Below are 72,089 nucleotides of genomic sequence, written 5' to 3'. Positions count from 1 at the left end.
GTGACAGGGGTCACGGCCCCGCCCATGATTACAGACCGTCATGGCGCGCCCCCGTGAACCTGTTCTTCCTCTTATGGGGCTTATTTGGGAGGAGTACTGTATCCGGTTTCCGGATACGTATAAGTATGTGTTAACGTGGCGTTCTTGCTTTCGCCTCCCATTGTTGTGTTTGCTGTGAGCCCGTTGTTGGGCCTCTGGTTATGTGTATTAGTTTTTTCTCCAGTGTTTTGTATACTTTTCTGTGATTTTCATGTAATTTTATGTACCTTTTGTGTTCTTTTATGTATCATGTATCTTGGTTTGGTTTTGTATATTGCTGTTTGTGGGTCCGTGTCATGTGTAGAGTCTAAGTTTCCTGTTTCCTGTTATTATGTGCCTTTGTGTCTGGTTGTGGGCCCTTCAGGCCTGTAGTTTTGTACCTTGTTTGGGGCTGTACTGTGCTTCTGTGTTTTATGTATTTTCTTTTGGGTTTGTGTCTGTTCTATGTACTGTTATATGTGATACATGTTTATGTGTCTTGGTATAGGCCCCTTCAGGTCGGTGGTTTTGTACCTTGTTTGGGGCTGTTCTGTGCTTCTGTGTTAAGATTTTCGTGTGTGTGTGTTTGTATTTTCTGTATTTGTTTTATTGTACTTATTTGCATGCTCTGCATGTAAATATAAAACAAAAATTATATGTGCGAAGGACTTGCAGTTGGCTCCTCCAGAGGGAGTGTTCAGCGACCTGAGGATTGTCCTCCTAACAGTCGTTTTCTCTAATTTGTGGTCTTAATTATATTTACTGTATGGTAATATTGTAGTGCCAATAGGGCATCCAAAATTTCATAGTCAAGTTGTTTTTTTCGAAGCATTATAAGCTGCTTTGTATCACTACTTACAAAATGTTACAATTTATAAAACAGCTATAAACTTTTATATAATAATTATTCAAATTTACTTTTGTTTTTAAAAAATCTTCATTACTATAAAGTAGAACCATATAAGAAAATTAATGGTATTTTAATAATTTTAAAATTATAATATATAACGTAATCCACTCTATTTGACCCGGCTTGGATTCGAACCCATGCCGTCCTGGATCACCCCCCCCCCTTCCTAAACGTACACAGTACCGTGACCACCGCACCAATAATCGTCAATAATCGGTGGTCACGGTACTGTGTACGTTTAAGGGTGATCCTGGACGGCATGGGTTCGAATCCTGGCGGGTCAAATAGAGTTCTTAGTGATCTATGGCTTGCGCACACAAAGCTGTATGCGCGTTCACACAGCTCTGACACATATATCAGATATATTAATGATGATATGTTGAAAATTCAAATTCAAATGTTTATTCAGGTAAAAGTACACGCATAGAAGATGAGTTACAAACATAATGTTGGGTTTATAGAGTTAGTACATACAATACCTAAAGCCACTAGAGTTAGTACATACAATACCTAAAGCCACTAGAGTTAGTACATACAATACCTTAAGCCACTAGAGTTAGTACATACAATACCTAAAGCCACTAGAGTTAGTACATACAATACCTAAAGCCACTAGTGCGCACAGCGTTTCAGGCAGGATACGAAACAAGAAAGCAAGATATCTTAAAATATCTGAGATATATATATCATCGGAAAAAAATCATCAGGGCAAATGGGGGGACCTCTGACAAGCCGCTGGCTCGCCCAACCATTTGGGGTGGGCGGTAGAGCGACGGTCTTGCTTAATGCAGGTCGGCGTTCAAACCCCGACCGTCCATGCAAGCGGTTGGGCACCATTCCTTCCAGCCGTCCCATCCCAAATCCTTATCCTGACCCCTTCCCAGTGTTATATAGTCGTAATGGCTTGGCACTTTCCCCTAATAATTCTCTTACCTTCTTGTCCTCGTCGAGGCCACTAGAGTGTTAGTGGCCCTCAGGTAAATTCAGGTAAAATATTTTAGTTTGAGCTCACATAGCTAATAGTTTCGCAAGAGATATATATACTGGAAGGTGTTCCCTGTTCCTCGCCATACATAGGCTGTAAACTTATCAAGTCCTGAACTTAGTTTAATAATAATAATAATAATAATAATAATAATAATAATAATAATAATAATAATAATAATAATAATAATAATTTATTTCGCAAGTTTAGAACCAAGTTTAAGACTTGGTAAGTCCCAGTTTTCCGGATTAGTCTCCCCTATCCAATCCATATTCCCCAATTCCTCTCTTTCATGCTCCTACAACCCCCTCCCCCCCACCTGCGAACTCATAATTTTATTTAATTTTGGATATACATACAAGAGTTTTTATATGGTTGTAAAGTAAGTAGCACGCATAGCGTTTCGGGCAGCTCCTTAATCCTAATTTTCCCCGGAATACGACTCGCCAAATAGTTTAATAACCTGCAGGTACTCATTTACTGCTGGGTGAACAGAGGCTACAGTTAAGGATTGGCGCCTAGTCAATCCTTCCGGCCAGGATACGAACCCAGGCCAAAGTGCTCGCAAAGCGCCGAGCGAGTGCTTTACCACTGCGCCACGGACACTAATTCCCTACTCTCTCCCTCACAGAGATCTGGCTTCATGAAAAGCACTTTAAATCCTATTGAAATCAGATCTGTGCTATGAATATGTGTTTAGAATTATTTTGATTCAGGGTGTTCCTAAACTTTACTAATGTAAGAGGGTAAAAATGTGTAACTGTTTATCAATTTACTGTGTAAACAGTTTATATTAGTTTTCCTTCAAATTGTTTTACCATTCTACAAATACAAATACATACATACAATTTATTTATTCAGGTAAAGTACATACATACAAGGTAAGATAGATACAAAAGTTGATTGTTCTCATTTTTTTATTTATATATTTTAATTTAAGTCTCACCGTCCTATTGGAAAACGGTAAGTTGTCAATGTCTAACATTTGCTCACTCCAGCCACAGCTAAATCTAATTCTAAAGTCTGCAGTATGCAAACACACTGTGTGATAAAAATTGGTTTGTTCTCATATATAAAATAATATTATTATACATACAAATTCTGTGTATAGTTAGGTGTTACGACCCTGGGTTCTCCAGTGGAAACCAGAGGTCAAAATTGAGCTATTAAACTTCCTAAGTAGTACAGTTGGCGCATTTCGAATGGAAATTGTTTGTATCTTCCCTGCCAGACGTAAGACTATTATTGTTTCTCAAAGAGCATTTAAAGACTGAGCTGGGGGTTGATTATTAAATAATAACATAGGCACCAACTTTGCTTGCTAATACTTTCTAATCATTCATAAAGTAACAATACGTTGCATAGGGGAAGATCTTTAATGTGCTTAGCTGCACGATCAATTAGGCTCCTTCCGGCACCACGACGTGCGCGGTGACCAGGTCTATGGGACTTAAATGTAAGGGCAGCCCTGTGCTTGCCAAGGTGGTAAATCCCGAGGTCACGAGGAGCTTTCCGAGTGGTGAAAACCAAGTGGACCTCGCGGACACATTCATGGCCCGACTCGATGACGTGGCCGAGGACATTGTGGAGAGCCTGCCACTGCCGTCTACCGAGAGTAGTGGGGAGGTGGAGGAGAACACTGTTGAGCCTCGGCCAATGGCATCTGACCAAGGCCTGGATGCCTCCTTGAGTGAGTTACAGAAAGCTGACCCCACTCTTGCAGATTGTCATGAAACAGCCGTCTCTATGGAGGAAATTGTAGACGCAGCAACTGGGTACTACTACAATGATCGGATTTTGATGAGAAAATGGAGACCACAGAGTGCTCCCTTGTCAAATGAGTGGGAGGTAGTCCACCAGGTTATGTTGCCGACCTGCTATAGAGAAAGGGTTTTGGCAGCTGCTCATGATGATCCTATGGGGGGACATCAAGGTATTAATATTACGTATCACAAAATTTTAAAGTATTTTTTCTGGCCCAAGCTGAAAAGCGATGTGGCAAAATTTTGTAATGCGTGTGTTGTTTGTCAACTGGTTGGGAAACCAAACCAGACTCCACCTAAAGCTCCTCTAAGGCCTATTGTCGTGCCAGAGGAACCATTTTCTCATGTGGTAATGGACTGTGTTGGACCATTACCTAGAACTAAGTCTGGTAATATTTACCTAATCACGATGATGTGTATCACTACTCGTTACCCAGAGGCTTTTGCTGTAAGGAACATCCGAGCAAAAACTGTTGTTGCTCGTATGTTGCAATTTTTTTCCACTTTTGGACTGCCTCGGGTCGTGCAAACTGACAATGGTACTAATTTTAAGTCTGATGTTTTCGAGCAATTTTGTAAGGAACATGGAATAACTCATAAGGTTTCCAGCCCATACCATCCACAGAGTCAGGGGGTAATTGAACGTTTCCATCTAACTCTGAAGCAGATGTTGAAGACATCGTGCGAGAGTTCCCACACCTTCTGGGATGAGAATTTACCGTATGTTTTGTTTGCGGCTAGAGAGGGATTACAAAGTTCACTGGGCTGTTCTCCTTTTGAGTTAGTCTTTGGCCATAAAGTTCGCGGACCCTTGCAAATGTTACAGGAGAATCTGTTAGGGAACGTAACGTTATCCGAAGGTTCGGCTTTCTTTGCGCAACACCACCAGAGACTCAAGGACTGCAAGGCGGCTGCATTAAAGTATCTTGGCAAGGCCCAAGAAAAGATGAAAGAACGTAACGATGCTAAATCTAAGTTACGGGTATTTCAGCCTGGCGACCCTGTCCTGGTATTAAAGCCTCGACTAGGGAACACTATGTCCCACAAGTACGAAGGCCCCTACATTGTGACAGAAAAGACTGGGGACCTCACGTACAAAGTGAGGCACTCTGACAAACGTAACCAGGTAATGCTCATACATGTAAATCGACTGAAGAAGTTCCAGGGCCCCAGGCCCATTGCACTAACCAATGTTTCCATTTCCAGTGAGAGAGGGGATGATTGTTCTGGGGACCCAACTAATCTCATTTTCAATAATTCTAGTTCTGTGAATGCTGTGGAGGAACTGTCCCATTTGCAGATGGCCCAACGTGAAGAGGTGCAGTCGTTGGTTGCTGAATTCTCCAGTCTGTTCGGGGATGTCCCGACCCAGACTGATGCCATTTGCCATGATGTCGAATTGACGGACTACACTCCCATTCGCCTTCAACCCTATCGGATGAGTCCAGAAAAGAAGGCCATCGTACGGAAGGAGGTCGACTTCTTGCTCCAGCACGGCCTCATCCGGCCGAGCCAGGGCTCTTGGTGCTCGCCCTGCCTTTTGGTCCCCAAACCAGACGGCTCCTGGCGATTATGCACCGACTATCGGCAGCTCAACAAGGTGACCATTGTGGATGCCTATCCGCTGCCCCTCCTCGAGGACTGCATTGACGAGTTGGGAAATGCCAAGTACGTTTCGAAATTCGACCTCTCGAGGGGGTATTATCAAATCCCACTCACTGAACGTGCTAAACAGCTCACTGCGTTCGTGACACCCGAGGGTGTTTTTGAGTATCAAGTGTTACCGTTCGGCTTGCGTAATGCCCCTGCCACGTTCCAGAGACTCATGAACTCTCTACTCGCTAAGGTGCCAAATTGTCGGGCGTATTTAGATGATATCGTGCTGTTTGACAGTAATTGGGCTGACCACATAGCTAGGTTACGCCAGTTGTTTGCCATCTTGAAAAGGGCAAATCTTACCTTAAATGCTAAAAAGTGTCATTTTGGCCAAGGCACAGTGACGTACCTCGGTTATGAAGTGGGCCAAGGAAAAGTGTTACCTCGGCAAGATAAAATCAGTGCCATTCTGGAGTATCCAGTACTAAAGTCTAAAAAGGACGTTCAAAGATTTATCGGTATGTGTGCGTACTATCGACGTTTTTGTCAGAACTTTTCCAGTGTTGCCACTCCTCTCACAGACTTGTTGCGGAAAGCCGTTAAATTTAAGTGGTCATCAAACTGTGCAGAGGCATTTAAAAATTTGAAATTGATCTTAGCTTCCGCCCCAGTGCTTGCTAGTCCAAGGTTCGACCGACCGTTTAAAATTCATGTTGACGCGTCTGACTCGGGTGCTGGTGCAGTGTTGTTGCAAACTGGGGATGATCAGGTGGAACACCCAGTATATTATTACTCTGTGAAATTCGACAAGGCGCAACGCAATTATTCAGTGGTAGAAAAAGAGGCGTTGGCGCTAGTGTTAACATGTAAAAAGTTCGAAGTTTACCTCACAGGTAATATAGTGGAAGTGTACACGGACCATAACCCACTAGTCTTCCTGACTCAGATGAAGGGTAAGAATAAACGCATCCTCAGGTGGGCGTTGTACCTACAGGACTTCAATCTTTCCATTACCCACCTACCGGGCAGACTCAACGTGATAGCCGACGCTCTGTCCCGGTTGCCTGAATAACAGTCATCTGAGCCACAGAAAGCCATTTACCAACTGTCATGCTTTAGTTATTTTTTTTTAGGTTCTCCTGTGACATTAAATATTCCGTGTCCAATTTATTTACTTCCCTGTTCTTTTATTTTTGTTGTGTATGTTTTTTTTTTTTTCTTTCAGAGAACTCCTTTGTATTTTTTTTTGCAGAGAAATTGCTTTTGATTGATTTTTTGTTTTTGTCATGTTTTTCTTTTTGTTCTCTGTATACTCTTACAAAAAAAAAATATGACTACTTTTCTAGTGGTCACATTTTTTTTTTTTTTTCTCTGAAGGGGGGAGGAGTGTTACGACCCTGGGTTCTCCAGTGGAAACCAGAGGTCAAAATTGAGCTATTAAACTTCCTAAGTAGTACAGTTGGCGCATTTCGAATGGAAATTGTTTGTATCTTCCCTGCCAGACGTAAGACTATTATTGTTTCTCAAAGAGCATTTAAAGACTGAGCTGGGGGTTGATTATTAAATAATAACATAGGCACCAACTTTGCTTGCTAATACTTTCTAATCATTCATAAAGTAACAATACGTTGCATAGGGGAAGATCTTTAATGTGCTTAGCTGCACGATCAATTAGGCTCCTTCCGGCACCACGACATGAGGGAGGCCAGGTGGTCGCGAGGAGCTCGCTCTTCTCTTGGCTGGTGGCGTGAGGTTAAGACCTACTCTGTGGCTGTATCCCTACTCTCCTTCCTTCTCCTCTTACTTATTTCCCTTACCTGAAGTTCCTGTACCCTTAAGTTAAGTATTATATGGTGTAAGTGTGCCTACTCTGGTAGTAACGATTGGGGAGACCTGGGGATAGTATTTTGCCAGTGTTTGGGTACCCCTAAGTGTTGTGTTTTGTATTAGGGTCCCACGTGGTTTCACTACCCTAAGCTGCATCCAGCTTCAGTGCTTATCCAGTAGTACTTTACCCTAGCTTGTTATTAGTGTAAACCTTGTATCCTGCCTACGTGGACCAAGGCTTTTAACGTAAGATAGTGTGGTAAAGTTATTATTATTATTGTTATTGGTGTGAGTGTATATGGGGGGTTGTTAACGGGTTAATAAATAAGTACATGAATTACAGAGTATCTCTTCTTCCAAGGTGGGAGCGCAGTGATCAACCCTTAGACGAACATATTTGGTCTTGTAGCAAGTTATTACTACTGTGGATAGTTTATTTTGGGGGCCGGGCCTTTTAGCTCTCCCATATTTGATACTCCTGTCTTCTAACTACCTATACCCCTTAATAGTACCAGTACCCCATAGAAGCCCCACTCATATCAGTTGTAGCATTAGGTGTAGATTAGGTTAGGTGTTTAGGTTCTATTGGCGATTATTTCGACCCGTCCTCGACTCAAGTCCATTCCGTTAAGCGGTCGACCCCACAGACACATTCATAAATTTTTACATGCTGTTCATTCAAAACGGGAGTTTCTCATATATAAATTAATATTATAATATATTAGCATATTGTGTATATATAGGCATAGGATAGGTTAGGTTGGGTGTTTAGGTTCTGTTGGCGATTATTTGTATTTGTAGTACGTGGGTGAAGCATTTATAGCGTTGTGATTCGAACAAAATTCGTCAGTGAAGCACTTGTTCCGGATATGTTCGAACGTCATCAGTTGTGAGTCGTGTGTAAACCGCTTTTCATTCATAAACAGGGGGTTTGGCGGGTGCATGGAATCACTTTTGGATCTTTGTTTCGAGGACGGGCTGTGTGGTTCAAACAAAATTCGTCAGTGAAGCACTTTTTCCGGAAGTGTTCGAACGAAATCAATTGCGAGTCGTGTGTAAACCGCTTTTCATTCATAATTTGGGGGTTTGGCGGGTGCATGGAATAACTTTTGGGTCTTTGTTTGGAGGACAGGCTGGTTTGGCAGCTGGATTAACGAGCTTGGATCTTTGCATGTGAGGACAGGCTGGACCTGTACACAATGAAGACAGTCAACAACGAGGCAGGTCTCGACATTGAGGGGTTGCTTAAGATTGGCCGCCATATAACTCCATAGTCTCACCGTGACCAAACAAACAAGCCTCATGCCTATTACAGTGACTAAATGGCACACTTTGAAACACACTGCTGGAAGAATTGGCGATATATACGACATTTCACTAATTTCCTAGTTGCATCTGTGACCTACCTTGAGGTTACCTTACCTTGCCTTACCTTGAGGTGCTTCCGGGGCTTAGCGTCCCCGCGACCCGGTCGTCGACCAGGCCTCCTGGTTGCCGGACTGATCAACCAGGCTGTTGGACGCGGCTGCTCGCAGCCTGACGTATGAGTCACAGCCTGGTTGATCAGGTATCCTTTGGAGGTGCTTATCCAGTTCTCTCTTGAACACTGTGAGGGGTCGGCCAGTTATGTCCCTTATGTGTAGTGGAAGCGTGTTGAACAGTCTCGGGCCTCTGATGTTGATAGTTCTCTCTTGAACACTGTGAGGGGTCGGCCAGTTATGTCCCTTATGTGTAGTGGAAGCGTGTTGAACAGTCTCGGGCCTCTGATGTTGATAGTTCTCTCTTGAACACTGTGAGGGGTCGGCCAGTTATGTCCCTTATGTGTAGTGGAAGCGTGTTGAGCAGTCTCGGGCCTCTGATGTTGATAGTTCTCTCTTGAACACTGTGAGGGGTTTGCCAGTTATGTCCCTTATGTGTAGTGGAAGCGTGTTGAGCAGTCTCGGGCCTCTGATGTTGATAGCTCTCTCTTGAACACTGTGAGGGGTCGGCCAGTTATGCCCCTTATGTGTAGTGGAAGTGTGTTGAACAGTCTCGGGCCTCTGATGTTGATAGTTCTCTCTTGAACACTGTGAGGGGTCGGCCAGTTATGCCCCTTATGTGTAGTGGAAGCGTGTTGAACAGTCTCGGACCTCTGATGTTGATAGTTCTCTCTTGAACACTGTGAGGGGTCGGCCAGTTATGCCCCTTATGTGTAGTGGAAGTGTGTTGAACAGTCTCGGGCCTCTGATGTTGATAGTTCTCTCTTGAACACTGTGAGGGGTCGGCCAGTTATGTCCCTTATGTGTAGTGGAAGCGTGTTGAGCAGTCTCGGGCCTCTGATGTTGATAGTTCTCTCTTGAACACTGTGAGGGGTTTGCCAGTTATGTCCCTTATGTGTAGTGGAAGCGTGTTGAGCAGTCTCGGGCCTCTGATGTTGATAGCTCTCTCTTGAACACTGTGAGGGGTCGGCCAGTTATGCCCCTTATGTGTAGTGGAAGTGTGTTGAACAGTCTCGGGCCTCTGATGTTGATAGTTCTCTCTTGAACACTGTGAGGGGTCGGCCAGTTATGCCCCTTATGTGTAGTGGAAGCGTGTTGAACAGTCTCGGACCTCTGATGTTGATAGTTCTCTCTTGAACACTGTGAGGGGTCGGCCAGTTATGCCCCTTATGTGTAGTGGAAGTGTGTTGAACAGTCTCGGGCCTCTGATGTTGATAGTTCTCTCTTGAACACTGTGAGGGGTCGGCCAGTTATGCCCCTTATGTGTAGTGGAAGCGTGTTGAACAGTCTCGGGCCTCTGATGTTGATAGTTCTCTCTTGAACACTGTGAGGGGTCGGCCAGTTATGTCCCTTATGTGTAGTGGAAGCGTGTTGAACAGTCTCGGGCCTCTGATGTTGATAGTTCTCTCTTGAACACAGTGAGGGGTCGGCCAGTTATGTCCCTTATGTGTAGTGGAAGCGTGTTGAACAGTCTCGGGCCTCTGCTTTTCAACGGTGGTATTCTGCACATCTTGCCATGTCTTCTGGTCTCATGTGATGTTATTTCTGTGTGCAGGTTTGGGACCAGCCCCTCTAATATTTTCCACGTGTAAATTATTATGTATCTCTCCCACCTGCGCTCAAGGGAGTACAAATTTAGGCTCTTTTGTCGGTCCCAATAGTTTAGATGTTTTACTGAGTGGATTCTAGCAGTAAAGGATCTCTGCACGCTCTCCAGGTGAGCAATTTCTCCAGCTTTGAAAGGTGCTGTCATTGTGCAGCAGTACTCCACTCTAGAGAGCACAAGCGTTTTGAAAAGTATCATCATCGGTATAGCATCTCTTGTGTGAAAAGTTCTTGTTATCCAACCTGTCATTTTTCTTGCAGTTGTGACGGCTACTTTATTGTGTTCTTTAAAGGTAAAGTCTTCCGACATGAGTACACCCAGATCCTTTACATTGCCTTTTCGTTCTATGTTATGATTTGCCTGAGTTTTGTACGTGGTTTCCGTTTTTATATTTTCATTTTTTCCATAGCGCATGAGCTGGAACTTATCTTCGTTAAACACCATATTATTTTCTATAGCCCATAGAAAGACCTGATCTACATCTGATTGGAGGTTTGCCATGTCCTCTATGTTGCCTACTCTCATGAAGATCCTAGTGTCATCTGCAAAGAATGATACAATGCTATAGGTTGTGTTCTTGTCTATGTCCGATATGAGGATGAGAAAAAGTACTGAAGCAAGCACAGTACCCTGGGGGACTGAGCTCTTCACGGTTGATGGGCTGGATTTTATTTTGTTGACTATTACACATTGGGTTCTGTTAGTCAGGAAATTGTAGATCCATCTGCCTATTTTTCCGGTAATTCCTGTTGAACGCATTTTATGTGCAATAACACCATGGTCACATTTATCAAAAGCTTTTGCGAAATCTGTGTAAATTACATCAGCGTTTTGTTTGTCTTCCATAGCATCTAATGTCATATCATAGTGGTCCAGCAACTGCGACAGGCAAGAGCGCCCTGTTCTGAAACCATGTTGTCCGGGGTTATGGAGATGCTGTGATTCCATGTATTTTGTGATCTTACTTCTTATTACTCTCTCAAATTTTTTGATGATATGCGATGTTAGTGCTATCGGTCTGTAATTTTTTGCCTCTGCCTTATTTCCTCCTTTATGAAGTGGTGCTATCTCTGCTGTTTTTAGTATGTCAGGAATAACGCCAGTATCTAGGCTTTGTCTCCACAGACTGTGGAGGGCCTGCGATAGTGGTTTTTTACAGTTCTTGATGAATATGGAGTTCCAAGAATCCGGGCCTGGTGCAGAGTGCATAGGCATACTGGTTATGGCTTCTTCAAAATCCAGTGGGGATAGGGTGACGTCTGATATATGATTTGATGTTGGTATCATATCCATGAAAAATTAATTTGGGTTATCAATCTTTAGTGTGTTTAATGGCTCGCTGAAAACAGAGTCGTTTATACTTAGCCTATACTTAGTCTACACTGCTATTTAATAATAACGAACTGCCATTTCCCTGTAGATTCCTTTAGAGATATCAAGCCTGTCTAACTTGGTGGCCTGAAGATACCATACCGCAGAGGGCGAACCTTCTGCTACTCTGGTGTAGATGGGATTTGTAGAGGTGAGTTTGTTGATAATGGCGCTCTTTATGTTCTCTGTTCTGGGTTCGAGCCTTTTATGGAACACTGGATGACGAGGTTGCCAATTTAGCAGTTTCATCGGCAATTTAGCAGTTTTAATTTCTCATTTAATGGGATTCCAACGTGTGATGGGATGCGATTTAGGGTAATAATTAAGTCCTTTGCCTTAAGCTCGTGCTCCTAGATGTAAAAATGGTGGTAATTATTTTCACAATGTTTTTCCACTGCATCTTTTCTAATATTTGCAGCATTTGAGTCTGTGTGTATGATTGCATTTTGAGTGTTTTGTGCAATCACATATGCGAATGCCTGTTGTAAGGTAAACAGCTCAGTTTGGGTTGATGATACTAGTCCTCCCAGTCTCCAGTATGCCTGAACGCTGGTCGTGCAAAGAGCAGCGCCGGCACTCTCATATTCTGTATCCACCGATCCGTCTGTGAAGATGTGGGTGGCTGGTTATACCTGGTTGAGATGCTGGCTCCTGCTATGATGCTCATTTCTGCTCGAAACGCTGCGCGTACTAGTGGCTTTACAAGATTGTAATTACTATGCTATGTATCCTCACAATCCCAATGTATCTTCTTGTATATATATAAATAAATAAATAAATAAATAAATTTGCTGTTCTATGAAGCCCCTCAGGACTGTTGGATCATAGGCAGCCTTTTTCATCGGAAGATCTATTATAATTTTGAAGGTAGGGTCCTCCCAGGGTGGGGAACAATTGTAGTTTGAGTGTGGTCGATCTATCATCTATCAAGAATTATGCTTTGTAATCGTAGTTTGTTTAGGACTTCTCCCGCTCTGGCAGCCCAAGAGTTTCCGATATTTTGGTCAAGTCCAACCATAAGGCCGGCCGTGGTGGGACTGGATCAGGGGAGACAATTATCTAACTGATAATCGTGGCTGTTCCTTGAGTTATCCTCTCTTGAAGAGAGGGAAGACCCGTTTCTAGTCTTATACCTTCAACTCTGGTCCACAAAGACGGTCCCAAGGCAGCTCTCTCAGTAATGTTTTGTGCTACTTCAAGCTTTCTCCACTGTTGTTGTGATAGAAGTTACAGCCCCGCTCCTGTGCAGGTTAAGTCCTCTAAGGGCTCTCCACAGCCCGTGCTACTTGTCCCGCTCCTGTGCCAGTTAAGTCCTCCAAGGGCTCTCCACAGCTCATGCTACTTGCCCCGCTCCTGTGCCAGTTAAGTCCTCCAAGGGCTCTCCACAGCCCGTGCTACTTGCCCAGCTCCTGTGCCAGTTAAGTCCTCTAAGGGCTCTCCACAGCCCGTGCTACTTGTCCCGCTCCTGTGCCAGTTAAGTCCTCTAAGGGCTCTCCACAGCCCGTGCTACTTGTCCCGCTCCTGTGCCAGGTAAGTTACGGGCTCACCATAGCCCGTGCTACTTGGAACTTGTTCCGAGTAGCTGAATCTATCACAACAACAACTGTTGTTGTGATAGGCTTGTGAGTGACGGTGCTGCATAGTCGGTCACTGAGCTGACTACCTGATGTGTGCCAAGGACTTGCAGTTGGCTCCTCCAGAGGGAGTGTTCAGCGCCCTGAGGATTGTCCTCCTAACACCCGTTTTCTCTTATCCGTGGTCTTAATAACTATGTTCACTGTATGGTAATATTGTAGTGCCCATGGGGCATCCAAAATTTTCGTATTTGCCTATTTCCCAAATTTGTCTAGGCTGCTATTTACCAGTACATAAAAAAATTACAATTTAAAAAAAACTACAAACATTTATATAATAATAACGAAAGTTTTATTTTATATATAAAAATTTTAATCAGGAATTAGGAGAGCCATATAAAAATATTAATGACATTAAAGAATTATAAATTATAATAAATAACTAAACATATTTGATGATATATGGTATTTATATTTATGATGATACATCTTAAAGCATCTGATTATGTCACCGGAAAAAATCATCAGGGCTTTTGGAGGGACCTCTGACAAGCCGCCGGCTCGCCCAACCACTTGGGCAGGGCGGTAGCGCGACGGTCTCGCTTCATGCAGGTCGGCGTTCAATCCCCGACCGTCCAAGTGGTTGGCCAACATTTTGTTTGTTGCCGCCGGAGGCGGCTAGTTTATTGTGCACCCCATACCCATCCTGTGAGCGGTAGTTTATTGTGCACCCCATCCCCATCCTGTGAGCGGTAGTTTATTGTGCACCCCATCCCCATCCTGTGAGCGGTAGTTTATTGTGCACCCCATACCCATCCTGTGAGCGGTAGTTTATTGTGCACCCCATCCCCATCCTGTGAGCGGTAGTTTATTGTGCACCCCATCCCCATCCTGTGAGCGGTAGTTTATTGTGCACCCCATCCCCATCCTGTGAGCGGTAGTTTATTGTGCACCCCATACCCATCCTGTGAGCGGTAGTTTATTGTGCACCCCATCCCCATCCTGTGAGCGGTAGTTTATTGTGCACCCCATCCCCATCCTGTGAGCGGTAGTTTATTGTGCACCCCATCCCCATCCTGTGAGCGGTAGTTTATTGTGCACCCCATCCCCATCCTGTGGACGGTAGTTTATTGTGCACCCCATACCCATCCTGTGAGCGGTAGTTTATTGTGCACCCCATCCCCATCCTGTGAGCGGTAGTTTATTGTACACCCCATACCCATCCTGTGAGCGGTAGTTTATTGTGCACCCCATCCCCATCCTGTGAGCGGTAGTTTATTGTGCACCCCATCCCCATCCTGTGAGCGGTAGTTTATTGTACACCCCATCCCCATCCTGTGAGCGGTAGTTTATTGTGCACCCCATCCCCATCCTGTGAGCGGTAGTTTATTGTGCACCCCATACCCATCCTGTGAGCGGTAGTTTATTGTGCACCCCATACCCATCCTGTGAGCGGTAGTTTATTGTGCACCCCATACCCATCCTGTGAGCGGTAGTTTATTGTGCACCCCATACCCATCCTGTGAGCGGTAGTTTATTGTGCACCCCATACCCATCCTGTGAGCGGTAGTTTATTGTGCACCCCATCCCCATCCTGTGAGCGGTAGTTTATTGTGCACCCCATCCCCATCCTGTGAGCGGTAGTTTATTGTACACCCCATACCCATCCTGTGAGCGGTAGTTTATTGTGCACCCCATCCCCATCCTGTGAGCGGTAGTTTATTGTGCACCCCATCCCCATCCTGTGAGCGGTAGTTTATTGTACACCCCATCCCCATCCTGTGAGCGGTAGTTTATTGTGCACCCCATCCCCATCCTGTGAGCGGTAGTTTATTGTGCACCCCATACCCATCCTGTGAGCGGTAGTTTATTGTGCACCCCATCCCCATCCTGTGAGCGGTAGTTTATTGTGCACCCCATACCCATCCTGTGAGCGGTAGTTTATTGTGCACCCCATACCCATCCTGTGAGCGGTAGTTTATTGTGCACCCCATCCCCATCCTGTGAGCGGTAGTTTATTGTGCACCCCATACCCATCCTGTGAGCGGTAGTTTATTGTGCACCCCATACCCATCCTGTGAGCGGTAGTTTATTGTGCACCCCATCCCCATCCTGTGAGCGGTAGTTTATTGTGCACCCCATACCCATCCTGTGAGCGGTAGTTTATTGTGCACCCCATCCCCATCCTGTGAGCGGTAGTTTATTGTGCACCCCATACCCATCCTGTGAGCGGTAGTTTATTGTGCACCCCATACTCATCCTGTGAGCGGTAGTTTATTGTGCACCCCATACTCATCCTGTGAGCGGTAGTTTATTGTGCACCCCATCCCCATCCTGTGAGCGGTAGTTTATTGTGCACCCCATCCCCGTCCTGTGAGCGGTAGTTTATTGTGCACCCCATCCCCATCCTGTGAGCGTTAGTTTATTGTGCACCCCATCCTGTGAGCGGTAGTTTATTGTGCACCCCATACCCATCCTGTGAGCGGTAGTTTATTGTGCACCCCATACCCATCCTGTGAGCGGTAGTTTATTGTGCACCCCATACCCATCCTGAGAGCGGTAGTTTATTGTGCACCCCATAATCCTGTGGGCGGTAGTTTATTGTGCACCCCATACCCATCCTGTGAGCGGTAGTTTATTGTGCACCCCATACCCATCCTGTGAGCGGTAGTTTATTGTGCACCCCATCCCCATCCTGTGAGCGGTAGTGTATTGTGCACCCCATAATCCTGTGGGCGGTAGTTTATTGTGCACCCCATACTCCTGTGGGCGGTAGTTTATTGTGCACCCCATACCCATCCTGTGAGCGGTAGTTTATTGTGCACCCCATACTCATCATGTGAGCGGTAGTTTATTGTTCACCCCATACTCATCCTGTGAGCGGTAGTTTATTGTTCACCCCATACTCATCCTGTGAGCGGTAATTTATTGTGCACCCTATACTCACCCTGTGAGTGGTAGTTTATTGTGCACCCCATACTCATCCTGTGAGCGGTAGTTTATTGTGCACCCCATACTCATCCTGTGAGCGGTAGCGCAAAAAGCATTACAGAGGGCACAAAAGGTCTTTATCAGACCTCATCTTAGATTATTACATAAACAATTTCATCTATCCTTCACACCTTATAGTTACAATGTCAGTAGTTACAGAGAAAGTGCTATTTCAAGAGCTATATATTTACAGTAAGTCATTATATATTAATAGAGGGTCTTATCGTTAATACATAATAGTTTGACCAATGGAGATATTACAGTCATAGGGGAGCTGCTGTTTAGAATGTGTGGCACCATTCCTTTCCCCCGTCCCATCCCAAATCCTTATCCTGACCTCTTCCCAGTGCTAGGTAGTCGTAATGGCTTGGTACTTTCCCCTAATAATTCTCTTACCGTCTTGCCCTCGTCGAAGCCACTAGAGTGTTAGTGGCCCTCAAGTAAATTCAGGTGAAATATTTTAGTTTCAGCTCACATAGCTAATAGTTTCGCAAGAGATATATATACTGGAAGGTGTTCCCTGTTCCTCGCCATACATAGGCTGTAAACTTACCATGTACTATGTTCAAAATGTTCTACGTTCAAGCAGTTAGGTCACTCATCGACTATGCTGCTCCTGCTCCTACATCCCTCAGTGGTAACCAATGGCAGAAACTGGAAGTGTCTCAAAATGATGCTCTGAGAACAATGCTGGGAGCACCTATATGGACGCGTAGAGAGAATCTAAGAATGGAAACCAACTTACCAGCCTTAGAAAACAGGATCAAACAAAGGATAGCCACCATAACAGCGGTTCCAACAAGCACAACTTGTTGGAACCACCGCCAGACTGTCAGTCAAAGACAGCTAACACAGATCGCTTCAGAGAAACCTACAATATAGAACAAGCACATGGACGGATAATCTGGTCAAGATTCTAGAGAAAGTGGGCTTGAAATGGATCATTAAAAACAAAGGGGAAGATAGACCATATCAACACTTTCGGCAGCTTATCCATGGGAAGACTCGAGTCTAAAGATAATCATTGAAGGATTACCAGTTAAAAAATCAGCATGTGACTCGCAGAGGCTCAAAGCAGTCATAGAACAACAAATGGAAACCATCTCAAGACCTACAACGACTCACATCTTCACAGACGGATCAGTTGATCAAGAAAGAGGTTCTGCTGGGGCAGCAGTTTACACTACCAACCATGAAGCTTACTGGAGCATGAATAGTGGGTGCTCAACATTGCAAACAGAATTATATGCCCTGAAGGAGGCCATAAACTATATAATTTAGAATAATTTACATGATGTCATCATTCATACCAACTCTAAATCTTCGCTCCAGGCATTGTTATCCAGTCAGCACAAAGATAATATACAACTCCTCACAGAAATCCAACATATAGGAAAAGAAGTCCATAATCTAGGGCTGTCAATCACCCTAAATTGGATACCAAGTCACATTGGCATAGATGGTAATGACAAGGCAGACTCACTAGCAAGCCCTGCCACTGCTCTACCTGTTGTACAGGTTCAAATACCTCCAAGTTGTTCACAGATTAAGGAGCAAATCAAGAAGAAAATACTCCCAACTATCAAAAGTCGCCTCAGAGCCAAAGTAGCGGAAGGAAGATCCACTGCGATATGGTACGAACAAGCCACTGGGAACTACTCTTTCAAGCCTGGCAAAAAGATATCCAGAGACATTGCAGTAGCCATACACAGACTCAGACTTGGTTACAAGTGCTGCTGGGAGGTAATGAACCCAATAGTTAAAGAGTGTCATATCTGTAGAACAGAAGCAGAGGCGCCACTATTGCACTACTTACTGGAATGTGAAGTTACTGAAGCCCTGCGCATCAAACTCAACATTAACCCAACGACAGCAGCTGCATTACATGCACATTCCACCGCGACTACAATGATTAGAAAAGCCGTTGAGGAATGGGACTCACTAGTGAGCATTCTGCATCTACATCCGCCTCCAAGATAATGTTGATAAAACAAGACTAAAACCAGTGAACTAAAACAGAAGCGAAAAAGAAACAGGGAAAAGGGAGGAATCCCCACCTGCATTTTAAACTTTGACCCAAATATCACAGTAACAAGGTTATCGCGAATAACCGAACTCAATTACGGGCTCACCATAGCCCGTGCTACATGGACACTTCGTTCTGAGTAGCTAAATTTTTTTTTTTTTTTTTTGAGATATACACAAGAGTTGTTACATTCTTGTAGAGCCACTAGCACGCGTAGCGTTTCGGGCAAGTCCTTAATCCTATGGTCCCTGGAATACGATCCCCTGCCGCGAAGAATCGTTTTTTCATCCAAGTACACATTTTACTGTTGCGTTAAACAGAGGCTACAGTTAAGGAATTGCGCCCAGTAAATCCTCCCCGGCCAGGATACGAACCCATGACATAGCGCTCGCGGAACGCCAGGCGAGTGTCTTACCACTACACCACGGAGACTATTTGAATCTGAAATCTAAAACAATAACAACATTGGCGCTTTTTCCCTAATAATTCTCTTACCTTCCTGTCCTCGTCGAGGCCACTAGAGTGTTAGTGGTCCTCAGGTAAAATATTTTAGTTTGAGATCACCACATAGCTTGGTTTTGGCCAAGTCCAACCACAAGGCCGGCCGTGGTGGGACTGGATCAGGGGAGACAATTATCTAACTGATAATCGTGGCTGTTCCTTGAGTTATCCTCTCTTGAAGAGAGGGAAGACCCGTTTCTAGTCTTATACCTTCAACTCTGGTCCACAAAGACGGTCCCAAGGCAGCTCTCTCAGTAATGTTTTGTGCTACTTCAAGCTTTCTCCACTGTTGTTGTGATAGAAGTTACAACCCCGCTCCTGTGCCAGTTAAGTCCTCTAAGGGCTCTCCACAGCCCGTGCTATTTGTCCTTCTCCTGTGCCAGTTAAGTCCTCTAAGGGCTCTCCACAGCCCGTGCTACTTGCCCAGCTCCTGTGCCAGTTAAGTCCTCTAAGGGCTCTCCACAGCCCGTGCTACTTGCCCAGCTCCTGTGCCAGTTATGTCCTCCAAGGGCTCTCCACAGCCCGTGCTACTTGCCCCGCTCCTGTGCCAGTTAAGTCCTCTAAGGGCTCTCCACAGCCCGTGCTACTTGCCCAGCTCCTGTGCCAGTTAAGTCCTCTAAGGGCTCTCCACAGCCCGTGCTACTTGCCCCGCTCCTGTGCCAGTTAAGTCCTCTAAGGGCTCTCCACAGCCCGTGCTACTTGCCCCGCTCCTGTGCCAGTTAAGTCCTCTAAGGGCTCTCCACAGCCCGTGCTACTTGCCCCGCTCCTGTGCCAGTTATGTCCTCCAAGGGCTCTCCACAGCCCGTGCTACTTGCCCCGCTCCTGTGCCAGTTATGTCCTCCAAGGGCTCTCCACAGCCCGTGCTACTTGCCCAGCTCCTGTGCCAGTTAAGTCCTCTAAGGGCTCTCCACAGCCCGTGCTACTTGTCCCGCTCCTGTGCCAGTTAAGTCCTCTAAGGGCTCTCCACAGCCCGTGCTACTTGTCCCGCTCCTGTGCCAGGTAAGTCCTCTAAGGGCTCTCCACAGCCCGTGCTACTTGCCCAGCTCCTGTGCCAGTTAAGTCCTCTAAGGGCTCTCCACAGCCCGTGCTACTTGTCCCGCTCCTGTGCCAGTTAAGTCCTCTAAGGGCTCTCCACAGCCCGTGCTACTTGTCCCGCTCCTGTGCCAGTTAAGTCCTCTAAGGGCTCTCCACAGCCCGTGCTACTTGTCCCGCTCCTGTGCCAGTTAAGTCCTCTAAGGGCTCTCCACAGCCCGTGCTACTTGCCCCGCTCCTGTGCCAGTTAAGTCCTCTAAGGGCTCTCCACAGCCCGTGCTACTTGCCCCGCTCCTGTGCCAGTTAAGTCCTCTAAGGGCTCTCCACAGCCCGTGCTACTTGCCCCGCTCCTGTGCCAGTTATGTCCTCCAAGGGCTCTCCACAGCCCGTGCTACTTGCCCCGCTCCTGTGCCAGTTATGTCCTCCAAGGGCTCTCCACAGCCCGTGCTACTTGCCCAGCTCCTGTGCCAGTTAAGTCCTCTAAGGGCTCTCCACAGCCCGTGCTACTTGTCCCGCTCCTGTGCCAGGTAAGTCCTCTAAGGGCTCTCCACAGCCCGTGCTACTTGTCCCGCTCCTGTGCCAGGTAAGTTACGGGCTCACCATAGCCCGTGCTACTTGGACACAACAACAACTGTTGTTGTGATAGGCTTGTGAGTGACGGTGCTGCATAGTCGGTCACTGAGCTGACTACCTGATGTGTGCCAAGGACTTGCAGTTGGCTCCTCCAGAGGGAGTGTTCAGCGCCCTGAGGATTGTCCTCCTAACACCCGGGTTTTCTCACGCGTGTCTTAATAAACTAATTTATGATAATAATTTGTTGCCCATAAGGCATCTAAAATTTTCTGGTTAAATTATTCATCGAAATATATCACTTGCTATTTATTAGTATTTAATTTTTTTTAATTTTTATAAAAATATTAAATTTTTTTATACTATTTTCTTTCAAATTTACATTTTTATATAATATTGTTTATAAAGTTGAAAATAACTTTATATTATAAAATTAATTACAAATTAAAATATATAAAATCTAATATGTAACGTGACATATCTGATGAAAAATCTAAATATATCTGATAATATGTAGCATGGGAAAAATTCATTAGGACAAATGGGGGTACTATAAGGAGTGTAAATTATGTAGAATGCCGCACTCCCACACCTTAGAACATTATGTATTAGTCTCAACGTACTTATAACTATAGAAATAAGGAAATAAATAGTGTACCACAACAAATTGTTTGGATGTGTGATAATGGTATGATAGACAGTATACTTAGGAGCTACAAGAATTTTGCCCCGAGAGTGTAACAATTATATGCTGTACTTACTATATTAACCTGCAATGTTAAATGGGATTCTTGTAATGTTATTTGTCTGTTTGTACTCACTGAATTTGTGCGCCCCTTGAGGGACTTGAAGTAGAGGGGGGTAGAAATAGCCTAAGTTACTCTATCCCTTTGAGATGTATTTATTGCTTATCTCAATAAACATACTTGAACTTGATGGGGGGGACCTTTGACAAGCCGCCGGCTCGTCCAACCACTTGAAGTGGATAGTAGAGCGACGATCTCGCTTCATGCAGGTCGGCGTTCAATCCCCGACCGTCCAAGTGGTTGGACACCATTCCTTCCCGCCGTCCCATCCCAAATCCTTATCCTGACCCCTTCCCAGTGTTATATAGTCGTAATGGCTTGGCACTTTCCCTAATAATTCTCTTACCTTCTTGTCCTCGTCGAGGCCACTAGAGAGTTAGTGGCCCTCAGGTAAATTCAGGTAAAATATTTTACTTTGAGCTCACATAGCTAATAGTTTCGCAAGAGAGATATATATTGGAAGGTGTCCCCTGTTCCTCGCCATACATAGGCTGTAAACTTATCAAGTCCTGAGCTTAGTTTAGGACTTGGTAAGTCCCAATTTTCTGGATTAATTTCCCCCTTCCAATCCATCTTGGATAAAAAGGCCGAAACGCCATACTTATTAATCAAATAAAATAAAATAAAATAAAATAAAATAAAATAAAATAAAATAAAATAAAATGTTTATTTAGGTAAGGTACATACATACAAGAGATTTTACAAAGAGTGATGGATTTATAGATAGAGCTAGTACATACAATGCCTAAAGCCACTATTACGCAAAGCGTTTCGGGCATGAAAAACTTAAATGACTAAAGCTTAATACTAATTGAGCATAAAGAGTAAAATGAAAACATGGAATGAAAACATAGCTGAAAAAGCAGCACAAATACAATTATGTCGACAAACAGCGCTCTTTAAAAAAAAAACAGACATTGGTTGACAATAGGTAGGTTACAGGGAATTTAATAATAATAATAATAATTTTTATTTAGGCAAAGGTACATACATAAAGAGATTTTACAAAGTTTGTTGGCTTTATAGATAGAGCTAGTACATACAATGCCTAAAGCCACTATTACGCAAAGCGTTTCGGGCAGGAAAAACACTACTGACTAAAGCTTAAAACTAATGGGTAAAAAGAACAAAATGTGTTGAGTACAAATAAAAATAGAGGTAAAAGAGGGGGGAACATTGTTGAAAAAACAGCACAAATACAATTACAAATTATTACAGAAAATGACATTAAAACAGCGTTGATTTGAAAAACAAAAAAAAAAACAAAAAACATACATGGGTTGACAACAGAGGGGTAAGGTAGGTTACAGGGAATTTATTAGGTATAGCTTCGTTTTTAACTTAAACTGGTTGAGAGAGGTACTGTCTTTAACATGGTTGGGAAGGTCATTCCACATTCTGGGCCCCTTGATTTGTAGAGCATTTCTGGTTTGATTAAGTCGTACTCTAGGAATATCAAAACTGTATTTATTTCTGGTGTGGTGCTCATGGGTTCTGATACAACCTTCTATGAAGCTTTTGAGATCAGGATTGGCATTACAGTTAAGCGTTTTATATATGTATAATACACATGAGAGAATGTGCAGTGACTTAACGTCTAACATATTCAGGGATTTGAGTAGGGGTACCGAGTGATGTCTGGGGCCAGAGTTGGATATTGTCCTAATAGCAGCTTTGTGTTGAGTAATTAGAGGACGTAAGTGATTTTGGGTAGTAGAGCCCCAAGCACAAATACCATAGTTGAGATATGGATAGATAAGGGAGTAATAGAGAGTCACCAGGGCAGGGCGTGGTACATAATATCTGATCTTAGAAAGAATGCCAACAGTTTTTGAAACTTTTTTTGATATGTTTAGAATGTGTCCCTGGAAATTCAGCTTGTTGTCAATGAGAATGCCAAGGAATTTGCCATCTAATTTGTTACAAATTTGGGTATTGTTTATTTTGAGATTTATTTGATTAGAGGATTTATTGCCAAACAGAATATAGAAAGTTTTGTCAATGTTAAGGGTGAGTTTGTTGGCAGTTAGCCACAGATGGACTTTATTTAGCTCAGTATTTACTGTGGCATTTAGAGCAAGGGGATCAGGACTGGAGTAAATGAAGGTTGTGTCGTCAGCAAATAGGATTGGTTTGAGGTGTTGGGAGGCATTTGGAAGGTCATTAATGTAGATGAGAAAGAGGAGAGGGCCAAGTATGCTGCCCTGGGGAACACCAATGTTGATGGGTAGGGTGGGAGAAATTGTATTATTCACAGAAACACATTGGAGCCTGTCAGTAAGGTAGGATTTGAGGTATTGTAGGGAGTGTCCTCTGACTCCATAATGATGTAATTTAAGAAGAAGGTTTTGGTGGTTGACAGTATCGAAAGCTTTACGCAGGTCCACAAATAACCCAACAGGGAACTCATTTTTATCAAGAGCTGTATGAATCGAGTTAATCATACTAATAAGTGCATCGTTAGTGCTTTTTTTGGGCCTGAAGCCATATTGGCAAGGGCTAAGTATATTGTGTTTGGCTAGATAAGAGTAAAGCTGCTTGTAGATTAGTTTTTCAAAAATTTTATTAGGTAGTACTTCGTTTTTATCTTAAACTGGTTGAGAGAGGTACAGTCTTTAACATGGTTGGGAAGGTCACTTATTAATGGTTTTGCAATTATGTAAAAGACTCTTTTGTAAGTTTCTGTAAGTTAGTACTGTAAAAGTACTCTTTTGTAAGAATGTAAAAAAGACCTGCCCGAAACGCTGCGCGTACTAGTGGCTTTACAAGAATGCAATTACTATGCTATGTATCCTCACTCTCCCAATGTACCTTCTTGAATATATATAAATAAATAAATAAATAAATAAATAAAAATTACCATTATTATGAAAATCTCACAAACCCATTCTACCTTCTTGTAAATAATATTATTATTATTATTATTATCAATACATTCCCCAATCCTCTCTGATGCTCCCCAATTCCCCCTATCTATAATACCCTTGTCACTCGATCACAAAGATTTTTGGCTTAATGAAAGCACTTTAAATCCTATTGAAATCAGATCTATGCTATGAATATGTGTTCAAAATTATACTGATTCAGGGTATTCCTAAACTTTATTGACGTAAGAGGGTAAAAATGTGTAAATATCTGTCATTTCACTGTGTAAACAGTTTATATTAGTTTCCCTTCAAATTGTTTTACTATTCTCATTTATATATATATTTGTTAACTGTGATGTTAAACTCTAAGTTTACAATGTCTTTAACATCTGCTCACTCCAGCCGCAGCTGAATCTAATTCTAAAGTCTGCAGTATACAATGTTAACTTTCAAATGCTGAACCTAACTTATTCATTTACAGGACCAACTAATGGTATAGGCTGGGTGTTGGTGGTGTAGTCTGGGTGTTGGTGGTATAGGCTGGGTGTTGGTGGTGTAGTCTGGGTGTTGGTGGTGTAGGCTGGGTGTTGGTGGTGTAAGCTGGGTGTTGGTGGTGTAGGCTGGGTGTTGGTGGTGTAGGCTGGGTGTTGGTGGTGTAGGCTGGGTGTTGGTGGTGTTGGTGGTGTAGGCTGGGTGTTGGTGGTGTAGGCTGGGTGTTGGTGGTGTAAGCTGGGTGTTGGTGGTGTAGGCTGGGTGTTGGTGGTGTAGGCTGGGTGTTGGTGGTGTAGGCTGGGTGTTGGTGGTGTTGGTGGTGTAGGCTGGGTGTTGGTGGTATAGGCTGGGTGTTGGTGGTGTTGGTGGTGTAGGCTGGGTGTTGGTGGTGTTGGTGGTATAGGCTGGGTGTTGGTGGTGTTGGTGGTATAGGCTGGGTGTTGGTGGTGTAGGCTGGGTGTTGGTGGTGTTGGTGGTGTAGGCTGGGTGTTGGTGGTGTAGGCTGGGTGTTGGTGGTATAGGCTGGGTGTTGGTGGTGTAGGCTGGGTGTTGGTGGTGTAGGCTGGGTGTTGGTGGTGTAAGCTGGGTGTTGGTGGTGTAGGCTGGGTGTTGGTGGTGTAGGCTGGGTGTTGGTGGTGTAGGCTGGGTGTTGGTGGTGTTGGTGGTGTAGGCTGGGTGTTGGTGGTGTAGGCTGGGTGTTGGTGGTGTAAGCTGGGTGTTGGTGGTGTAGGCTGGGTGTTGGTGGTGTAGGCTGGGTGTTGGTGGTGTAGGCTGGGTGTTGGTGGTGTTGGTGGTGTAGGCTGGGTGTTGGTGGTGTAGGCTGGGTGTTGGTGGTGTAGGCTGGGTGTTGGTGGTGTAGGCTGGGTGTTGGTGGTGTAGGCTGGGTGTTGGTGGTGTAGGCTGGGTGTTGGTGGTGTTGGTGGTGTAGGCTGGGTGTTGGTGGTATAGGCTGGGTGTTGGTGGTGTTGGTGGTGTAGGCTGGGTGTTGGTGGTGTTGGTGGTATAGGCTGGGTGTTGGTGGTGTTGGTGGTATAGGCTGGGTGTTGGTGGTGTAGGCTGGGTGTTGGTGGTGTTGGTGGTGTAGGCTGGGTGTTGGTGGTGTAGGCTGGGTGTTGGTGGTATAGGCTGGGTGTTGGTGGTGTAGGCTGGGTGTTGGTGGTGTAGGCTGGGTGTTGGTGGTGTTGGTGGTGTAGGCTGGGTGTTGGTGGTGTAGGCTGGTGTTGGTGGTGTAGGCTGGGTGTTGGTGGTATAGGCTGGGTGTTGGTGGTGTAGGCTGGGTGTTGGTGGTGTAGGCTGGGTGTTGGTGGTGTAGGCTGGGTGTTGGTGGTGTTGGCTGGGTGTTGGTGGTATAGGCTGGGTGTTGGTGGTGTTGGCTGGGTGTTGGTGGTATAGGCTGGGTGTTGGTGGTGTAGGCTGGGTGTTGGTGGTGTTGGCTGGGTGTTGGTGGTATAGGCTGGGTGTTGGTGGTGTAGGCTGGGTGTTGGTGGTATAGGCTGGGTGTTGGTGGTGTTAGCTGGGTGTTGGTGGTGTTGGCTGGGTGTTGGTGGTGTAGGCTGGGTGTTGGTGGTATAGGCTGGGTGTTGGGGGGTATTGTCTGCGTGTTCTGGATGCAGGCCTCATACAAGGTGTCGGTGGAGGTGGGTGTAGGTGTTACGAAGACCACAATTCTTCCGCTATATTTCAGGTCCGTCATTCAATTTGTGGTGGCCGCGTCGGCCATTACCGAGCGTCTGTCTCAGTTACCCCTGACTCTCCCCCTCTCTCTCCCCCTTCCCACACTCAAGTTAATCCGTTTTTGGCGGGACACCGGCATTTGCATGTGTCGTTGGCGGGCTTCCTGGTGCGTCCTCTATCACAGCTCCTGGGAATCATTTTATGACTCGTTCTCTCACCTTCCCTTTGTCTCTTTCTACCCCACCACTCTATGTTCTCCTCCACTGGACCAGCTATTGTTGTATGTCAGTTTTGACCCGACCGTGTTGGACACGTACCCAAAAGCAATTATTGGGAAAAATTGGGTGAGGTTAGCCCCAAGCGTCTAACATCCACTCTAAAACAGGCTAATGTTTCCATATATCTGTCTGTTGACGTGGTATATATATATATATATATATATATATATATATATATATATATATATATATATATATATATATATATATATATATATATATATATATATATATATATATATATATATATATATATATATATATAATAACAAGCTCCTCTTGCAATATTCAGGAAGAATCTTGAGCAAAATAATTACATCAGTTCCTGAGACTGAGATCATTTACCATATTTTATTCAATTGAATATAATCGGTGTTTCTCGGGCCCTTGATGTGATGACCGGGCCCCTGATGTGATGACCGGGGCCCTGATGTGATGATCGGGGCCCTAATGTGATGACCGGGGCCCTGATGTGATGACCGGGGCCCTGATGTGATGACCGGGGCCCTGATGTGATGACCGGGGCCCTGATGTGATGACCGGGGCCCTAATGTGATGACCGGGCCCCTGATGTGATGACCGGGGCCCTGATATGATGACCGGGGCCCTAATGTGATGACCGGGGCCCTGATGTGATGACCGGGCCCCTGATGTGATGACCGGGGCCCTGATGTGATGACCGGGCCCCTGATGTGATGATCGAGGCCCCTAATGTGATGACCGGGCCCCTGATGTGATGACCGGGGCCCTAATGTGATGACCGGGGCCCTGATGTGATGACCGGGGCCCTGATGTGATGACCGGGGCCCTAATGTGATGACCGGGGCCCTAATGTGATGACCGGGGCCCTGATGTGATGACCGGGCCCCTGATGTGATGACCGGGCCCCTGATGTGATGACCGGGGCCCTGATGTGATGACCGGGCCCTGATGTGATGACCGAGGCCCCTGATGTGATGACCGGGGCCCCTGATGTGATGACCGAGGCCCCTGATGTGATGACCGGGGCCCTGATGTGATGACCGAGGCCCCTGATGTGATGACCGGGCCCTGATGTGATGACCGGGCCCTGATGTGATGTTGACCAGACTAGACTTAAGACTTAAAGCCTCTACAAGAAGCCATTACTATAGACATTGACTGATGACATCAAGGTAGAAACATTTATATCGCCTGAGATTACAAGCTCAGCTATCTAACCAAAGCCACCATCTTGGTGGTGGCTTTGTTAGTGGCTTTGTTGTTGGTGGCTTTGTTAGTGACTTTGTTGGTGGTGGCTTTGTTAGTGGCTTTGTTGTTAGTGACTTTGTTGGTGGTGGCTTTGTTGTTGGTGGCTTTGTTAGTGGCTTTGTTGTTAGTGACTTTGTTGGTGGTGGCTTTGTTTTTGGTGGCTTTGTTAGTGGCTTTGTTTTTAGTGGCTTTGTTGTTGGTGGCTTTGTTAGTGGCTTTGTTAGTGGCTTTGTTGTTGGTGGCTTTGTTTTTGGTGGCTTTGTTAGTGGCTTTGTTAGTGGCTTTGTTGTTGGTGGCTTTGTTATTAGTGGCTTTGTTTTTGGTGGCTTTGTTAGTGGCTTTGTTGTTGGTGGCATTGTTGTTGGTGGCTTTGTTAGTGGCTTTGTTAGTGGCTTTATTTTTGGTGGCTTTGTTAGTGGCTTTATTTTTGGTGGCTTTGTTGTTGGTGTCTTTGTGGCTTTGATGATGGCATGGTTGGTGACTTTCTGGTTTTGTTGTTGGTGGCTTTGTTATATATCGCAAGGCTTCTTGTCCCCGCCAATAATGAGGGTGGGGCGAGCGCGCCAAGACTCGGAGAACAACCGACCAATGATAAAGGACAAGAAGCGACCCACAACAACAGGAAGTGCGGAAGGTAAACACGGCCGGCGGCCTCCACTATTGACACAATTCTCCCATTTTGGGGAGGATTTGGGGGTTTGGTGCAAGGTAAACCTGATTACCAGGCTGGTGAGAGAGTACTGGTGCAGGTATACATGCGGGTGTGTAGCAGGTGTGGCGGTGTAGCAGGTGTGGCGGTGTAGCAGGTGTGGCGGTGTAGCAGGGTGGGTGTTGGCCTTCGGTCGTGAAGGAACAAATGGCCGAGGATTCTTCCTGATAATTCCCGTTGTCGGGGTCAGGATGCCTGAACTAGACCTATTTAGTTCCCCCACTTGGCCAGCTACTGGTCGTCCCCGTGATGCTGATCACAACAGTTGCCTTCCTCCCAAGAACCTATTTACTGACGGGTGAACAGTGATATCAGGTGAAGGTACTCCTAGGCCAACTGTGACCTCCACAGGATGCAAACAACAAGAATTTCCTAACTCCTCGGTGCTTGTTTACTGCTACGTGAATCGAAGCGGTAAACAAGAAATGTGAATGACTGTCCAAAGATTGAACCCGGGTAACCTTAGTTGAGAATGTAGACTACTGTGCTATCAGTCAGTTTAACATATAAATGGTGTTAGTTTCTAATTGTGGAAAAAGACAATCGAAGACAATGTGGATAGATACACAAAGAACTGCAAATCTACATATAGATACACAAAGTACTGTAGTGATAAGGATTGTACAGACTCTGCGGCTCGTACCATAATGCTAAATACATTGTTTACTTAAACATACTAACCCTAACCTCATCTTTCTCCACATCACCTCTCCTTACAGAACATTGAAACATAAAACAAAGTTTGGTTTACTGAACAGAAGGATGCAATCCAGTGAGTTGTGGGGATGTTGATCCTTGGACCCATCGCAAGGTAAGGTATGGTTGGACCTACATCATTACATAAACTAGCCCCAAAAGTCTCGTCTAGTAATATAAGGCAATTATTTATTCTACTTTTTTTGTTTTCAGGGAAAGGAATAGTCTTCAAAACTTTGAATAATACGAGGACGGAAACTTATAAAAATGTATTATGGGTAAAAATGTGTGGCCAAACACCACAGTAACCCAAGCACCTGTGCTTAGCTACCTGAACATTGTATCGGAGCCAATTGAAAGCCCCACCTGAGTATACACCCACACTGTGTCACTTTGCACATTAATATAAGATCTTATAGCTCAGTGTTTCCGGGAATCTGGGACAGTGAACACGGGAGTATCATTACTGACATCATTCTTTGCCCCACATGTGGAGTGTTATCATTGATGCCAATCTTCGGTCACATGTGGAGCTGGCCCATCCCCCGAGAGCATCACCAAATGGGTGAAAACACTGTAACCAACTCTGACATGCCATATGACCAAGTATAGCACAGTAATATCTCTACAACTTGATGCTCATTTTTTTTAATGTATAATATTTCTGTGAAGGGCAGCCCCCCTTCCCCTCCCCTTCCCTCCTATTAGCTCCCTGGATTAAGAGCTGGAGGAACAATGCCTTCCCTGGAAACACAAACTGTAACTGTCTCTATTTTCCGCTTGTTACAACTTGTAATAAAGTTGTTCTATCTTGGCTTAACGTATTTATGACGTATTAGAACGTTGTTACAACTTGCTATATTGGTTGTTATAATTGGTTAGGAGGTGTTAAAACTTGTTCGAACGTTGTACCAACGTCGTAGTTTCGCTGTGTGTTTGGCGGGTTAGGGAGGTGCACCAGGCCACCCTTGCATATAGGGAGCAGGAGCTGGAGCATCATACAAGGTGAAGGGGGAGCTTGCGGTTTAGAGATAAATGGAAAACTGATAAAAAGCCGTCAGTAATCATTATTATATTAAAATAAGCAACTACTTGAAGAAAATTCAATATCTATAGGGAATGAAACAATCGTTACCGTGATTGTTATCAGTAAGATGGTAGCCTAAGTGAGTTATATAAGGCATTTTCTTTAATGGAGGTTTTGTGTGTAATTGTAGCTAAGGTCTTCATAGTTACTGATATTGGATAATAGAATGAAAAAAAATATGGTACAATGCTATGTAATCATTCTGGTTTAGTATTTATTTATAATGACTTACAGTAATACAGTATTGTATAAAATAAAAACTCTATAATTTATCTGACTTTTGGTAGTTTTGCATCGAGACTTGAACGCAAGGAGTCCATTATGGCTCCAGCCAGGGATGCCAATGTGGTGAAGCTGGCGGTGGAGATGCGGACATTGGACACCAAACCCATCCCATACCTCGGCGAGTTTAGCCTCCAGCAGCCACTTGCTGCGTTTATTGTGGTGAGTGTCTTGTAATAAACTTCTTCCCTAAGTTAGAGGGTAGATGCCAGCAGGCTCTTGCTGCATTTATTGTGGTGTGAGTGTGGGGCTCATCCAGTTTTCTTTCAGGCACAAAATTATTTTCTCCTGTAACGTACTTATGATGAGAAAGCACTAAGCCAGTACAACTCTACAGTTTATTTATTTATTTATTTATAAAAAAGATGCAAGAACAAGGACCTGGTATAGAACTGAGGGAAGCAATGGTGTATTATTCAGTGTATTGTGAATGGTGTAATATTAGTTTATAAATAACTAAGTATATCCATAAATTACATTTAGATTTGTACTATACCTTTCCCTCTGCCAATGGATGCTACCCCTTCATCCACCATTCGCTCCAGCTCTGCTCATACACCGGCTTCTTCCAGGAACTGTGTACGCACTGGAAGGTTGATAACCCAGAGTTCTACGCCCTGCAGTACACCGAGCCAACTTGCCATTACGTCACTGAGAAAAACAGAGGAAGGATAAAGGTAAAAAGTTGCCTCTAAGGTGTATGTATATATATATACAGTATATATGCCCATAGTGAGGAGTATGCTTTGTGATGTTTCTGTGCATGTTTCAATTTATTTCTATCCATCTTTCAATGGAAGTTATAGACAAAGTCCTGTGATTCAGTGCATTGTATAGTGCTGGACACCACATTAATTGTGATTATGATGTGGGGGGTATAGCCTGTCTTGGGTATTATGTGAGGGTATAGCCTGTCTTTGGTATGATGTGGGAGAGTATAGCCTGCCGTGGGTATGATGTGAGGGGTCTGCCCTCCCCTAATCCCCTACCCAGTGCTGCAAGTCTGCCTTGCCCGTCCCTCACCCAATACTGCAAGACTGCCCTGCTCTTCCTTAACCCAAATCTAGAGAGATGTCTGCTTCTCCATTGCCACCACAGATGATCAAATACAGCATATTATAAAGTGTACACTCATTACAGGATGGCACTGTACTGCATCTGGTGTACTCCGCTGCCCGAACTGCTGACGACATCCTGCAGAAGCTGAAGAAGGGGCCCCAACAGGATGACAAAAAGGAAGCCCTTGAGAGTCTGGTCAAAAGGAGCTCGGATATCACCTTTGCACACGAATTCATCGCCAAGCAGGTGCGTTGTGGCCTATTTTGAAAGATTGCCTGAAATACACTGCTTGTTAGTGGCTTTATATAGTATACATTGTGGCCCCATTAATACTCCTTATTATGTCCGTAATGTCTATATGTTATATATATAGACATCACAGATATCTCTATCTTCCTCCTCTTCTCCTCCCCTCCATAAATACATGTCCTCTATGACACCCTCTCCACAGTCAAACGTCCTCTGTAAACCCTGCCTCTCCCTCAGACATATGTCCTCTGTGACCGCTATAAACACACATCCTCAGTGACACCCTTAGACACATTGTTAGAACATGAATATGCTGACCCTAGCCTAGCAGTAAATTAGGTACCTGGGTGTTAGTCAGCTGTCACGGGCTGCTTCCTGGGGGTGGAGGCCTGGGCGAGGCCCGGGCCGCGGGGACACTAAAAAAGCCCCGAAATCATCTCAAGATAACCTCAAGATAACCCTGTGATGCGTATCGGGGGAAGGGCCTCAGGGATCCACACGTCAGAGCCAGCCTGCTCTAGTGTGTAATATATGGTGGATAGGCTCTATCATTTGTTATCTCACCAGGAATCAATGCCATTATTTTCCATATTCTTCTTGCCTTTTGTCTCTGTACTAATGCCGTGCCGTCATGAAATAGTTTTTCTTCGTATTAATGTGATTGCCTTTCAGGGGATCAGTCTGCTCATCTCGTGCATGGAGATGCAGAAGAACGACTCGCCACTTCTGCCCAATATTCTGCTGTCATTCCTGGAGCTGATGGACCACGGCATCATGCCTTGGGACGACCTCCAGCCCACCTTCATTGGCAAGGTTAGACGTACTCGGGTGCATTTGATTACTTGTCCAGTATACTGTACCACTGCTCCAGTATACTGTACCACTGCTCCAGTATACTGTACCACTGCTCCAGTATACTGTACCACTGCTCCAGTATACTGTACCACTGCTCCAGTATACTGTACCACTGCTCCAGTATACTGTACCACTGCTCCAGTATACTGTACCACTGCTCCAGTATACTGTACCACTGCTCCAGTATACTGTACCACTGCTCCAGTATACTGTACCACTGCTCCAGTATACTGTACCACTGCTCCAGTATACTGTACCACTGCTCCAGTATACCACTGCTCATAGTCAATGTATTTAGTTAGTTCTCCTGCAAACTTCAGTTCATTAGTCAGCCATTTGTACCTCACGGACTCAGTTGGGGAAGTGGTTATACTCTCGACCTATAACAAAAACAGTTGTATATTTTAATCGCATACAGTTCTAAAATTAGGATTTATTTATTGAGGATTTGTATAAATGGTTCCATTCTTCAAGACAATATATAGGTTTTGCATGCTACAGGAATGGTTGTTTGAAATTTGAGGAAACAGGTTTTAAGAAAAGACAAAATAAATGATCTTGGTTGTGTAAGAGTTAACTTTTTTTTTTTTTGCCTTTGCCAACCTAAAAGTTTTGGGCTCAGTTCTTGAATGCAATTGTTAGTTTGTAATTCAGTAAGAATGTATTAACTGTATGACAAGATGCCTTCCTTTTCTTAGTCTGCGTAAATACTTCTCTGGGGTGGTTTTGCCTACAAAACAAATTGTACTTCCATTTTTTCAAGCTTTCGTTGTGTGTACATTGGCAGTTTGTTCTTGGCAGTTGGTTACTCTTTCCCCACACTCATGTAGTATGCAACTGTTTTTAACATTCTGCGGGTGTGCAACATTATTTAAATTGTGTACAGTTTGTCTGTTATCACACATTATTTCTTTATTTTAACTTTATTGCTTTCAAAAGACCAATTGACTGACTCATGCATAGGAAGTATGTTCACATACAATTAACATAAGGATGAGACACATCTCATTAAGTCAGGATCCTTACATCTTATGGTTAGGATAAGACCTGGTTAGAATAAGATTATGATTGTGGTTAGGATGTAACTTGCAGCTCAACGAGATGCAAGTCTCATCCTAACTATATACTCAGACCTTGATAATGCGCTCAGGAAAGTGCAAAACTCTTGATGCAGTTCAAATCTTTATATAAAATATACAAGTACGTAAGTGTGGGTTTATTATCCTACCTCCCTCACATGTTACCAAGACCTAAGTCATGTTACCGAGACCTAAGTCTTTGTGTAAACCACACGTGCAGCTCTGCTTATTGCCAAATGCTCTAACACCCACCAAACTTCATATCCTCATCTACCATAATTTGTTAACACACATTCAAAACATACAGATGATGAGGCACAATAATGTGGTTGGAGAAATGGCACCCACATATGTGAATGTGATGTGTGGGTTCACATGTCTGGGTTGGGTGTCAGGTGTTCAAAATAGTTTTTACACATTAATTTTGTTACATGCCAATTCCAATATGCTATTTTGTCTGCTAACTAATCAAACATAATGAAAGTCAACACACACAGAGATCACAATAATGTGATGCATCAAATGAACAAATCCACAAGGGCCGTGACGTGGATTCGAACCTGCGTCCGGGAAGTGTCCTGGTGTGTGCCTCGGAGAGGCTACGGGATCCAGTAAGTTCAGTAGAAGTTCGGTTTCAACCCTTTTACCCTGTCGTAGCTCAGTCGATTAAGGCAGTGTCTGGGATGCTCCCGGACGCAGGTTCAAATCCTCGTCACGGCCCTTGTGGATTTGTTCATAATGAAAGTCAAGTTTTACACTTAGGGATTTCGTTACATATGTGTACTTATTAAAATGGGAATGTGACGTTGTGCACTGCACTCGGCAGATGGTGTCGTACATCAACGTGCAGGGAACGCTGGACACGCGCACGCTCTCCACCTCCCTCACCATCCTTGAGAACATCATGCTCAACAGCCAAGCCAACTTTACGACAGTGCAGAGTCAGATCGCACTGCCCAAGCTCCTTCACCACATCTCCAACAACAAGGTGAGTGATACGACATTGTTACACTCCTTCACCACATTAATTCTGCCTTCAGAACCTCAAAGTACTCTCACCAAATACTTTTAAAATCTAGTTTTCCTATTATATCTTTAAACATTGTGTGAGCCACATGTTATATTAATTCTAGGTCATGTCAACTATATCTGCTAATATGCTGTAGTTTAGCAGGTTCGAAGCCAAATAAACGATCGACTAACGTGAAACAACAGAAATCCTGTACATTAACTAGAGAAGGTGTCCAGACGCAATTGTTTCATTAGAAAATTGTTCATTATACTGTTTAATTTTTGCATCTGTTTTAATTATTTGTAAATTCTAATTTGTTGTTTTCAGACTGTTACTATTTTAGAATAATTGCTATTTATATTAGTAGCTCATGTGAGTGATGTTTAAATTAGAGGTCATATACATATTCACACATACAGTACATATATACATATACCTAGACTACAGCTCTGGGTATTATAGTGGGAGATACAATAAATTACCAAAGAATTTTGTAATTCTCTGTACTGTACTTCTAAGCTTCTCTTTTTCTCCGATGTCTTTGTGGCACATTAGAAAGTGGAAATCCAGCAGTCGGTGCTAGCGGTGATCAACGCACTCCTCCAGAAGAGCGATCCCCAGAAGAGGAAGCAGTACGCAACGACAATGTCCAGCCGTCAGTACCGCACTGTCCTCATCAACAATGTTCTCATACATACAGAGGTGAGGTGTAGTGATTGAGATCCTCTTATTACTTTGGTCCGTGAACGTCACGGATAATCAACATGGATTGATTGTGCCACATCCACACCCATTTTCTGTGGGGAGCCCCTACGGCTCCCTGGAGCTTATCGGGCTAATGTACAGTATGTTATATTAAACCGGGACATTAGCTAAGGAGGGGGGGGGAAGTCAGACAATCAACGAGGGTGGGATAAAGTCACAGACGATCAACACAAGAGGATGATACTCACAAATGATCAACACACAAGTGTTATAATGTGTCATGCAAGATACAAAGGGAACACTGTAATGGTTTAAAGAGTAAGACTTGTACATATGAACAGACTGTTATTGCTGGTCATCTTTTGTGGGTTAAATATGCAAGCAATTTCAAAGAGACGGAAGCGTTATTCACAGCCGGTCCTTGGCATTGTTCTTGATAAGTGCCTTTACACACAGTCTCTCTCGTGTGAGTGTTACATTACTAATTCAGTTTAGCCATGAACACTGTTGTATAGTCCTTGTACCTGTTGATGTTGATCACAAGCAGACTTTGATCTTTTGACTTTTGGTTGCAATGTAAATATAATGAAATTTTGCCTGTTGCAATTTGACTCCAAATCTTTTTTAATGAGCAAATTAATTAATTTACTTGAAGATCTATATTATCTACTTCTTTACCAATCAAGCATGATAAAAGTAGCTTGCGAAGCTTAGTGAAGAGTTGTGGTGAATAATGTCGCCATGAACGAATAAACAAGTTGGCATCGGTGCTTACAGAGTGGGAACATCGGAGCAGACATGGCGCACCAGCTCTACATGCTGCAGCAGCTGCTGCTCAACCAGTACGAGGAACGTATGACCACCAGCATGGATGCCAACGACCAGGACGCCACTGATAAGATTAAGGAGCTGCGACGCATCGCCTTTGAATCTGACGGTGATGTTAGTAATACACGAGGTTCTTGGCTTTATTGACTGTTGTGATGGTAGCACATAATGAGTGGTTGAGGTATTGTTGATGTTTGCTCATATGTGAAAATTGTTGGGTGTTTTCTGCACATGAAAGCACTTTGTCTATTTTCCTGCTTCTCACCACTAAGTATTTTGTCTATAAACCATTATTTACCCATTCTTTTACCATAAATATCTAGCCATTACATTTTAAACTTCTAGTCTGTAGAATGTCATTCATTTATATCTAAAAATAGGTTCCAGTAAACATATTTGTTTATGATCTTGTTCAATACTGATCTTAATTAAGACTTTATCAGATGCTATTTGCCATACAATGGACCAGAGAAAATAATGGCAACTCATATTGAGTGTAGGATACACTGTCTTGTAATATCTTGATGATACACTGTAGTGCGTCGAGTGTCAAATGGAGTGATCAGAACTGGCTGACGAGCCTGGTGAAGAAGACCTGCTGGCCTTTATTAAGGAAGGTCGACTTTTTGGTGTTACTGCCTCCGTAGCCTGATCCAGTAATTTGCTTCATGCACGGGGAGCCAGTCGGCCGAGTGGACAGCACGCTGGACTTGTGATCCTGTGGTCCCGGGTTCGATCCCGGGCGCCGGCGAGAAACAATGGGCAGAGTTTCTTTCACCCTGTGCCCCTGTTACCTAGCAGTAAAATAGGTGCCTGGGTGCCAGTAAAATAGGTACCTAGCAGTAAAATAGGTACCTAGTCAGCTGTCACAAGCTGCTTCCTGGGGGTGGAGGCCTGGTCGAGGACCGGGCCGCGGGGACACTAAAGCCCCGAAATCATCTCAAGATAACCTCAAGATCTGGGTATACGCTCTGACAGCAGTGAGTTGGCAGTATAGTGCGTATAGGTAGTTGAGTGTGGGGTAGGCAGTCTAGTGTGCATTTAGGCAAATTAGTACATCCACTTCTTCAAAAACTGTGCTGTAAAATGCATGTGTGTATTAAACCACTTTTGAAAAGTATTTTTTTTTGTCACCACCAACTTTCCCTATTATGTTCCCAGACCAACAGAGATGTCACGACACGTCGTCCCGAGTATAAGAAAGAATACAAGAAGCTTGGATTCCGCAATGATATTAATCCCGCTCAGGACTTTATGGATATTCCACCTGGGATGCTGGCCCTGGACAACATGGTGTTCTTCGCACGTAATCATTCTGACCAGTGAGTGCACGTAGTCACTACAAGTATGTGAGTGTCTGTAGTATATTATTTATTCTTCACTGGATCAGTGTACTCTTGACGCACTGCTCATAATCACTCATTTCACGTGCGTTTGGTCCCGCTTTCATGCGTCGTATTGTATCTTCACCTAGCCACTAGAGACTACATAAATGATGGGGGAAGATGTATGAGACTGCTTTAGTTAATGATTAAGAGAACATTAAGTAAAATGTAGTATATCATCTTTGTATAAATGTTTGCAACTAGTGTGTGTACATGTTCTGTCATTTTGTTTCTCGTAAAGTTGAGTATTATGAGAAATGAAGCTAATGTTATCTCCCTCCAGGTACGCTAAGCTGGTGCTGGAGAACTGCTATCGAGCGGACTCACATGAGTGTCCATTTGGTCGTGCCAGTATTGAGCTGACCAAACTCCTGTGTGAGATCCTTCAGGTATGTTGCGGTGATGTTCCAACAATGAGACAAACGGGAGAAAGTGCGAGATAGAAAGAGAGAGTTAAAAAGATGGTGTAAGATATTTAGAGAGAGAGAGAGAGAGAAGAGAGAGAGAGAGAGAGAGAGAGAGAGAGAGAGAGAGAGAGAGAGAGAGAGAGAGAGAGAGAGAGAGAGAGAGAAAAGAGAGAGAGAAGAGAGAGAGAGAAGAGAGAGAGAGAGAGAGAGAGAGAGAGAGAGAGAGAGAAGAGAGAGAGAGAAGAGAAGAGAGAGAGAGAAGAGAGAGAGAGAGAGAGAAGAGAGAGAGAGAAGAGAGAGAGAGAGAGAAGAGAGAGAGAGAGAGAAGAGAGAGAGAGAAGAGAGAGAGAGAAGAGAGAGAGAGAAGAGAGAGAGAGAAGAGAGAGAGAGAAGAGAAGAGAGAGAGAGAAGAGAGAGAGAGAGAAGAGAGAGAGAGAAGAGAAGAGAGAGAGAGAAGAGAGAGAGAGAAGAGTAGAGTGTGAGGGAGGGAGGCAGAGAGGGAAGGAAGGAGAGAGAGAGGTATGCAGGAAGGGAGGAAATACAGAATAAGACTAAGGTAGAGGAGAAGACAGAAAGAGTATTATGATGAAGAGTTGGGTTAAGAAGGGATGTCAAAAGTGCAGGAAATGAATAGTTTGAGTAAAGGAAGATTAAAAGGAACATAATAGAGAAAAAGCTAGATCTCACTTCCCATATTCACCGATAGGGAAATACGGTGCCAGTTAGTAGAATGAAAGTAACAAAAAGGCCAGCAACTCTTCGTATATACTGTTGTACTCCAAACGAGGAAGGTCTTTAATGTGGCTTAGAATATATATTAGAATGCTCCGTTTGCTATAGTTCTTTATCAAACGTTCCTTGGAGAGAGTTTGAATTTCTTGTGACTTCCTTTCATTACGGTACTATATTTTTGAGGCCAGGTATTTTGTTTTGTTTAAGTGGTTGTGGCCGAGCAGCGATGTACAAGTCACCTTATCCTAGGCAACTTACCACCCAAACTGCCAATACATTCCACTTGATATTTTTCTAATACCAATTGTTTACAATAGTTAGGGCATACTCTTCTCACGTTCTTTCTAATAGCAGTTGCATACCACAGATTGGGGATGTGCCAACCGAACAGGGCCAGACCTTCCATCCGATGTTCTTCTCACACGACCATGCCTTCGAGGAGCTCTTCTCCATCTGCATCGTTCTCCTCAACAAGACGTGGAAGGAGATGAAGGCCACCACGGAAGATTTCAGGCAAGGGATTTATATGTATCATATATGTTGTACTGTGTTTGCTACACACTCGAGGTGTCTTGTGTATGGGTCACTATGTGTCTTGTATATTGTACACTGTGTCTCTTGTATATTGTACACTGTGTGTTGTATACTGTACACTGTGTCTTGTATATTGTACACTGTGTGTCTTGTATATTGTACACTGTGTCTCTTGTATATTGTACACTGTGTGTTGTATACTGTACACTGTGTCTTGTATATTGTACACTGTGTGTCTTGTATATTGTACACTGTGTCTCTTGTATATTGTACACTGTGTCTTGTATACTATACACTGTGTCTCTTGTATATTGTACACTGTGTGTCTTGTATATTGTACACTGTGTCTCTTGTATATTGTACACTGTGTGTTGTATACTGTACACTGTGTCTTGTATACTGTACACTGTGTGTCTTGTATATTGTACACTGTGTGTCTTGTATACTGTGTCTTGTATACTGTACACTGTGTCTTGTATACTGTACACTGTGTCTTGTATACTGTACACTGTGTGTTTTGTATACTGCACACTGTGTGTCTTATATACTGTACACTGTGTGTCTTGTATATTGTATACTGTGTCTTGTATACTGTACACTGTGTCTTGTATACTGTACACTGTGTCTTGTATACTGTACACTGTGTCTTGTATACTGTACACTGTGTGTCTTGTATATTGTATACTGTGTCTTGTATACTGTACACTGTGTGTCTTGTATACTGTACACTGTGTGTCTTGTATATTGGATACTGTGTCTTGTATACTGTACACTGTGTGTCTTGTATATTGTATACTGTGTCTTGTATACTGTACACTGTGTGTCTTGTATACTGTGCACTGTGTATCTTGTATATTGGATACTGTGTCTTGTATATTGGATACTGTGTCTTGTATATTGGATACTGTGTCTTGTATATTGGATACTGTGTCTTGTATATTGGATACTGTGTCTTGTATATTGGATACTGTGTCTTGTATATTGGATACTGTGTCTTGTATATTGGATACTGTGTCTTGTATATTGGATACTGTGTCTTGTATATTGGATACTGTGTCTTGTATATTGGACACTGGAGGTGTATACTATGCACTGCAGGTGTCTTGTACTTGTCTGAGATAAACTCAACAATAAGGCACTTCAGTACTCACAACTCGTGGTGTGTTCTGGTGCAGCAAGGTGCTGAGTGTGGTACGAGACCAGATCACCCGCACCATGAACCACCAGCCGTCCACCCTCGACAACTTCCGCACCAAGATCAACAATCTGACGTACGCTGAGATTGCCGAGATCTGGCAGCAGGAGAGAATCAACAATGAGGAGCAGGAGATGCAAGCTCCGCCCATCAAGTGAGTCTTACCCATGCGACTGGAGAGTCTGTCGTTCGTACGAACGCCGAGTGTACTGCTCGTGCTTCGGGCGAGTTTGTTGCATCAGGACAGTGGGGGATGAGTGGAATTATGAGTGGGTTGTCTTGCTGGATAGTGGAAGGTGGGATATGAGGTTATCTTGAGGTTATCTTGAGATGATTTCGGGGCTTCTTTTAGTGTCCCAGCAGCCCGGTCCTCGACCAGGCCTCCACCCCCAGGAAGCAGCCCGTGACAGCTGACTAACACCCAGGTACCTATTTTTACTGCTAGGTAATAGGGGCATAGGGTGAAAGAAACTCTGCCCATTGTTTCTCGCCGGCGCCCGGGATCGAACCTGGGACTACAGGATCACAAGTCCAGCGTGCTGTCCGCTCGGCCGACCGGCTCCCCTTGTTTAAGTAGGAGGTATGAGGTAGGAGAGAGACAAACATTAAATAAGTTTTAAGCTATTCATATTGTGGCTCTGCATATTCATGTGTATCTGCTTTCCCTCTTTGTAGAGAATTGCGGAGACAGTTAGAGCCGGAGATCTTGGAGCTAATCCAGCAGCACCGCCTCAGATTCCTGGTGGAGGGGACTCGGTTCAAGTCTGCCCGTGGTGTGGTGAGTGGTGTGCATGTCGAGTCTCTTTGTTTGACACCAGACTTTATCTTTAGAGCCCCATATGCTATATGTTCACCAGCGTGTCATGTGTACCCCAGCCTGCTTCATGGACATCCAGCCGACTGTGGGATATATACCTTCTTAACTTTGTGAGTGTGACTAATACCATGCTAACTCACTCTGTGAGTGTGACTAATATACCATGCTAACTCACTCTGTGAGTGTGACTAATATACCTTACTAACTCACTCTGTGAGTGTGACTAATATACCATGCTAACTCACTCTGTGAGTGTGACTAATATACCTTACTAACTCACTCTGTGAGTGTGACTAATATACCTTGCTAGCCCACTCTGTGAGTGTGACTAATATACCTTGCTGGCTCACACTGTGGGGTGTAATTACCTAAGTGTAGTTACAGGATGAGAGCTACACTCGTGGTCCGTCTTCCCAGTACTCTTTGTCGTATAACGCTTTGAAACTACTGATGGTTTTGGCCTCCACCACCTCACTTAACTTGTTCTGTCTACAACTGTTTGCAAACGAGAGCTTTCTAATATTTTTTGTTGGCAGCTTTATTTCCTTAGCTTGAATATACAGTATGACCGCTTGGTCTTGAAGTTACAGGTTTAAACAATTCCTCTTATCAATTTCATTGATTCTTTTTACTATTTTGTATGTAGTGATCATATTGCCTCTTCTATCTTCTAGGTTTGGGATATTTAACACCTCTAGCCTCTCCTCGTAGCCTTTGCTTTTCAGTTCCAGAAACCATTTAGTTGCATGTCTTTGCACCTCTTCCAGTTTTCTGATGTGTTTCTTGAGATACGGCCACCACACAACCACTGCATATTCATATTTTGCTCTCACAAAAGTTGTGAAAATTTTCTTTAATATTTCACGTTCTATATACAGTATTTAAATACGATTCTGAAGTTGGAAACCATAGTATACACTTCTCACAATGTTTGTGATCATCTATTGTTAGACATTGTCTATTATTATGGTTGTGATGTATTGTTAGATTCTCTAACTAGAGATCTTTTGTTAGTTTTTAAAAGCTTTGAATTTTTCCAGAGAGCCAAGGACAAATTTCGGTACTGCCGACTGTCTCCTAACCACAAGTTCTTCCACTATGATGACTGCGACGAGAAGGCCGTGCCGTCGATAGATGAACTGGGCAAGAAAATCAGCATCGTGGATATAAAGAGCATTGTAACTGGCAAGGAATGTCCTCACATGAAGGATAAAACTGGGTATGTTTACCTGAATTTACCTGAATACCACCAACACAAGTGGCTTCGATGTGGACGGTAGCTGGCGGCTTGTCAAACACAAGCTTGACACATACATAAGCTGGCGGCTTATGTATGTGTCAAATATGTAATGATTACTCTGCAAGGTTGACACTTGGAGTACTGTACCTTTGTGTCTGAATTAGCCATGTTTGTGTGTTGAGGAGTCAGATGAGATTGTTGCAGGATTGTGTGTAATTACCTAAGTGTAATTACCTAAGTGTAGTTACAGGATGAGAGCTACGCTCGTGGTGTCCTGTCCTCCCAACACTCTTTGTCATATAACGCTTTGAAACTACTGACGGTCTTGGCCTCCACCACCTTCTCACCTAAGTTGTTCCAACCGTCTACCACTCTGCGAAAGTGAATTTTCTTATATTTCTTCGGCATCTGTGCTTAGTTTAAATCTATGACCTCTTGTTCTTGAAGTTCCAGGTCTCAGGAAATCTTCCCTGTCAGTTTTATCAATTCTTGTTACTATTTTGTGTGTAGTGATCATATCACCCCTTTTTCTTCTATCTTCTAGTTTTGACATATTTAATGCCTCTAACCTCTCCTCGTAGCTCTTGCCCTTCAGTTCTGGGAGCCACTTAGTAGCATGTCTTTGCACCTTTTCCAGTTTGTTGATGTGCTTCTTAAGATATGGGCACCACACAACTGCTACACATTCCAGCTTTGGTCTTACAAAAGTCGTGAACAATTTCTTTAGTATATCGCCATCCATGTATTTAAAAGAAATTCTGAAGTTAGAAAGTGTAGCATAGGCTCCTCGCACAATGTTCTTAATGTGATCTTCAGGTGATAGTTTTCTATCTAGAACTACCCCTAGATCTCATTTTTTATCAGACTTCTTTAAAGATTTCTCACATAATTTATAGGTTGTGTGTGTGTGTTTGCTAAAACGTTTAGTCGCCATTCCATATCTTGTATAATTGATTGGCAAAGAATTCTTTCTCAAATTCTATCTAGATAAGAACTTTAGAAATAAGGGTTCTGCAGAAGAATTATTGATCATGACCTTTCTGGGTGTCTGGCCCGGTCGATGGCAGAAATGCAATGCTTCAAACACATGTGCACTTCTATAAGCCATTGCTCCTCGTGCTTCTCTGAGGGGGGCCAGGTTCTGGCCCATGCTCCCCAGTAGGCCTAGAACTCCATTCACACTGACTGATGCCAAAGTTTAATAATATACATATCAGCCTGGATAGTTGCGGGGAGCCTCCGGGTCTCACCCAGAAAATGGAGTTTCATTACATTCAACGCTGGTTTTTTTAAGCAGAGTTATATATTTCTTTCCTAAATTTATAGTTATTTAATTTGAATAGATTGTTCCATGTTGGAACTTGGCTGATAGGGAATGTAAGTTTCATTTGTTTAACGCTAAACGATTTCCCACCAAATCGTTTAACAACTAGGTACTTATTTTGCTGTTGGATAAACAGAGGCTACAGTTATGGATTGGCGCTTAGTAAATCCTCCCCGGCCAGGATACGAACCCATGACAAAGCGCTCGTGAAATGCCAGGTGAGTGTCTTACCACTATGTCATGGGGACTGTCCCGTGATCTATGTTTGTTTGTCCACTTTACACAGAGTGCTCGTGCTACTTGTACTTTGCGAACAAATCCACAATGGGCGTGACGAGGATTCAAACCTATGTCCGAGAGCATCCCAGACGCTGCCTTAATCGACTGAGCTACGACATGGTATAATTTGATGCATCACGCTATTGTGATTTCTGTTTGTACTTTGCATTTATAACAAAAAAAATGAAGTTAATAGAATTATGGTGCAGGACTGAATGCATGGGCATGTTGTCAATTTCTTTGTTGGGTGTACAGTATTTGTTTACTTGCATATATTGAATAAAAATGTAAGTACTGTACTAGGAAGTATGCTAAAAATATATATATGCAGGACGCTAGGGTGCCTGACAGCTGAGTGGACAGCGCTTTGGATTCGTAGTCCTGAGGTTCCGGGTTCGATCCCCGATGGAGGTGGAGTCAATTGGGCAAAATGTTTCTTTCACCCTGATGCCCTGATGATTTACCTAGCAGTAAATAGGCACCTGGGAGTTAGACAGCTGCTATGGGCTGCTTCCTGGGGTTATGTAACAAAAAGGAGGCCTGGTCGAGGACCGGGCCGCGGGGACGCTAAGCCCCAAAATCCTCTCAAGATAACCTCAAGATTACAAGATGCTACCAATGATACATAAGGGAAAAATTGGTCTCAATGCTGCAAATTGCTACTGCAATTTGATATGGTGGACTGTTGACAGTTATGGCAGACTGTTGACAGTTATGGTGGACTGTTGCCAGTTATGGTGACTTGCCAGTTATGGCAGACTGTTGCCAGTTATGGTGACTTGCCAGTTATGGCAGACTGTTGCCAGTTATGGTGGACTGTTGACAGTTATGGTGGACTGTTGCCAGTTATGGTGGACTGTTGACAGTTATGGTGGACTGTTGCCAGTTATGGCAGACTGTTGCCAGTTATGGTGACTGTTGCCAGTTATGGTGGACTGTTGCCAGTTATGGTGGACTGTTGCCAGTTATGGCAGACTGTTGCCAGTTATGGTGGACTGTTGACAGTTATGGTTGACTGTTGACAGTTATGGTGGACTGTTGCCAGTTATGGTGGACTGTTGCCAGTTATGGTGGACTGTTGCCAGTTATGGTGGACTGTTGACAGTTATGGTGGACTGTTGACAGTTATGGTGGACTGTTGCCAGTTATGGTGACTGTTGCCAGTTATGGTGGACTGTTGCAAGTTATGGTGGACTGTTGACAGTTATGGTGGACTGTTGACAGTTATGGCGGACTGTTGACAGTTATGGCGGACTGTTGACAGTTATGGCGGACTGTTGACAGTTATGGCGGACTGTTGACAGTTATGGTGGACTGTTGCCAGTTATGGTGACTGTTGACAGTTATGGTGGACTGTTGACAGTTATGGCGGACTGTTGACAGTTATGGTGACTGTTGACAGTTATGGTGGACTGTTGACAGTTATGGGTAGATATTGCTCGCTCTCTCCAGCGTCTTTCATTAGTTGAAGAAACACGGAAGTCACAAATCAAAGGAGTTGTACAGGTATATACTGTAGTTTTATTATGCATGTTTAAAGTGTGTATTATAATTTAAATAGATGTAACCTGCATCAAGATGTGTGTAGCACTCAAATTGAAATAGATTTTATATGCATCAAGACATGAATGGTACTATAATGCTGTGGATGTTGTATGCATCAAGATGTTTATACAGTAGTACTAGAATGTCTCCTTTTCTTTTATAGCAAGAAGAACGCATACCAGCTGGCATTCTCCCTCATTTTGGAAAGTAACAACGTCAACGAGACCAATAGTGTTGACTTCGTTGCTCCTGACGAGATGGTCTTCAACTACTGGGTGGATGGTGTCAATGCACTTTTACGTGAGTTTTGCGATCCTTAAGACTTGTTGAGGATAAATGAAGAAGCACTTTGGCGTGTGATAGCCTGAATGGTACTGTTTAGTGGCTGTACATGTTGATTTGTTTTAAATTCTTTCTTGTCTGTTTATGGTACACTACACGGGATAGTTGCTTCTCTTCCCTCTTCTTTGGTTCGATATGCATAATATCATTTCATATATCCTCGCAGTTGAAGAGCAAGGGAAATTCAAATGATTTATTCCTCTTGCAAGATGATTCAACTCTTTGTTGTCATGTTTGATGATGTTATTTAATCTCTTCAAATACAGCTGTGGATTATTATCCTGCCTCCCATTCACCACCATACATCATTTCAATTTAGTATCATAATTCAATTTCTTTGTAGGTCAGCGGATGCCGAGTTTGGCAACGAGTCGTGATCTGGAGATGCTGCTGAATATGGAGATTAAGCTGAGACTCCTGGATGCGGAAGGGGTCACGATACCCCAGCAGCAGCCTGTGATACCTCCACCACCACCTAACTATAACTTCTGTTACCAGCTTCCCTGAGGGCTGGAGACATGATACCCGCTTCCCTGAGGGCTGGAGACATGTTACCCGCTTTCCTGAGGGCTGGGGACATGATACCCGCTTCCCTGAGGGCTGGGGACATGTTACCAGCTTCCCTGAGGGCTGGGGACATGTTACCAGCTTCCCTGAGGGCTGGGGACATGTTACCAGCTTCCCTGAGGGCTGGGGACATGTTACCCGCTTCCCTGAGGGCTGGGGACATGTTACCCGCTTTCCTGAGGGCTGGGGACATGTTACCAGCTTTCCTGAGGGCTGGGGACATGTTACCAGCTTCCCTGAGGGCTGGGGACATGTTACCAGCTTCCCTGAGGGCTGGGGACATGTTACCAGCTTCCCTGAGGGCTGGGGACATGTTACCAGCTTCCCTGAGGGCTGGGGACATGTTACCAGCTTCCCTGAGGGCTGGGGACATGTTACCAGCTTCCCTGAGGGCTGGGGACATGTTACCAGCTCCCCTGAGGGCTAGATACATGTTACCAGCTTCCCTGAGGGCTGCCTGGATAAGTGTTACCAGCTCCCATGAGGGGTTGGATATGTGTGTGTTGTTGGTGCCAAGCATCTCAAGGATAAAATAACATATGTACAAGAATGATATAATTAATTTATTAGTGTGTGTGTGTACCTGTGTGTACCCACATTGTGAGCGGTGGTGAGGTTACAGCTGGCATATACCGGGCTCGTGACCTGACCTTCAATGTTCTATTGGCCGAGCAATTTTCATTTGTGGTGAACTGGTTCAATTTTTAATTTGCCTCAAATTTGTGGTAAAATTTGAAGGGTAATGAGGAAATCACAGTACAGTACTGTAGTTAATGAAGAAACTTGCTACACTTCTGTTTTGTGTGAACGAACGTGAAGGACAGCAACCCATTCTCACGAATAGTACATCGCATTTTGATGTATAAATTTGGAGTACATCGCATTTTGACGTATAAATTTGGAGTACATCGCATTTTGACGTATATATTCGGAGTACATCGCATTTTGACATATTCGGAGTACATCACATTTTGACGTATATATTTGGAGTACATCGCATTTTGACGTATAAATCCGGAGTACATCGCATTTTGACGTATATATTCGGAGTACATCGCATTTTGACGTATAAATCCGGAGTACATCGCATTTTGTCGTATATATTCGGAGTACATCGCATTTTGACGTATATATTCGGAGTACATCGCATTTTGACGTATATATTCGGAGTACATCGCATTTTGACGTATAAATCCGGAGGCCAAAAACTGATGTTCGTATTAACAATCATAGCAGCTCACAAAATTGACATGATGGCCCATTTTCTATTCATAGGTCCTTGGTTGGGTTGGTTTCTGGCAATTCAGTACATCACTTTAGTGAGGTTGTGAACACTCGAAAAGTCGGGCTGAGGAAAGACCCAATTAGTATATGTAAATATAATATTAAACCAAATTTTGGGATGAAACCTACATCGTTTATCAAGATACTGTTTAACATTGCCCGAAATGTTTTGCATATTAGTGGCATCATAATTATGTGTAACTCCTATACCCAAAATTGTACATTACTCTTATGTTCTTTTGTACACACATTCTTTTGAATCTAAACTCTAATTTGAACATGAATTGTTCGACAACATCTTGATAATGGATGAAGGTTTCATCGGAAAATTTGGTTTAACATAGGGAGCCGGTCGGCCGAGCGGACAGCACGCGGGACTTGTGATCCTGTGGTCCTGGGTTCGATCCCAGGCGCCGGCGAGAAACAATGGGCAGAGTTTCTTTCACCCTATGCCCCTGTTACCTAGCAGTAAATTAGGTACCTGGGTGTTAGTCAGCTGTCACGGGCTGCTTCCTGGGGGTGGAGGCCTGGTCGAGGACCGGGCCGCGGGGACACTAAAAGCCCCAAAATCATCTCAAGATAACCTCTCAAGATAACATTATGTTTACACATGTATTAGGTTTTCCCTTCACCTTGACCGTAGTTAATGTTAGAGCGCATGCTCATATAGTAAGCCCTCGAGGGACTTGAAGGAAACACACACACTTACAGACGCAAAAAATGGTGCAATGAGAATTTTTGTATACAATTATGGTGGCGTGTATTTTTCTCATGCTGTGCAATTCTAGGATAAAATGTGTTGGTTGCAATGACAAACTAATTTAGTGCAGGTCAGATGTAACTTGTAATTTGTTGTGTGCAATTCCAGGATGGTCGCTGTAATGACTTGCATTGTAGGGGTAAAGCTGCCTCTTGTTGTTAACATAAACAACCTTGTTCTTTTTGGCAGTGACTTGTCAGTAACCTGTCAGTAGCCTGTCAGTAACCTGTCAGTAACCTGTCAGTGACCTGTCAGTGACCTGTCAGTAGCCTGTCAGTAACCTTGTCAGTAACCTATGAGTAACCTGTCAGTAACCTGTCAGCAACCTGTCAGTAACCTGTCAGTAACCTGTCAGTAACCTTGACAACCTTATTATCAAGGTTATACAGGCATCCCAAGATGAATGTAAAGTAATGTATTAGATTTATGTAACCTCCTATGATATGAATTAAAGATGTTAATGTATAAAATAGCATCAGAATTGTATCTGTAGATTTAATACTTGCTGAACTCTTAATGAAAATTAGTCAGAGGCTGACGTTATGGGGCATGCCATAGTGTTGGCCTCTGTTGTCTTACTGTTAGAGATCTGTTTATTTCACAGTATTACTGCATGTTCATAATACACCATAAACGGCGAGCATCCGTACGAATTTAAGTAATATATCTTTTTAACGTTTGTATGAGAAGATAAAAAAAATTAATAATACAAGATTTTTGTAAGAAGTACAGAAACACTATGAAAGGAAAACAACATTTTTATTCAGATTTTTTGTTGTTGTTATTATTATTATTATTATTATTATTATTATTATTATTATTATTGTTATTTATTAGCATTATTTATTATTATTACTGGTATTATTATTATTATTATTATTATTACACAGAGTAATCATACTAACGTGATTGAACATAAGTACGCACGCGCTTCTAGTCACTAGAAGCGTGTTCGTGGTAACACCCACCACATAGGTTCGAACCCTCATCACTGCTCCTACAGATTTTCTCATTATTATTATTATTCTTGCACACAGAAATCCCAATTACGTGATATATCAAATGAACAAATCCACAAGGGCCTTGATGTGGGTTCCAAGTTATGCGCTGGATGTTCCCAGATGCGCTCTAGGCAACTTTTACCGTGTTGTGTTGCAGTTGACGAGAGTGTATCTTGGAACATCCAGCCCATAGACTCAAACCCTCGTCAAGGCCCTTGTGGATTTGATCATTATTAATATTATCATTATAGCGGTAGTATATTTTAAGCACTTGACAATTTTGTGTATTGTTTTATTCAGCGCCGTTGGCACACAAGGTTTCTGAGTCGCAGGTGTCTGGCAGCCGGCAACTTTACCCCATGTCAACTATATCGTGTTGGTGCCGTGCAATTTCAGAATAAGATGTGCGACATGTAAGAGAAGTGCAGCAGTTTTATTTGTTTATTTAAAGACATAACAAATCTGTTAATTTATTCAGGATATCTTTGTATTTATAGTCAGACATTCCTGTGCTGAATGTGGAGTTTGGTACATAAAGTGCCACAGTATTACCATCTAGATTAATCGTCTAGTTAATTTTAGGTTAGGTTTGGTTAAATTACATGTTTACATTTAGGGCTTATAAACTGCTAATATCATTAAGGCCACAGTTGATTGTAATTCATAACCTTAAAAATGTGGTGTAATACGGAATAGGATAAAATGGTGTACCTGCGTGCAAGAAGTGTACTGTATGGCACATGTGCTGTGAGATGTAAACCGTTAGTCTTGTGGGAATGCTTAGTATGGCGTTATAAACTGAAGACCAGCAAATATTTGTGCAAGTACAGTATTTTGCAAGATGTCATAAAGTATTGAACACTGACAGCGTGCTGGAGGGAAAGTGGCGTGCTGGAGGGAAAGTGGCGTGCTGGAGGGAAAGTGGCGTGCTGGAGGGAAAGTGGCGAGCTGGAGGGAAAGTGGCGTGCTGGAGGGAATGTAGCATGCTGTAATAAGTCATATTGTGGATAATGGTTTATTTTGTAGAGAGCTCTTGTGAGGACACTCACAATAAAGTTTCTCTTTATTAACTTTATGTATTTTTGATGTTCATTCAAGATATAAGCAAGGAAGGTGTGTACAGTAGTTTGGTGTCAACTGGAGGCTGTGTATGTGAAACACTCGAAATAAGTGTTAAGTTAAATGGGCCATAAAAGACACTTCGTGTAGTGTTTCAGTGTTACAATACAAGAGTCCATAAGTTACTTATACTGTAATGTCAACAAACACTGTTCATGGTCAGTCATGAAATATCATTATCATGTTAAGTTTTGTTTTTATGTTTGGCTCTATATGCCAAATATCACTGTCATTTATGTAATTTGTACTGTATTACTCGTACAAATAATACTTCATGTATTGCAGTATAATTATGTAGGGTGACCTGTAGCACAGTGGCAGAGTGGCTCAAAGGGGGTTGTGGTTTGACTCCCATACCATATGAAACATTTAGGTTCATCTTATGCTCACTTTGTTTACTTAGCACTGAATAGGTACCTGAGAGTTGGTGCATATTGTAACACGTCTCGTGTCCTGAGCACTCAGTGGCATCTCTTCTCTGCCTGTCACATTTATCCTGTATGCCACATGGGGGTAGACGGTAAAGCGACGGTCTCGCTTCATGGAAGTCGGTGTTCAATCCCCGATCGTCCAAGTGGTTGGCCAACATTCCTTTCCCCCGTCCCATCCCTTGATATATTCCTCAAATGAATCTGACACCTTTGACATTAATCATCATACAATATGTGTTTCTGGTCTCATATTGGTATTATGATATTTGGTACTCTTGAACATTATGTAACTTGGTGCCATATAACTATATTAGTTTAGCACTCTTTTTGATAATTGCTTCTCTCCCAATTCTCATGTCTTCATATTTTCCTTCTGTATTTGCCCCGTGTCTCTTTAGTTTCCCGAAGGTGTGCGAGTGACAAACAGCATAAGTAATGAGAACTTTACTTGTGCAATTTTGTGTGAACAGCATTTGTATTTATTTGACATGTGCAATTTTCTGTTTATCTTATAAATTTTAACTTCAGTATGTGATATAAATTTGTCTGCAATATTATCTCTGCAAAAAAAAAGTAAAGTTAAGAAGGTATTGCAATGCAGGCAACTTTTGTCTTTGAAAATATTAATGCTAGCTGGGTTACAATACTGAAGAAGAGTGGAGTGAGCTCGGGCAACTCTGCCGTGACACGAGAAGGTTGCATGTAACACCATTAACTAGTCTGAGTGGAAGCAACTGTAGGATTCATCATGCTTTTGTAATAAAGTAATACTAATCAGAATACAGTATATGTAACATTTTCTCACTGAGTGACCCTGCTGTGTGTCGTACCTTTCCACCCTAAGGAAACTTGGGCTTAGAATAGAGAAGATTGAATAATTGATATTTATTTAATGGAGACTTGAACAATAATAATGATGGTTGACAAAGTGTCATTGTTATACAGTTGTACTGTTGATAGATTATGAAGGTCAGGGGCTTTGGCTAATTTTTGGTTCCCGCATTGTTGTTGTTATTGTTTTAGGTTCAGCTACTCGGAACAAAAAGTTCTATGTAGCATGGGCCATGGTGAGCCCGTAGGTGACTTACTTGGCACAGGAGCGGCACTGTAACTTGGTTTCTGTGCCAGGCCATCGGCTAAATATTAACATGTGGGGATAATCCAGAGTTTAGTGTTCCCTCGTGGACGCTGCCTTCGTTACGGGTGCAGAAAATGTTTCACCCAAATGCATAATTAACTCAATACTTGGAGGGATTGGATTAGCTATTGCAGTTCCAGTGGCGTAGTGGTAAGACACTCGCCCGACGCTTCACGAGTGCTTTGGTCTGGGTTGGTATCCTGGCCGGGGAGGATTGAGTGGGCGCCAATCCTTAACTGTTGCCTCTGTTCACCCAGCAGTGAATGGGTACCTGGTTGTTAAATGATTTGGCGGGTTGTATTCCAGGGAAAATTAGGATTAAGGACCTGCCTGAAATGCTATTCATGCTAGTGGCTTTACAACAGTGTAACAACTCTTGTATATATAAATAAAACCAAATAAAGCCTGATGGTGATCAACCTCTGGAGGGATATGAGGACAACCATAACTCACTGACCAACCAGCAAGTGTACGTTAGTCCACAACATTGCCCAGGACTAAAGTCAATTCTCAGTGCCTTGTCCTACTGACTAAAGAAATCTTCAGGAAAGTATCCAAATATTAACTAGAAACTAGTACATCTGGCCAGTACTATGGTGGACAGTTAACATGATACATGGTGTAGGAACACTGCAAGAAACCATCCCATATCACGTTAGGCATAAATGTGTGTGTGTCTGTTTTATGATTGGTTTGGAATTACCATTACTAACAAACTATTTGGTTCTTAGGAGTCAAGTGAATGAAGTATCAACCACCCTGAGGATGTTGTGCCTTTCGTAGAATGCCGCGGTTGGTCAGCGTTTCTGCTGGAGGTAAATGGTAATTCATGACCGATCTTAATAGTGTAAGGTGAGGGAAGAGATGAATACTTTGTTGCCTTTTGACCACTCGTGTGTTTACCCATACACTGAGATCTGTATTTCTTGCTTTCCTGCGTCTAGGAGTTGTCTGCCCAGGAGTCCTAGATGTGGTGGCTCAATGGGAGGATGGGGGGGGGGGACAAATTACCCTGCTCCTTTGGTGATTGATAGATGAAGATTAAGCCACCACAACAGGTGACATGGGCATGAATATCCCGTAGGTGTTTGAAGTGCAACCCGTCCTCTTACAAATTATGTCGCTTTTCACTCCTATGCGCTATAGCCAAAAAGGCCGTTTTCATTATCAAAAGATAATTTAATAATGAAAAATACATTTTGGATTTATTTTTCCAAAACAGCAAGTTAAGGGTCTTCTGGTAGGTTAGGAGGGCAGGAAGTTCTCCTAAGGTTACAAAACGTCATGAAAACTGTTAATTGAAAGTTAACCCTACTAAACTAACAGCCTAAGCTGTTTCTGTTTTGGGTTCTGAGAACCCAAAACTCCCAGGTACCTATTTACTGCTAGGTAACAGGAGCATCAGGGTTAAGGAACAGAAAACGTTTTTTCTAGTCTAGTAGAAAAAAAATGTAAATTTAAAAAATGTAGCCTAGTCCTCTCTATCAGGACTTGACCCCAGCCCAGAGGCCAGATTCACGAAGCAGTTACGCAAGCATTTACGAACCTGTACATCTTTTCTCAATCTTTGGCGGCTTTGTTTACAATTATTAAACAGCTAATGAGCTCCGAAGCACCAGGAGGCTGTTTATAACAATAACAACAGTTGATTGGCAAGTTTTCATGCTTGTAAACTGTTCAATAAATGTAACCAAAGCCGTCAAAGATTAAGGAAAGATGTACACATTCGTAAGTGCTTGCGTAACTGCTTCGTGAATCTGGCCCCAGATTTTTTTGTTTCATCGTCAGCGAGGTACAGGGACGTCGAGTGCTTTACCACTGTGCCACAGCACCTTGTCTCTAAATTATATCCTAGGCTAAAGTATAATTGCCTGATGGTCAATAAAATGTTGTGGTGAGCTTAATAAACCTCGAAAAGTTGATAAGCTTTACATCCAACACAAATGCTGACCACAAACGGGAATTATCACCGTAATGCTAAATAGGAAAGTTACCCCATAAAAAACTGGAAAAGTGACTACTTCACCAAATAATAAGAGATGTATATAATTTTTAAGTTAAGTTTAAAATAAAATATGAAACGAAAACAAATTAAAACAAAATACTAGTGTGTTATATAACTTATATAATTAACTGCCCCTTGTATTAATATATTGACTTCAGTTAAGGCATAACTCACAGAATGTGACGTAAAGAAAATGGGAAAGTCAGAAATTTTACCTCGGGGGGGGGGGGAGGGGGGGACCTAGATACTGGACTATATATACACAGGCTTCCTGTCCCCCGACAAGTGCAGTTATAGAACAGTCACCAACTTTACAACATATGACCTTCATTAAGAAGTTGCTGTTTGAAAACATCAAACATTTATTAATACATAAAATATGAAATTTATCTGCTTTTTTTTAATAAGATTTAAAATTAAATATAAAAGAATAATATAATTTGTACGCAATTTTAGGAGTTATTTATGTATTTTTATAAAAGTTATATAATTACTTTCTTTTTGTGCTAATATAAGATCAGAATTTATAACGCTGACCGCTGAAGTAGTTTATATAAACATAGCATATTATTTTGCCTTATTTTTAGCTGCCTTATTAAAGGTATATATAGATTCTAAGTAAAGGCAGACTGTTCATTATTGTTAAAGAACTGATGTATATTATTATTACTATATACACAGACCATCTGCGTATATTCTAGTTTATTTCCTTGGCCATAACTTAGATTCTCTTCACTTGTTGCCAAGTGTACTAATGTTAGGTTTTGTCACCTCTTGAGGTTAGCTTCAGATGATTTCGGGGCTTAGCGTCCCCGCGGCCCGGTCCTCGACCAGGCCTCCTTTTTGTTACACATCCCCAGGAAGCAGCCCGTAGTAGCTGTCCAACTCCCAGGTACCTATTTACTGCTAGGTGAATAGGTGAAATTTACCTATTCGCCTAGCAGGGTGAAAACAAATTTTACCCATTTTTTCCGCCTGCACCGGGGATCGAACCCAGAACCTCAGGACTATGAATCCCGAGCGCTGTCCACTCAGATGTTAGGCACCTGATTAACTTAGCTCCAGTGGCTAATGCCTTGAGATAAAACTTATTATATGATGGTTATTATAAGATGATTAACTTTGCTGTGATGTATATCTTGTAAAAACCTTTCTACCACAGACGTGGCCACACATTTACAATGATAACCATGTAAAAAGCTGTGGTCAGGTAGACTACGTTCACTCCAGTAAACTGGCGGATTTAATTCGAGACTTTCACTATAATCCTACACCATTCAAATTGGGATTTGCTTGAGGCCAAGACTGCCAGTCATTAAGGGGGTACAAGTGTATTCCACGAGGCTAACTTGGCGGTTATGACACACACAACGTGATTAGATTACCTAGGTTAGGCTAGGCTAGGCTAGGGTAGGTTATGCTAGGTTAGATTTGGTTACCTATGTTAGGCTGTAAAGTTATTTAGGTTAGATTAGATTACCTAGGTTAGGTTAGGTTAGGTTAGGTTAGGTTAGGTTAGGCTAGGCTAGGGTAGGTTATGCTAGGTTAGATTTGGTTACCTATGTTAGGCTGTAAGGTTATTTAGGTTAGATTAGGTTACCTAGGTTAGGTTAGGGTACATAGGCTAGGTTGGGTTAGGTTCGGGCAGTTTACTACATCATTTTTTTTAACACTAGATGTAACACACAAAGAGCAACAGTGACAAGCTCAACAAGCCACAATGTAACACACAAAGAGCAACAGTGACAAGCTCAACAAGCCACAATGTAACACAAACAAGGAGCAACAGTGACAAGCTCAACAAGCCACAATGTAACACAAACAAGGAACAACAGTGACAAGCTCAACAAGCCACAATGTAACACAAACAAGGAACAACAGTGACAAGCTCAACAAGCCACAATGTAACACAAACAAGGAACAACAGTGACAAGCTCAACAAGCCACAATGTAACACAAACAAAGAGCAACAGTGACAAGCTCAACAAGCCACAATGTAACACAAACAAGGAACAACAGTGACAAGCTCAACAAGCCACAATGTAACACAAACAAGGAACAACAGTGACAAGCTCAACAAGCCACAATGTAACACAAACAAGGAACAACAGTGACAAGCTCAACAAGCCACAATGTAACACAAACAAGGAACAACAGTGACAAGCTCAACAAGCCACAATGTAACACAAACAAGGAACAACAGTGACAAGCTCAACAAGCCACAATGTAACACAAACAAGGAACAACAGTGACAAGCTCAACAAGCCACAATGTAACACAAACAAGGAACAACAGTGACAAGCTCAACAAGCCACAATGTAACACAAACAAGGAGCAACAGTGTCAAGCTCAACAAGCCACAATGTAACACAAACAAGGAACAACAGTGACAAGCTCAACAAGCCACAATGTAACACAAACAAGGAACAACAGTGTCAAGCTCAACAAGCCACAATGTAACACAAACAAGGAACAACAGTGACAAGCTCAACAAGCCACAATGTAACACAAACAAGGAACAACAGTGTCAAGCTCAACAAGCCACAATGTAACACAAACAAGGAACAACAGTGACAAGCTCAACAAGCCACAATGTAACACAAACAAGGAACAACAGTGACAAGCTCAACAAGCCACAATGTAAGACAAACAAGGAACAACGGTGACAAGCTCAACAAGCCACAATGTAACACAAACAAGGAACAACGGTGACAAGCTCAACAAGCCACAATGTAACACAAACAAGGAACAACGGTGACAAGCTCAACAAGCCACAATGTAACACAAACAAGGAACAACGGTGACAAGCTCAACAAGCCACAATGTAACACACACAAGGAACAACGGTGACAAGCTCAACAAGCCACAATGTAACACACACAAGGAACAACGGTGACAAGCTCAACAAGCCACAATGTAACACACACAAGGAACAACGGTGACAAGCTCAACAAGCCACAATGTAACACACACAAGGAACAACGGTGACAAGCTCAACAAGCCACAATGTAACACACACAAGGAACAACGGTGACAAGCTCAACAAGCCACAATGTAACACACACAAGGAACAACGGTGACAAGCTCAACAAACCACAATGTAACACAAACAAGGAACAACAGTGACAAGCTCAACAAGCCACAATGTAACACAAACAAGGAACAACAGTGACAAGCTCAACAAGCCACAATGTAACACAAACAAGGAACAACAGTGACAAGCTCAACAAGCCACAATGTAAGACAAACAAGGAACAACAGTGACAAGCTCAACAAGCCACAATGTAACACAAACAAGGAACAACAGTGACAAGCTCAACAAGCCACAATGTAACACAAACAAGGAACAACAGTGACAAGCTCAACAAGCCACAATGTAACACAAACAAGGAACAACAGTGACAAGCTCAACAAGCCACAATGTAACACAAACAAGGAACAACAGTGACAAGCTCAACAAGCCACAATGTAAGACAAACAAGGAACAACAGTGACAAGCTCAACAAGCCACAATGTAACACAAACAAGGAACAACAGTGACAAGCTCAACAAGCCACAATGTAACACAAACAAGGAACAACAGTGTCAAGCTCAACAAGCCACAATGTAACACAAACAAGGAACAACAGTGACAAGCTCAACAAGCCACAATGTAACACAAACAAGGAACAACAGTGACAAGCTCAACAAGCCACAATGTAACACAAACAAGGAACAACAGTGACAAGCTCAACAAGCCACAATGTAACACAAACAAGGAACAGCAGTGACAAGCTCAACAAGCCACAATGTAACACAAACAAGGAACAACAGTGACAAGCTCAACAAGCCACAATGTAACACAAACAAGGAACAGCAGTGACAAGCTCAACAAGCCACAATGTAACACAAACAAGGAACAGCAGTGACAAGCTCAACAAGCCACAATGTAACACAAACAAGGAACAGCAGTGACAAGCTCAACAAGCCACAATGTAGGACTGAGAACAGGATTGATTTGATTGATTGATTGTTGCCGCCGAAGGCGGCTAGTTTATTGTGCACCACATACTCATCCTGTGAGCGGTAGCGCAAAAGCATTACAGAGGGCACAAAAGGTCTTTATCAGACCTCATCTTAGATTATTACATAAACAATTTCTTCAATCCTTCACACCTTATAGATACAATGTCAGCTAGTTACAGAGAAAGTGCTATTACAAGAGCTACATATTTACAGTAAGTCATCATACATTAATGGTAGGTTTTATCGTTAATACATAATAGTTTGGCCAATGGGGATATTACAGAGTCATAGGGGAGCTTCTGTTTATTATTAGTCCTCACAATACACTACTTGTTTCTGAATCTCATATGTCGTTCATCTACTGGAAGCAAAATGTGGATACAGTGCAAGGATTTCAGGTAATTTATCCATGGTAATAAGATAGGTTGCCATATCATACAGAGTGAGCTTAGATTTATCTCTAAAAGGCTCAATTTTACTACAATCCAAGATATAGTGTTCGAGTGTGTGGCCCTGTCTTTGTCTACACACTTTACACTTTACTTCATCTAGATCCCTATACAAGCCGAACTGCCAGAGATACTTGTAGCCAAGTCTTATACGAGCTGTGAAAACATCTGTTAGTCTACTGACTTTGTTACTTGCCCCATACACATGTTTTACTTCACACATTTCATTGTGATGAACAATGGATCTGCTAGTTCCAGTTTGCACTGTTCTACTTTCTTCAAATCCATCCAGGAGTTCTCGTCTAATGACACTTTTAAGGGACCTATTTGATAACTCAAGATTCCGTTCAATACTGTCTTTATTTACTGCAGCCTTAGCAAGGGCGTCAACTTTGTCATGTTCCTGCAGGCCAATGTGAGAAGGAATCGACAACATTTTTATATTTACCCTCTTGCTAAGTATTCTTATATATCTACGTCTAGCTTCCAAGACAAGCACGTTATTACTTGATTGCATACTGTTTATTGCTCGTAGTGAGGATAGGGAGTCAGAAATAATTAAGCTGTCTACTTCAGTGTTGTCAATAATTTCGAGTGCTACCAGTATCGCTACCAACTCGGCTTGCATTGTGGACGCCCAGTTACTAATTCGGATATTTCTTTGAATTGTGCTGCCATCGGGCTGATGAGCAATAACAGCACTTCCTGCCCTCCCTGTAGCTGTATTGAGTGATCCGTCAGTGTATATGGTCTGTGCAATGTTGTTTTCAGCTTGTATATTGTGAATGTGTTCTATGGTGCTTAATTTAGCAGCAAGCTGAGCATGAGGGTTGCTTGTGATTAGTTTCTTGGTGGGGTATGCAGGGGTCAGGATGTCAAAAGGTACTATCTGCCAGGGTGGAAGGAAGTGCTGTACTCTTTCATCTGTATATACATCGTGCAGTCCCATCATTTTAATATGAGTGGCAGTTCTTTGAATCCATTTAGACTCGCTAGTTCCATTTCGTATGTGTTCTAACAGTGCAACTGACACAATGTTGTTTTTGTTATCACGCAGCAGCTTTAGTCCCATCATAAGATTAATTTCAAATATTCTATCTCTAATGCTAAGTATATTTAATTCTTTCCGCATGTTGAGAACTTTGGTAGTTATAGGACAGCCAAGTATAATTCTGAGTGCTTCATTTTGCATTTTTTCCAGTCTATCAATACTTTTGCCATTCTGCACGACCAAAGCTGGTGCATGATAGTCTATCAGAGACCTTATATACGCTAAATACATCATTCTTGCTATTCTAATATTAACACCATATTTCGGGCTGTACCCCACTACAGTTCTGAGAGCCTTGAGTCTGTCTCTACATTGTTGATGTAACTTATTGACTGCAGTTGAGGTACAAGGGACAGAGACACCAAGGCATTTGAAAGAAGAGACATAGTCTATTGGTATGTTGTCTATCTTAAGTTTTCGTGGTCCACTTTTGCGGTTGCCAATTTGTCTGCTAAATACCTTAGTTTTAGCAGCGTTGATTACAAGACCAAGGCTCTCACAAGCTGTATGTATATAATTTAAGACTGTTTGCATTTCGCGGTGGGTTTTAGTATGCACAAGGATGTCATCTGCATAGCTGATAGTGATGTTTGCCGGACTAGTTGGGATTGATTTTAGTAAAGCATTAATTAGAACATTAAACAAGGTAGGACTAAGTACTCCTCCTTGTGGGGTGCCTAGTTGCATTACTTTAGTTTCACTCTTGTAGCCTTGGAACAGTGCAGAGGACTTCCGGTTGGTAAGATAGCCTCGTATCCATTGTAATAAATGTCCCCCTATATCCATTCTCGCTAATTCATACATAATCACTTCCCTATTAGCAATATCAAAGGCATTTTTTAAATCAAGAAATGTTGTGTATTTGTGCCTTTTATCTCCATGAACAGTAAGAAAGGTTGTGATACAGTTGTGTACACTTTTACCATGTGTGAAACCATTGATATCAGGTGACATGTGCTCTTTAACTCTATACAATAATCTATTAAGCACCATTCTCTCAAAGGTTTTGCACATGCAACTGGTCAGTGAGATGGGACGGAAAGCATTAGGTTGGCCAGGCTTTGGTACAGGTACCGTAAGACTGGTGGTCCATGATACAGGCAACTGCCCAGTGACATAACTGGCATTAAACAATTCTAATAATGGGTTACCGGGTACACGATGTAGGAGTCTTAGAATATCATAGGTGATACCGTCCTCACCAGGAGCAGTGCTACTGCCCCTGGAGAGGGCTGCATCCAATTCATAATATGTATATGGAACATCATATTCATCATGTTGCTTGCTCAACATGAAATTTATGAGAGAATTTCTGTCTGTGGACCTCTCCTGCAATTTCTCCCTAGTGCTAGCTGGTAACATTCCAAGGCTGGAAACCTGAGCCCATTTTGCAATTAACTGATTGGCTTTCTGTAGCGGGTTTGGGTGTGAAACTTGTCTACTATTTTTACCAATAATTTTGTTTATGCCTTTCCAGGCTTTGCCCAGGGGAGTATGCAGGTTAAGTCCACTAACAAAACCCTCCCATTTATTTTGTCTCAGTTCAGTCATTCTCTCCCTTCTGTTGAGTTTCAACATATAGCTGGAAAGATCATCAAGGCAAAAAGAAGAAACCTTCGACAAGCCGCCAGCTTCCAGTCCTCGTCGAGGCCATTAGGGATAGTGACACTCAGGTAAACGAGCACAAAAAATGCAGTTAAATAAATAAATAAATATTTTAAAATTCAAAGCCATATTAATCAGTTTAAAAACAAAAGTTTTATATTATTTTATATATATAATGTATTTCTTTTCATATTGTTTAAAATATTTTTAAATTTTTAAATTTTTAAAAGAAATTTATATAGAAACTTTGAGAAACATTTATTTTCTGAATTTTTTTGATTATGTAAAATATTTCAGTTTTCATAGTTACTTTGTATGCCACGTTTGCTTTTTTCCCTATACTGTTGTATTTTTATTAAGCACTAACGTGCTCAAAATCCTAATAAACTTATTTCATACTGTTGTATCGTTTTCATTTAGTATAGGGAGTGATACCCAGTATCAGTGTTCAGCTCAATGTTAACAATAGTTACACAACATTAACATTATTCGAGGTCGTAGAGCGACCAGGACCTAGATTCACGAAGCTCCATGTATTTCTTGGTAAGTAAGTGTGGTACGAAGGTTCTTAAGTATTGCCTAAGAACGTTCCTTTCTCCGATTCAGAAAGATATACTTACGAAGATTTTAGCAACTTCACTTAAGTCTCGCTAGATGTCACTAGGGCTTTTCGTTCGGCCAATCAGACCAAAGGTAACATTTTTCTTCTTACAGCAGCAGCCAATCACGACGCTGGCATATGGAAGGTTATCCGTGATCACTTGCCACCTATTTACGTCGAATTTTCTTATAAAATTAGTATATTTGAAAGTAAAACTTTTTTCAACTTCTACAGCCAGCACCGATATTGTAGTAAACAATTATGTTACATTTCTTGTTTACCTTCGTAATTCTAAGAGATATTGTGTGACCTTTGTCGCTTCCTAGATTTGAGAAGCGATGGTATTTATTTAGGTATTTGTTGCTTTACCAATTTGTTGTCAACTACCATTTTAAGCTGTCATTGCAATCAATCATAGCTACCTATGTGCTTTAATATACTGTACCTATAATTTTCTCTCATCTTTTTTTTTTTTCATTCCATGTAATCTGTTATCATTTTTTTGTCTATAAATTTTGCAAGTATTTACCTCCTTAAAATTTTCTTAGATTAAGGACCTGCCCGAAACGCTGCGCGTGCTAGTGGCTTTACAAGACTGTAATTACCATAATTGTATCCTCACATTCCTTATGTACATTCTTGTATATGCATAAATAAAATAAAATAAATAAAGTATATATATATACCTAAATTAACCCAAGGGCCACTAACTATTTAGTGGCCTCGACGAGGACAGAAAGCCGAGGGCTTGTTAAACGTCCCGCCTATTGTCCTAACGATATATTCTAGCTGGATTTTGGCATTTACGGCGTCAGCGGGTAGGCGGTTCCATGGGTTTATAACCCTCTGGGTGAAATAACATCTGTTTTCAGTCCTACTTGAGAGGACATTTTCTCCAACACTATATCTGTGATTGCCCTGTTATCAGTGACTTCAGACCAAATGGTATGAGGTAGTTTGAGCTCTGTAATTACTTCATACACTCAGGAATATTGGAAGATATTCCTGTGCTGTACCCAGATTTTGCCAGTGGAGGCTAATAGATCAGCCTTAAATTTCGTTCTCTCCTGACACCATGTATGACTGGCCGTCCTGTGAGGTGGGGATGTTGGATGAGCTTGTAGCTGGGTTTTGATCTACACTGTGTGGTCCTTCATACAGGATAGGGAAGCAGCTCGTTGCTGTGTATACCTAAGCTTCTTAATAAAAGAAACTAAGTAATAAAGGTCTTATATTATAGTTTGTACTGTTACCAGTATTATCCTTATTAAATCATGTTAACCACGGATAATTAAGACCTCATATTGATATGTAATAGTAATATTTCTTTTGTATCATTCAAAAAATTTTACACTATGGCTCAATTTTTCACTTCTTTGTATATACAGTACAAATGATAAGATAAAAATAAGCCAGATATATTTGTTTCATTATATTTTTTATTTAAATAACTGCATCAATATTTTTACAGCCGACAGGCTTTTTTTACTCACAGGTGCACTTATCTATTAATAAACAAATTAGTTTTATTGTGCAACCCATCCTCTGAATTGACAGTACGGTAATTTGTTCAGTACTAAGTGTAATTAGTTCATGTCCTGACTGTTAGGAATAATACATAATTACACTTCCTTGAGTCATTACATTCACCTTCCCATTCATTCTCCAGTTTTCTGTAAAGACAATCAGAATTTTAAGATAACGTTTAATATAAAATATATTATACATTAGTTTTAAATATTCAAAATTTCTTCTCCACTTTTATTAAACAATAGATATTTTATACAAAATTTGAAAATATTCTAGAGGACAATACAATTTATTGAAATCTTTTAGTTTTATTTCATTAGTTTTAAAAAACTGTGAAATTTGTATAGTTATAAGTTAGGTACTAATTGTAATAAGGATGCAATAAAATGCTCATTCAGACACTAAAAAGGTTAGGTTAGGTCATGGTTTTCTATTCAGCTTTTCAGGTTAACTCCAATATTCACAATATATATGACTATGGTTTAATACTAAGTGAAAATGAGTACAATTCCTGACTGCTAGGAATAGTTCATAATTGCACTTACTTGTGCTGTTACATTTACCTCCACATTTTTGGAGGACGGGCTGAATTGTTACACGGAGCCAAATTGTGTAACAGAGGAAGAGGTCTGGGACACATTTGTTCAGTGCAACATGTAGAGGAATCAGCCAAGCGATCTACCTCATCACATAATGATAAATCTAAACTATCGTTGTTAGGCCATTACTAATGGAATAAAACATTTTAATAATAATACTGCCACAATGTAACACAAACAAGGAACAACAGAGTCAAGCTCAACAAGCCAGAATGTAACACAAACAAGGAACAACAGAGTCAAGCTCAACAAGCCACAATGTAACACAAACAAGGAACAACAGAGTCAAGCTCAACAAGCCACAATGTAACACAAACAAGGAACAACAGAGTCAAGCTCAACAAGCCAGAATGTAACACAAACAAGGAACAACAGTGACAAGCTCAACAAGCCACAATGTAACACAAACAAGGAACAACAGTGACAAGCTCAACAAGCCACAATGTAACACAAACAAGGAACAACAGTGACAAGCTCAACAAGCCACAATGTAAGACTGGGAACAGGAGATGCTTCTTCACTCACAGGGTTATTAACCCATGGAACCGCCTACCCGCTCAAATTCTAAATGCCAAAACCAGTTGAGTTTTAATATATTCCTGGAAAGTTAATCAAGGTAAACAGCGGGGACCTTCGACAAGCCGCCAGCTTCCAGTCCTCGTCGAGGCCACTAGGGATAGTGGCTCTCAGGTAAACTAGCACAAAATAAGGCAATTAAATAAATAAATAAATATTTTATAATTCAAGGCCATATTATTCAGTGTGGAATAAATTTTATTTTATTTTGAACAGTTTTATATGTATAATGTGTTTCTTTTTATATTGTTTAAAATATTTTAAAATTTCTAAATAATAAAATAAAATTTATATAGAAACTTTCGAAAACTTTTATTTTATGAATTTTGTTGATTATGTAAAATATTTCTAATTAGCTTTTACTCCGTTGCGTAAATATTACCATGCAGCTCTATAATTTTGTATATTTGTAAGCACTTAGGTGCTCGAAACCTTAATAAATATATTTCATACAGTTGTATCATATTCATATTAGTATAGAGAGTGATACCCAGTATCAGTGTTCAGCTCAATGTTAACAATAGTTACTCAACATCATTAGAGGTCGTGTAGCGACCAGGACCAAGATTCACGAAGCTCCATGTATTTCTTGGTAAGTAAGTGTGCTACGAAGGTTCTTAAGTATTGCCCAAGAACGTTCCTTTGTCAGATTCAGAAAGATATACTTACCCATTTTGTATGAATGAATGAATGAATTAAATATAGGTCAAGATACCCTAATGGGTGAGCGTGGAAGTGGGGATAGGGGGAAGAATTAGTGGGGGTGAGAGGAAGGGTTTTCAGTATGAGGTAAAGTGCCAGGGCTAGACCCAGGGCTGACAATGCTAGAGCTGCATGGCATTGGAATCGTTATGACCAGACTAGGCAGTGAAGGCAAGGAATCGGATCTCTGTGACAACATTTCGTCTTTTCTGAGCACCCACGGAGACAGCAGCCCTCAGCTGGGTGTGGCCCTGGAGGCTCACACCAGATGTGGTCTTAGATCTGTTAATCAGCCTGCTGCAGTTTCCATTACTACTATCCCCTACACCTGACTTTCCTCCTCAGCTCTCTCTTGCCTATTTTTGCCTGTCCCTACCTCCTCATCACAATCGACTTGAGAATGGTCCAGGACGGACCGAAACGTCGTCGTTCCTTCAATTTCTAGTGTGTGGTCTGGTCATCATCAGCATCGCGCCTCACCCAAGGCACCAGAAAACGGGAGCTAGTTGGTCCCCCCCTAAAGAGGGGAGAGAAGAGTTACGAGGCTATAGTTGGAAGTTTGGTGATTTGAGTAGCGATATTATAGGAGAGGGGTTATGTAAAGGACGGAGCAGGAGGTGGATCGTCGATATTTTGTTGCAATACACAAGGTATAAATATCAAGAATATATTTTAAATTTTAATTAACATTAGAGATTTTATACAACATTTTTAAACATCTTGAAAAACTTTACAATTTATTAAAATATTTCAGTTTTGTTTTATTAATTTAATGAAACTGTAATTCGATCTAGCTATAGATTAGGTACTAATTGTATTTAAGATGCAATAAAATGTTTATCTTCGAACACTAAGAAGATTAAGTTAGGTCATAATTTTCTATGCAGCTTTCCAGGTAAACTCAAATATTCACAATATATATTTGCCGGTGCAGTTTAATATTGAGTGAAAATAAGTACAATTCCTGACTACTATGAATAGTAAATAATTGCATTTACTTGTTCGGGTACGTTTACCTCCCCATTTTTGGAGGACGGGCTGGCTTCTTCACCCACAGAGTTATTAACCCATGGAACCGCCTACCCGCCCAAGCCCTAAATGACAAAACTCTGTTAAGTTTCAAAATATTCCTGGAGAGATCATCAGGGCAAAGGAGGCGACCCTCGACAAGCCGCTGCCTTCCTGTCCTCGTCGAGGCCACTAGGGTTAGTGGATTTCAGAAAATTAGATAACAAAAAAGGCAATTAAATACATAAATAAATATTTTACAATTCAATGTCATATTAGTGTGGATTAAAAAAATAATCATTGTATATGATTTAATTAATATAATATATTATATCATTATAGTATATATTCAATATAATATATAACATTATACTATAATAAAATATATTTTGCAAATTATTTAGAAATATTTTAAAATTTTGAATTTTTAAGTAAACACTTATATAGAAAATTTGTGATTTATTAAAAAAATGATTATTTATATATATATATATAATTTAATTCTTTAGTCAATTATTCTTTTCTTTGCTAGTTTGTGTTCCTGGTATTTTTGTAAGCACTTAGGTGCTCAAAACCTTATTAAATGTATTTCATACAATTGTATCAGTTTCATACTAGGTTAATGATTGATAACCAATATCAGTGCTCAGCCCACTGTCAACGGTAGTTACACAGCATCAACATTATGTGAGGCAGTGTAGCGACCAGAGATGTTATCCTAGACAGATAACACACTCACCCTGTCACGAGCAATTTGGTGGCCATGGTTCGAGTCCTGGCCAGGGAGGATTGACTGGTTGTCTAACCTATCCTAACGTAAGCTAAGCTTGCCTAACATAATTTAGTAATTCATGTCCTATTATAATAATGGTAAGAATTAACCAAACTGGAAAGAAATATTCGAAAAAAATATGAAAATCGGTCTGCTTGTTAGGTAGATCTGGCCTTTGCAAAGCCAAGTAATGTGGTTCAGCTATTATGAGCGACACACACACAGCGGACGTCTGGACCAACTCGTTTTCGCACTTGCTTACAGTCAATATTGGCTTATTTAATAAGTGCATATGTGACATACTAATTGATTGTGAATATTTTAGTTTACACACATGGACACATGCCCCCGGGTCCGCCTGGGCTCCAGGTGTGCCCTCGGGGCGTGGTGGGCTCCTGGTGTGCCCTCGGGGCGTGGTGGGCTCCTGGTGTGCCCTCGGGGCGTGGTGGGCTCCTGGTGTGTCCTCGGGGCGTGGTGGGCTCCTGGTGTGTCCTCGGGGCGTGGTGGGCTCCTGGTGTGCCCTCGGGGCGTGGTGGGCTCCTGGTGTGTCCTCGGGGCGTGGTGGGCTCCTGGTGTGTCCTCGGGGCGTGGTGGGCTCCTGGTGTGTCCTCGGGGCGTGGTGGGCTCCTGGTGTGTCCTCGGGGCGTGGTGGGCTCCTGGTGTGTCCTCGGGGCGTGGTGGGCTCCTGGTGTGTCCTCGGGGCGTGGTGGGCTCCTGGTGTGTCCTCGGGGCGTGGTGGGCTCCTGGTGTGTCCTCGGGGCGTGGTGGGCTCCTGGTGTACCCTCGGGGCGTGGTGGGCTCCTGGTGTGTCCTCGGGGCGTGGTGGGCTCCTGGTGTGCCCTCGGGGCGTGGTGGGCTCCTTGTGTGTCCTCGGGGCGTGGTGGGCTCCTGGTGTGTCCTCGGGGCGTGGTGGGCTCCTGGTGTACCCTCGGGGCGTGGTGGGCTCCTGGTGTGTCCTCGGGGCGTGGTGGGCTCCTGGTGTGTCCTCGGGGCGTGGTGGGCTCCTGGTGTACCCTCGGGGCGTGGTGGGCTCCTGGTGTGTCCTCGGGGCGTGGTGGGCTCCTGGTGTGCCCTCGGGGCGTGGTGGGCTCCTGGTGTGTCCTCGGGGCGTGGTGGGCTCTTGGTGTGCCCTCGGGGCGTGGTGGGCTCCTGGTGTGTCCTCGGGGCGTGGTGGGCTCCTGGTGTGCCCTCGGGGCGTGGTAGGCTCCAGGTGTGCCCTCGGGCCGTGGTGGGCTCCTGGTGTGCCCTCGGGGCGTGGTGGGCTCCTGGTGTGCCCTAGGGGCGTGGTGGGCTCCTGGTGTGCCCTCGGGGCGTGGTGGGCTCCTGGTGTGCCCTCGGGGCGTGGTGGGCTCCTGGTGTGTCCTCGGGGCGTGGTGGGCTCCTGGTGTGCCCTCGGGGCGTGGTGGGCTCCTGGTGTGCCCTCGGGGCGTGGTGGGCTCCTGGTGTGCCCTAGGGGCGTGGTGGGCTCCTGGTGTGTCCTCGGGGCGTGGTGGGCTCCTGGTGTGTCCTCGGGGCGTGGTGGGCTCCTGGTGTGCCCTCGGGGCGTGGTGGGCTCCTGGTGTGCCCTCGGGGCGTGGTGGCGATTGCCTCCTCCGCTGCCAAATGACACTGGAAAACTTCTAAAAATTTTGTCCATTTGGGTATGAGTTTAATGTGTGGGATGAGCTGTGTTTTTCGCCTTGACTGCCCAGTATTCTGTGTGTGAGGTGGGGCCCGGGGCGCCCTCAGGGGAGCCTGGGAAAATACGATCATAGTCTGCTGACTCTACAACATATTGCCATTCCATCAACTCATTGTAGTCAAAATGTTATCAAAACAAACTTAACTTTCTGCATATTTTTATTAATTGAAATATTGCAATAAACATGTTAAACTCTGCAACGACTAAACATTTATATTAACAAGTACAAAAATGACGGATTATGTTTATTTTTTAAAGAAACATTAATATAAACTTTTTATAAAATAGGCATATATATATATATATATATATATATATATATATATATATATATATATATATATATATATATATATATATATATATATATATATATGTCGTACCTAGTAGCCAGAACGCACTTCTCAGCCTACTATGCAAGGTCCGATTTGCCTAATAAGCCAAGTTTTCATGAATTAATGTTTTTTCGACTACCTAACCTAACCTAACCTAACTTTTTCGGCTACCTAACCTAACCTAACATATAAAGATAGGTTTGGTTAGGTTAGGTAGGGTTGGTTAGGTTCGGTCATATATCTACGTTAATTTTAACTCCAATGAAAAAAAATTGACCTCATACATAATGAAATGGGTAGCTTTATCATTTCATAAGAAAAACGTTAGAGAAAATATATTAATTCAGGAAAACTTGGCTTATTAGGCAAACCGGGCCTTGCATAGTAGGCTGAGAAGTGCGTTCTGGCTACTAGGTACGACATATATATATATATATATATATATATATATATATATATATATATATATTATATATATATATATATATATATATATATATATATATATATATATATATATATATATATATATATACATAGCAAACTATACATTCCTTTTGTCATACAGTCGATATAGATATATATATAAACACATATAAAAATATATAAATATACGTATGTATTTTATCAATAATTTCAACTTTTTTTATTCATTAATTTATCCTAAAAGATCAAATAAGTATAAGATTTAAAATAAGCCTAACACACGTGGTATGCCAGTTATGCAGTATACAAAACTATAATTTATACTCAGTGGACACAACGAACATTGACAACTTTGAGGCCACTTAATTAACATTTTGAAATTGTAACAATTAGTAATCATTAATTTCCAGCTATTTATAACCCAGACATCCATATAATTTATACTTTCAGCTAAACAAATTTATAGGAAGGATTTTGAGCTTCACATTACAGCTCCAGATGGTCTGGTGGAAAATGGACAAAAAACCCATCTTTCTGCAACTCATCAATCACATTCTGGTAAAACACATCCGGAAAGAACTTTTTATTAGTTTTAACAAGTCGACTCAGTACCTTGGCTTCCACCCGGGCTTTGTGCCATTGCTCTACCCAGAAACTCTTTGGATTAGGCTTCCCCGTTAGGACATTTGGTGGTTCAGGACAGCCATAATGATTCAAGGAAGCCATGACTTCACCTCCCGTATGTTCAGCTTTAGAGCGTCTGGAGAGGACGCTATCGCAGACGAAACACTCGAAGTGTTCAATAAAGTTCCCCTTGTCGAAGTCATTGTTGATTCCCCACTTTCTATGAGCCATGGCACGAACGAGGTTCAAATTATCGACTTTTTGTTTCAATTTGTGCTTCAGGTGAGATTCGTACAAAGTCTCATTTTCCATCAACTTGTAGAGGTACCAGGCCAATTGTTGCGGGGATTCAAACTCGGTTACCGGAATTACTGATCTGGGATTGGGCTCCCAGTCCTTCACAGAGGGAGACCCCCAGTACACTGGGACAGATCCCAGAGTGAGAGGGCGCCATAGCTTCTCAGTAATGTAATCATCACACGCGGCGTTTTCAATGGCCAGAGTAAACTTATATTTGGCCACAATGGCGCGAAAGTCAACATGATCAAAGGTATCAGCAGGATCATGCAGATGCGGTGGGAGGTCGCGGTTGTGGAGGCAGGAACCATACGAGTCGATCTTGATGTATTTCGACAGCTGCTGCACGTAGGCGTCTCGCTCTGAAGGCGTGTCGCAGTCAGACTGGACGTACACGACCGGAGCCAGGTCCTCCTCCGCCATAAGTTGGGTCTTGACGGAGGTGACGACGAATTCCGACCCCGAGGTGAGGGATTCCATTGACTCTAAATGCTGGAGAGTGAGGGGGAAATCTGATTCCCTCCGGAATGTGGCAGTGAGGTTGAAGAGCTCTAATACCTGCTGATGGTCAAAAAGAGGCTGATTTTTGGGAGATTCCTCGTGGAGGAGACCCCACCACTGGTGCGGAGACCGCCGGGGTAAGGGCAGATCCTCCACGCTGAAGTCGCTGCCGTAGAAGAGCACAGCTTCCGTACGGGGATGGTGTAGATAAGCCCCGCGGTCCTCGGTGAAGAAACAGCTCCCCAAGTGACAGGTGCGCGACTGACCTGATCCAACCCCGGTGAAAGGTGTCCACCAGAGGACGGTGCTCTCACCCTTATCCTCAGGAGGGGTACCATCATCCGTAACAGAGGGACCAGCATCCGTAGCAGGGGTATCAGCATCTTTAGAAGAGAGATCAGCATACATAGGATCAGCATCATTAGTAGAGACAACAATATCTCTAGAAATGCTACTTGCAACGGCCCTGACAGTGATATCTGCGGTATCGCTAGCAGAGGTTCTAGCAGCATCTCCAGCAGTGGGATCGGAATACCTGGGAGGGTGTGAGAGACTAGCATCCCTAGACGCGGGAGGGAGGGCAGCATCCCTAGACGCGGGAGGGAGGGGCGGGAGATCAGTAACCCCAGGAAGGGGAGGTCCTCCCCCATCATCCCAAGAGCCATGGTGGCTCCCACGGGCCTCCTTCCACCCCATGCTCGCCATAACCACGACTTGGGCCGTGAAGACGACCCACCGGAGCTCCATGGCCGCTAAATAACTGAAATACATGAGCTTTCACCGGTAAATAAGGCGGCAGACGCCTCACGTGACGGCCGTCAGCTGACGTAACTCACACCGCCTCTAATAAATCCATTATTTCCTCCATTCTTCATGGAGTTGTGGAGACGAGCGGGTATGTCTAAGGCAGCTGAGGGCCTCTCTTGCCGCAGGAACACTTTTCGACGACGATAATCCCGGAAAAACACGCCCAGGAGGAAATATAATGATCACAGGCAGCCGGATACGTGGACCAATCACGTGACATCATCACACCGCGTTCGTGTCCAAATTAACACCAAATTCC

The 72,089-nt window shown here is 42.8% G+C and overlaps 2 protein-coding genes and 1 long non-coding RNA gene across 6 annotated transcripts; 2 read left to right on the top strand and 1 right to left on the bottom strand.

The window, feature by feature from the left end:
• Positions 1-28,154: 28,154 nt before the first annotated feature.
• Positions 28,155-49,267, top strand: Ced-12 (engulfment and cell motility Ced-12). 4 transcript variants are annotated; one of them, XM_045752962.2, is made up of 17 exons: positions 28,242-28,303; positions 29,024-29,115; positions 30,375-30,531; positions 30,942-31,046; positions 31,510-31,674; positions 32,350-32,490; positions 34,438-34,599; positions 35,179-35,325; positions 36,106-36,270; positions 37,318-37,478; positions 37,825-37,930; positions 39,048-39,193; positions 40,390-40,563; positions 41,085-41,187; positions 42,267-42,445; positions 45,778-45,914; positions 46,300-49,267. In XM_045752962.2, exons 2-17 carry the CDS (start codon positions 29,090-29,092, stop codon positions 46,461-46,463), a joined length of 2,238 nt encoding a protein of 745 aa, XP_045608918.1. In that variant the 5' UTR covers positions 28,242-28,303; positions 29,024-29,089; the 3' UTR covers positions 46,464-49,267. The 4 variants fall into 4 exon arrangements, with proteins under 4 accessions (XP_045608938.1, XP_045608928.1, XP_045608918.1 ...); XM_045752982.2 differs by lacking the exons at positions 28,242-28,303; positions 29,024-29,115 and adding an exon at positions 28,155-28,229; XM_045752972.2 differs by lacking the exon at positions 29,024-29,115 and having other exon boundaries at positions 28,209-28,303.
• Positions 49,268-49,840: 573 nt separating this feature from the next.
• Positions 49,841-50,638, top strand: LOC138372381 (uncharacterized). Its single transcript, XR_011230813.1, has 2 exons — positions 49,841-49,981; positions 50,437-50,638. It is a non-coding gene; the product is annotated as an uncharacterized lncRNA (long non-coding RNA).
• Positions 50,639-69,696: 19,058 nt separating this feature from the next.
• On the bottom strand, positions 69,697-72,045 carry FucTB (alpha-(1,3)-fucosyltransferase 10). Its single transcript, XM_045752910.2, has one exon. It carries the CDS (start codon positions 71,792-71,794, stop codon positions 70,088-70,090), a length of 1,707 nt encoding a protein of 568 aa, XP_045608866.2. The 5' UTR covers positions 71,795-72,045; the 3' UTR covers positions 69,697-70,087.
• Positions 72,046-72,089: the final 44 nt, after the last annotated feature.

Source organism: Procambarus clarkii, chromosome 5 (genome assembly GCF_040958095.1).
Source record: "Procambarus clarkii isolate CNS0578487 chromosome 5, FALCON_Pclarkii_2.0, whole genome shotgun sequence".
NCBI classification, from domain to species: Eukaryota; Metazoa; Arthropoda; class Malacostraca; order Decapoda; family Cambaridae; genus Procambarus; species Procambarus clarkii.
This window is presented reverse-complemented; position numbering and strand designations above follow the sequence as displayed.

Excerpts from the sequence above, each read along its gene's own strand:
- FucTB (XM_045752910.2), bottom strand. The coding sequence starts at position 71,794 with ATGTATTTCAGTTATTTAGCGGCCATGGAGCTCCGGTGGGTCGTCTTC.
- Ced-12 (XM_045752962.2), top strand. The coding sequence starts at position 29,090 with ATGTTGATCCTTGGACCCATCGCAAG. Across the intron at positions 31,047-31,509 it reads AAAACAGAGGAAGGATAAAG|GATGGCACTGTACTGCATCT; the intron begins GTAAAAAGTTGC and ends CACTCATTACAG. Across the intron at positions 39,194-40,389 it reads GCCACCACGGAAGATTTCAG|CAAGGTGCTGAGTGTGGTAC; the intron begins GCAAGGGATTTA and ends GTTCTGGTGCAG.